Below are 72,089 nucleotides of genomic sequence, written 5' to 3'. Positions count from 1 at the left end.
GGATAGCGCGGTCTACCCCATCAAACGCTGTAGAGTAATCGATGAAGCAGGCGAATAAAGGGAGACTCTTGCGCAACCGTGCTTGGTGGGCCAGGTAAGAAAGATCAGTGATGTTATTCACGGTTGAAGACCCAGGTCTGAATCCGGTATGGCAGAGGGGCAGAAGACCTTCTTCACTTGTCCAGTCTGCGAGATCTGTCAAAATGGCACTGGCATAGGCTTTGCCCTCGATGTCCAGGAGGGCACTCATTCGATAGTTGGACGGGTCTGATTTAGGCCCTTTCTTATCGATTGGGTGTAAGAGCGAACCTCTCCAGGAGTCTGGCACATCCCCCAGGAGCCAGCATTCGGCATATAGATGGGTCAGGTTTTCGGCCCAGAATTCTATGTTCGCTTTAAACAATAGTCCTGGGAGGCCGTTGGGGCCCGGGGCGCCGTAATGCCTGATTTTATCTTAAATTTTGAACACTAGTAGTTTTCCAGGCGGGGCCTTCCTGTGGGTGGTAGAATCTGGCTCTTCTCTTGCTGAAAATGCATTCTTAGAATGAAGGGCGGCTTGGTCTTCATTGTATAAGGTTTTTACGTGGGCAACCCAAGTGGAGGCCTCGAGGGAGTTTTCTCTGTGATTTGGACCTCGTCCGAGATTGCTTAAATAGCTCCAAAATTCTTGCGATTTCCCAGGGCTCAGCAGGTCAAAGATTTTCAGCCATTTTGCTTCGCAATGTTCGTGTTTTGCGGCCCACGCCTTCTTCGAGTGGCTTCTTGCGACCGTTTGTAGCGTTTTTTTGTCTGAGGCTGTGCCATTTTTCCTGTGCGCTTTTCGTTTTTTGTTCAGATTTTTGGCACTTTCCTTGATTGTCCGATTGAATCCGAGTGTGGATGGTGGGTGCCAACGGGTTACCCTTGCTGTGTCCCCTCGAAGTATCACCGCTAGGGTCCCGGTGATTCCATCCCATGTGGCTATAGCACCATTTGTGTGGTCCCTCGGTGGCCAGCCTGCCCACGAGTCTGTCCAATTATTGAACGTGATGATTGTTGCCTGCCCCCATTTAATTCTTCTAGGTAGCTTTATCAGTTCCTTGCTGTTTGCAGCCCCAATGTGTTGTAGCCTATGGCATGTGTTTGTTGCCAAATTCAGTGTTATTATTAAGGTGGAGAGGTCACTGTTGCTGCGCTGGTGAACAGAGTAATCCGACATCAAAGGTTGCAGATTGTCACTTAAGATGATGTAGTCAATCGTGGTCTGGTTGTTGTACGTGAGAGTAGAGTCTATAGGAAAGCTCGTCCGCCTCTGAACATTTACCTGCTTGTCAGTCTCACTAACTGCCCTTGCCAGAATAGCAATATCGTGATTAGTGTTTAATACATATGTACATATAGTCCATATCAAGTTGTGCCATTTAGAAGTGGCGTCCGCGAAATTGTCATCTAGAGATCTATCAGAAAAACACTTCATCCATGGACTATTGAGCAGGTTAGGAGGTAATATATTGTTTTGCGTGCAACAAGCTAATAATAGGTCCTTCCTCTTAGATTGCTTATCAGCAATTGCAGCTGCTTCCTTCCTCACTTGCTGAAGCACTGCCATGTCTTGGATCTCTTCCAAATCTACACGCTTAGATGTTTCATCCAGAAGGCGACGCGTTAAACAAACAGCCTCTTTTTTCTGGTCTTCGCTAGGCAGCGCAGTGGGCTGGGCTGCTACAGCTGAGATACCCAATCTACCCAATAAAATGTCCTCTAAAGGTTGGTCTTCAAGTCCCACATCCGGTTCTAACTCCACAGCAAGGCTCGGGTACACTCCCACTATCTCTAATTGTGTTTGTCTCCAGTCCTCATTAATTTGTTTTGAAGCTATGTCATGCAGCACTTTATTTCTAACCTGGATCAGTTCTCTATGCACCTTGGATTTTATATCAATAGTAGCACGTAAATCCTTTACAAACCCTTGCCAACTATAGTATGTCTCCCATTCAGCAGGTCGAATTTTCTTACCCTTTAACCTCAACATCTGCTTCAAATACGCCAGTCTATTCACATCATATGTACCTTGACATGGAAACTGTAAGTCCGGCCTATTTGCAGTCAACTCATGCCATTTTTTAATAAACAAAATGGAACTCAGTCCTAGGCGTAAAGCTACCACGTGTGCAGGTGATCCTTTCGGTGGGGCTGGCTGGCAACTTTCCAAACTATATTTAGTTAAAGGATTCCCCATGATGAATAATGAGCAGGAAGTGTGTATGGTGTGTGTGGTATGTACCATGGACGCAGCGCAAGGTCTGGCCCATGAATAATTTATAACCACAATGACAACAATGCAATCGTACGAGACAAATGATGGGGAAAGGGTGCGCGTTACACAGTTGACACACACGAGATGGTCACAAACATTTGCACATGCTTATTCATCCAGCTTGTCAGCTATACTAATTCACAGAGGAAGCTACAGGAAGCCATTCGCCATGTACACAGACAAATCAGCCAATGCCAGTCCACCGCTAACTTCACTGAGTTTTTGAAAAAAAAGTATATCAAGTCTTGGGCGCTATGGTATCTGGCGTCCCATGGACTGAAAAGAACAAGAGACAGAAAAGGGTGATGAAAAAAGGAACAGTTACTCTCCGTCCCCTTGCATTTCCCCTTGATCCCATAAAACTGGGAGAAGAGGGCGGCTGAACAGAGAGATTTCGGAAACACTCAGAACATATGCGAATTTTCATGCATATGTCAATCAAACAAAGAAGATAGAGATGGTGGACTCTCTTCAGCCGTCCAGATATCCACAAAGAACAGATAAACAGGTAAACAGATAAACAACCCAGGATCCCTCACCGCAGCGCCGCAAAATGTGCATGTGTGTGGTGAGTGGGTGTAACACCTTTAGATAAGTAATCTCTACGCCACCTGATGATAACAGAGCAGGCAAGCGGTTAATACATTGTCATGCTATCTGTACTAAGGCAGCCAGCCAGCACATGTGGTTAAGTCGGAGTGTCAGGAATAGCCACAGTCAAGTCAGTCACTAAGCATAGTGCACCAGAATCGTAAATAATTAACAACAAGGGGTGGTGATGGACAGAGTTTCTGAATTAAGCAGAATACTCTCACCCAGTCAAGAGATCAGGGCTAGATCCAACACCGTTTTTTAGCTCACTGCACCATCCCAGCTCAGAACCTGGCTATATGCAAATTAGTCTGTTCCTGTCCCAGTGCATGATGGGAACAGGACAAACAAAACTACCAAGCCAATTCTTACATTGGGAAGGAAACAAGCTCCCGGGGACCGGTTTCTGGCATTTCAGCCGTCGTCGGCCCGGTTTGCTTGAATCCTGATGGTGCAATGAGCAAGGGACTCACATCTGAGTATACCCTTCCACGCTTAGGGTGGACAAAATATTTAACAACAAGGGGTGGTGATGGACAGAGTTTCTGAATTAAGCAGAATACTCTCACCCAGTCAAGAGATCAGGGCTAGATCCAACACCGTTTTTTAGCTCACTGCACCATCCCAGCTCAGAACCTGGCTATATGCAAATTAGTCTGTTCCTGTCCCAGTGCATGATGGGAAGAGGACAAACCAAACTACCAAGCTAATTCTTACACTGGGAAGGAAACAAGCTCCCGGGGACCGGTTTCTGGCATTTCAGCCGTCATCGGCCCGGTTTGCTTGAATCCTGATGGTGCAATGAGCAAGGGACTCACATCTGAGTATACCCTTCCACGCTTAGGGTGGACAAAATATTTAACAACAAGGGGTGGTGATGGACAGAGTTTCTGAATTAAGCAGAATACTCTCACCCAGTCAAGAGATCAGGGCTAGATCCAACACCGTTTTTTAGCTCACTGCACCATCCCAGCTCAGAACCAGGCTATATACAAATTAGTCTGTTCCTGTCCCAGTGCATGATGGGAACAGGACAAACCAAACTACCAAGCCAATTCTTACACTGGGAAGGAAACAAGCTCCCGGGGACCGGTTTTTGGCATTTCAGCCGTCGTCGGCCCGGTTTGCTTGAATCCTGATGGTGCAATGAGCAAGGGACTCACATCTGAGTATACCCTTCCACGCTTAGGGTGGACAAAATATTTAACAACAAGGGGTGGTGATGGACAGAGTTTCTGAATTAAGCAGAATACTCTCACCCAGTCTAGAGATCAGGGCTAGATCCAACACCGTTTTTTAGCTCACTGCACCATCCCAGCTCAGAACCTGGCTATATGCAAATTAGTCTGTTCCTGTCCCAGTGCATGATGGGAACAGGACAAACCAAACTACCAAGCCAATTCTTACACTGGGAAGGAAACAAGCTCCCGGGGACCGGTTTCTGGCATTTCAGCCGTCGTCGGCCCGGTTTGCTTGAATCGTGATGGTGCAATGAGCAAGGGACTCACATCTGAGTATACCCTTCCACGCTTAGGGTGGACAAAATATTTAACAACAAGGAGTGGTGATGGACAGAGTTTCTGAATTAATCAGAATACTCTCACCCAGTCAAGACATCAGGGCTAGCTCCAACACCGTTTTTCAGCTCACTGCACCATCCCAGCTCAGAACCTGGCTATATGCAAATTAGTCTGTTCCTGTCCCAGTGCATGATGGGAACAGGACAAACCAAACTACCAAGCCAATTCTTTCACTGGGAAGGAAACAAGCTCTCGGGGACCGGTTTCTGGCATTTCAGCCGTCGTCGGTCCGGTTTGCTTGAATCCTGATGGTGCAATGAGCAAGGGACTCACATCTGAGTATACCCTTCCACGCTTAGGGTGGACAAAATATTTAACAACAAGGGGTGGTGATGGAAAGAAGTTTCTGAATTAAGCAGAATACTCTCACCCAGTCAAGAGATCAGGGCTAGATCCAACACCGTTTTTTAGCTCACTGCACCATCCCAGCTCAGAACCTGGCTATATGCAAATTAGTCTGTTCCTGTCCCAGTGCATGATGGGAACAGGACAAACCAAACTACCAAGCCAATTCTTACACTGGGAAGGAAACAAGCTCCCGGGGACCGGTGTCTGGCATTTCAGCCGTTGTCGGCCCGGTTTGCTAGAATCCTGATGGTGCAATGAGCAAGGGACTCACATCTGAGTATACCCTTCCAGGCTTAGGGTGGACAAAATATTTAACAACAAGGGGTGGTGATGGACAGAGTTTCCGAATTAAGAAGAATACTCTCACCCAAGTCAAGAGATCAGGGCTAGATCCAACACCGTTTTTTAGCTCACTGCACCATCCCAGCTCAGAACCTGGCTATATGCAAATTAGTCTGTTCCTGTCCCAGTGCATGATGGGAACAGGACAAACCAAACTACCAAGCCAATTCTTACACTGGGAAGGAAACAAGCTCCCGGGGACCGGTTTCTGGCATTTTAGACGTCGTCGGCCCGGTTTGCTTGAATCCTGATGGTGTGGTCTGCTTAATTCAGACACTGTGTTCATCACCACCCCCTTTTCTGAATTGTTTTTGGCCACCATAGGTGTGGCAGGGTATACTCAGACATGAGTCCCTTTCTCACTGCTCCATCAGGATTCAAGCAAGCCAGGCCGAAGACGGCTGAAATGCCAGAAACCGGTCCCCGGTAGCTTGTCTCCTTTCTGGTGAAGAATTGGCTTGGTAGTTTAGTCTGCCCTGTTGCCAGGATGCACTGGGCCAGGGACAGACTGATTTGCATATAGCCAGGTTCTGAGCTGGGATGGGGCAGTGAGATAAATAACGGTGATGGATCAAGCCCTGATCTTTGGACTGGGTAAGAGTGGTCTGCTTAATTCAGACACTCTGTTCATCACCACCCCCTTTTCTGAATCGTTTTTGGCCACCATAGGTGTGGCAGGGTATACTCAGACATGAGTCCCTTTCTCACTGCTCCATCAGGATTCAAGCAAGCCGGCCGAAGACGGCTGAATTACCAGAAACCGGTCCCCGGTAGCTTGTCTCCTTTCTGGTGAAGAATTGGCTTAGTAGTTTAGTCTGCCCTGTTCCCATGATGCACTGGGCCAGGGACAGACTGATTTGCATATAGCCAGGTTCTGAGCTGGGATGGGGCAGTGAGATAAATAACGGTGATGGATCAAGCCCTGATCTTTGGACTGGGTAAGCGTGGTCTGCTTAATTCAGACACTCTGTTCATCACCACCCCCTTTTCTGAATCGTTTTTGGCCACCATAGGTGTGGCAGGGTATACTCAGACATGAGTCCCTTTCTCACTGCTCCATCAGGATTCAAGCAAGCCGGGCCGAAGACGGCTGAAATGCCAGAAACCGGTCCCCGGTAGCTTGTCTCCTTTCTGGTGAAGAATTGGCTTGGTAGTTTAGTCTGCCCTGTTCCCATGATGCACTGGGCCAGGGACAGACTGATTTGCATATAGCCAGGTTCTGAGCTGGGATGGGGCAGTGAGATAAATAACGGTGATGGATCAAGCCCTGATCTTTGGACTGGGTAAGAGTGGTCTGCTTAATTCAGACACTCTGTTCATCACCACCCCCTTTTCTGAATCGTTTTTGGCCACCATAGGTGTGGCAGGGTATACTCAGACATGAGTCCCTTTCTCACTGCTCCATCAGGATTCAAGCAAGCCGGGCCGAAGACGGCTGAATTGCCAGAAACCGGTCCCCGGTAGCTTGTCTCCTTTCTGGTGAAGAATTGGCTTGGTAGTTTAGTCTGCCCTGTTCCCATGATGCACTGGGCCAGGGACAGACTGATTTGCATATAGCCAGGTTCTGAGCTGGGATGGGGCAGTGAGATAAATAACGGTGATGGATCAAGCCCTGATCTTTGGACTGGGTAAGAGTGGTCTGCTTAATTCAGACACTCTGTTCATCACCACCCCCTTTTCTGAATCGTTTTTGGCCACCATAGGTGTGGCAGGGTATACTCAGACATGAGTCCCTTTCTCACTGCTCCATCAGGATTCAAGCAAGCCGGGCTGAAGACGGCTGAAATGCCAGAAACCGGTCCCCGGTAGCTTGTCTCCTTTCTGGTGAAGAATTGGCTTGGTAGTTTAGTCTGCCCTGTTCCCATGATGCACTGGGCCAGGGACAGACTGATTTGCATATAGCCAGGTTCTGAGCTGGGATGGGGCAGTGAGATAAATAACGGTGATGGATCAAGCCCTGATCTTTGGACTGGGTAAGAGTGGTCTGCTTAATTCAGACACTCTGTTCATCACCACCCCCTTTTCTGAATCGTTTTTGGCCACCATAGGTGTGGCAGGGTATACTCAGACATGAGTCCCTTTCTCACTGCTCCATCAGGATTCAAGCAAGCCGGGCCGAAGACGGCTGAAATGACAGAAACCGGTCCCCGGTAGCTTGTCTCCTTTCTGGTGAAGAATTGGCTTGGTAGTTTAGTCTGCCCTGTTCCCATGATGCACTGGGCCAGGGACAGACTGATTTGAATATAGCCAGGTTCTGAGCTGGGATGGGGCAGTGAGATAAATAACGGTGATGGATCAAGCCCTGATCTTTGGACTGGGTAAAAGTGATCTGCTTAATTCAGACACTCTGTTCATCACCACCCCCTTTTCTGAATCGTTTTTGGCCACCATAGGTGTGGCAGGGTATACTCAGACATGAGTCCCTTTCTCACTGCTCCATCAGGATTCAAGCAAGCCGGGCCGAAGACTGCTGAAATGCCAGAAACCGGTCCCCGGTAGCTTGTCTCCTTTCTGGTGAAGAATTGGCTTGGTAGTTTAGTCTGCCCTGTTCCCATGATGCACTGGGCCAGGGACAGACTGATTTGCATATAGCCAGGTTCTGAGCTGGGATGGGGCAGTGAGATAAATAACGGTGATGGATCAAGCCCTGATCTTTGGACTGGGTAAGAGTGGTCTGCTTAATTCAGACACTCTGTTCATCACCACCCCCTTTTCTGAATCGTTTTTGGCCACCATAGGTGTGGCAGGGTATACTCAGACATGAGTCCCTTTCTCACTGCTCCATCAGGATTCAAGCAAGCCGGGCCGAAGACGGCTGAAAGGCCAGAAACCCGTCCCCGGTAGCTTGTCTCCTTTCTGGTGAAGAATTGGCTTGGTAGTTTAGTCTGCCCTGTTCCCATGATGCACTGGGCCAGGGACAGACTGATTTGCATATAGCCAGGTTCTGAGCTGGGATGGGGCAGTGAGATAAATAACGGTGATGGATCAATCCCTGATCTTTGGACTGGGTAAGAGTGGTCTGCTTAATTCAGACACTCTGTTCATCACCACCCCCTTTTCTGAATCGTTTTTGGCCACCATAGGTGTGGCAGGGTATGCTCAGACATGAGTCCCTTTCTCACTGTCCCATCAGGATTCAAGCAAGCCGGGCCGAAGACGGCTGAAATGCCAGAAACTGGTCCCCGGTAGCTTGTCTCCTTTCTGGTGAAGAATTGGCTTGGTAGTTTAGTCTGCCCTGTTCCCATGATGCACTGGACCAGGGACAGACTGATTTGCATATAGCCAGGTTCTGAGCTGGGATGGGGCAGTGAGATAAATAACGGTGATGGATCAAGCCCTGATCTTTGGACTGGGTAAGAGTGGTCTGCTTAATTCAGACACTCTGTTCATCACCACCCCCTTTTCTGAATCGTTTTTGGCCACCATAGGTGTGGCAGGGTATACTCAGACATGAGTCCCTTTCTCACTGCTCCATCAGGATTCAAGCAAGCCGGGCCGAAGACGGCTGAAATGCCAGAAACCGGTCCCCGGTAGCTTGTCTCCTTTCTGGTGAAGAATTGGCTTGGTAGTTTAGTCTGCCCTGTTCCCATGATGCACTGGGCCAGGGACAGACTGATTTGCATATAGCCAGGTTCTGAGCTGGGATGGGGCAGTGAGATAAATAACGGTGATGGATCAAGCCCTGATCTTTGGACTGGGTAAGAGTGGTCTGCTTAATTCAGACACTCTGTTCATCACCACCCCCTTTTCTGAATCGTTTTTGGCCACCATAGGTGTGGCAGGGTATACTCAGACATGAGTCCCTTTCTCACTGCTCCATCAGGATTCAAGCAAGCCGGGCCGAAGACGGCTGAAATGCCAGAAACCGGTCCCCGGTAGCTTGTCTCCTTTCTGGTGAAGAATTGGCTTAGTAGTTTAGTCTGCCCTGTTCCCATGATGCACTGGGCCAGGGACAGACTGATTTGCATATAGCCAGGTTCTGAGCTGGGATGGGGCAGTGAGATAAATAACGGTGATGGATCAAGCCCTGATCTTTGGACTGGGTAAGAGTGGTCTGCTTAATTCAGACACTCTGTTCATCACCACCCCCTTTTCTGAATAGAATCGTAAATGAGGCACATATCAAGTTATACACAGAAATGCAATGAATTCCGGAGGCATAGAGCAATGATAATCAAGGATACCCCCCGTATGTGCCGAGGGCCACCCCAAGGCACAGACACAGAGCGGCCGCGGCCACCAATAGAGCACCGGAAATAAGGGAAGGAAATACGATCAAAACAACAGAACAAAGCTAGCCCACCTGTTTTCAGCCCAACAAGGCGGTGGAACAAAGACAGGCGCCACCACAAATACGGGAGCAAACGGCTACAACCCACTATGGGAGCACTGACAGGGAACCCCACGAAAGAAGACGGGCCCCCCCGCTCAACCAACATCAGAGTAGAAAAACCTCAAACAAACACTCACCTCCAGTACACGAAGTCCGTCAAACCCACTGACCTCTGCTCCAAACAATCAGCGGCAGCTGTCCACCACCAACCTGGACTCTTACTGGCAAGACAGGGGACTGCAGTATTTCGCCTTCCCTCGGACCGCGACCAGCCAACTCGCATGGGTGTCAGGGAGTCACTGCATGCATGGAACTCTGTCAAGTCAAGTCAAGTCAAAGAATTTATATAGCGCGCTACATACCCAGAGGGTCTCAAGGCGCTTGAGGAGGGGTGGGGAATTACTTGTCAAATATCCACGTTTTAAGTTGCTTTCTGAATGCTAGGTGGTTCTGGGTAAGGCGAAGGTAAGTGGGAAGTGAGTTCCAGGTTTTGGCTGCCAGGTAGGAGAAGGATCTACCTCCCATGGTGGTTTTGTTGATGCGGGGTACAGTGGCAAGGGCTTGGTTAGATGATCTAGCTGGCGGGAGGGTGTGTAGAAGGACAGTCGTGTGTTGAGGCATTCTGGTCCGATTTCGTAGAGTGCTTTGTGTGCGTGGGTTAGGAGCCGGAAAGTGATCCTCTTATTGACAGGAAGCCAGTGGAAGTTTTTCAGGTGACCGGAGATATGTTCTTTACGCGGGATGTCTAATATGAGCCTGGCTGAGGCGTTTTGGATTCATTGGAGTTTTTTCTGGAGTTTAGCTGTAGTACCGGCGTAGAGGGTGTTTCCATAATCCAGTCGGCTCGTGACCAGAGCGTGGGTGACCGTTTTCCTAGTTTCGGTGGGGATCCAACGAAAGGTTTTTTTGAGCATGCGAAGAATGTTGAAGCAAGATGAAGAGACGGCGTTGACTTGTCTGTTCATCGAAAGTGAGGAATCCAGGATGACGCCCAGGTTCCGTGCGTGGTCTGTCGGGATGGGTGCTTTTCCAAGGGCTTCTGGCCACCAAGAGTCGTCCCAAGCAGAGGGGGAGGTACCTAAGATAAGGACTTCTGTTTTATCTGAGTTCAGTTTCAGACGGCTGTGTTTCATCCATTCGGCTACTTCTTTCATTCCTTCGTGTAGGTTAGTTTTGGCGCTGCTAGGGTCATTGGTGAGTGATAGGATCAGTTGAGTGTCGTCGGCGTAGGAGATGATGTTGAGGTTGTGTTGGCGTGCGATGGCCGCGAGGGGGCTCATGTATACGTTGAAAAGGGTGGGGCTGAGTGAAGATCCTTGAGGCACGCCACAGATGACTTCAGTGGCCTCTGACTTGAATGGTGGAAGGCGGACTCTCTGGGTTCTTCCGGTGAGGAACGAGGTGATCCATTCCAGTGCTTTTCCTTGTATTCCGATGTTTCTGAGGCGCTGTAGAAGGGTGCTATGGCAGACTGTGTCGAAGGCTGCAGAGAGGTCGAGGAGGATGAGGGCGACTGTGTCTCCATTGTCCAGTAGAGATCGAATGTTGTCTGTTGCTGCGATGAGGGCGGTCTCCGTGCTGTGTTTTGCTCGGAAGCCAGACTGAGAGGAGTCGAGGGATTTGTTGGCTTCGAGGAAGGTGGCGAGCTGGTTGTTGACTGCTTTTTCGATGACTTTGGCCGGGAATGGAAGGAGCGAGATGGGGCGGTACGCCGTCGCCGGTGGGGGTGGAGAGCGACCGGAGCCAGTACTAGGACGCAAGGAAAAAAACAGCAAATCAGAAGGGAGCCTAGAGCCACGAAGGAACCCCGAGGCCCAGAGCTGGCTGAATAGGGAATAAGTGAAAGAACTTCAACCTAAACCAGAGCATCAGGGACACAGTCCTCAACAGAATGGTGACAAAGCAAAAAATAAATAATAATAGCCACCAGAATCAGGCAGATGAAGACACAAACCGACATCGTCCCCAACCAAGACATAGCACAGAAACCAGCCAGACAAACAGGGCAGAGCCAAGAGAAATACCACAGAATCCGAGCTGAGAAAGAGAGCAGACAAAAACGGACCAGGAAAACCAGAAATACGATGAACAAGGCAGCTCACGGGCTTGCAGGCCACCGGCGTCCATTGGGGGGAAGCAGAGAGAAGGACAGATCTAAAAAAAGGAAAGAAAGTCACCACACCTCAACCTTGAGCCCCAAAGGAAGGCCGGCGCAGCAGCAGCCGCGGCAAGCGATGTCACCATGAAGTCCAGAGCCGCATCCACCATCAAAATGTAGAAGTGAAATCTGTAATATAAGGAATAATAAATGATAGAAAGATAACACAACCACAGCTCTTTGTCAGCTTGGAAAACAGTAGATTTATTAGCACAATAAATAACAATTTAACGTGCAACACAGAGAAAATCAGCACAGAAGCCTGAATGTCCAAAGATTTAATGTGTTTGGTATACTTTATAGACTCAAACCACAAGACCACCCATATGACACGTAGCAAGAAGTATTATACGTAGTACAGTCCACCATGATTCCCACAACCAATGGACAAAGATCTGTAACAAGACATCTCCTTGTAAGGTTTGATACATCTGATGCACACATACTGTAGCTAACCATGTGATCTGAATGGGCAGTATTGGGGTCAGTCAATCAAAATGGGAGCTGCCAGGGCCTGGTATATTTCCATACAAACTGCGACATAAGCAAGGCGATGAGTAATATTGCGAAATCTGTTATTGCTAAAAAATGTATTGTGCAAGCGATGTGTCACGTATCTCGTCTGGGCGTAGAGAAATGCAAGGACAGCACTTCTCAGACGGTGAAAGGGCAAAACTTCCCAAGATGGAGGTTTTTTAGATGTAGGCTAACTTAATAGGGCCTGAAGCTACTACATTTGGTATCAAAGAAAAAGATGGCTTCAACACTATGTCCCGATGCTGCAGTGCCGATGCTGACATTATTCACGTTTTCCTCTTGCCCGGCTCTAGAGGCAACTGATTTGATGTTACTAGGGGTCACAAAGATAGGAGTACAACAGACACAACATAAAATGTATCTTCTTAGCCATGGCTGTAGTAAGAATTTGTATTTCATCAGCCTGGCTGGATCCTGCCCCTCGCCCATTTCAACAGAAGCTCTCAAGGCTTTTAGCTATATATAATCTTGAAAAGGGTTTCTATGAGAGGAAAGGATTGAGGGCTTGAAAATTAGGGAATCTTATCTGGGCTCGCATAAATACCTGGAAAGACGAAATCGAACAAGACTAGCCACATCGTACCAATTCAGGGCCTTCCGGGGTATCAAATATAGTCTAAGATGATATTTTATGTCTTGTAATGAAATATTTGTACAATGTTTTTTATTCCCTCCCTTATTTTATTTATGATAGGTAATGTTTCCTTGTGTATTTATTTATGGATGTATTTGCACAAATGTATTTTACTGATGGTAGCAAAAAGAAAAATATATATATAACAAAAAAAGAACACAGCGCCATTGCTAAAATTAGTATGGTACCATCAACAAATTATATATTTTGTAACTAAAATCTGTTGCCACCGTTTATACATTCTCCTTTTTGTGACCTTCAAAACCTGCGATTCACTACAATGTATTTCAATGGGGTACTATAATGTATATTGGTCCCAAGATGGCAGCCAACACTTCCTGGTTGAAGTGTTAGCAGCCAATCAAATTTCAGTTGCATTTAAGTAGATTCTTGGGCTTTCAGATATCTAATGTCTGGGTGCTGCGGCCCTTGGAGGCCTTCCCTGGTCGCAGTGCCTGGGGTGCCGTTTGCCGGGGACATACCTGTGGCCAGAGCACCGGTTGGATTTGGACTTCGGTGCGGTTTTGGGGAAGGAGCATAGGCCCTGGGCCCCTGGTTGGCATGGAGGCCTGGCACTCAGTCGGGGTACATCAGCAGTTCAGCAAAAAGTAAGGACAACCATGCAGAGGGAGCGCACTCACAACGACAACAAACCAGTGTTGGTTAAGCAGTATTAAAAACTCTTTTTCAAACAACTGCAAACCCCACTGGTTAAGCAGTGCCTGGGATGAGGGACTGCTTTACAGTCCATGCAAAGCATGTATATCTGCATCACACATGCCTCGAAAGGATTATGTCTCTTACCCTGCAAGCATCTGTTCTTGGCATGTAGTGCTGTAGATTCACATGTGCATATTCAATGCACTACTCTATTTCTCATCTTATACCTCTATCAATAGCTTTAATTTACATATATTTACCTCCTTTATGCATCTATATACTTTCCATGTACTTATGGATCTATCTATTTATTACTTTCTTCTAATTCAGCATATCCAATGTACTACCCTATTACTCACCCTATACCTCTTCCAATATATCTTCTACCCCAAGACCTCTTACCTCCTGGTCAGGAATCTGCTTTCCCCCGCAGCTCCGCTCCTAAGTGCCACTGCTCAGGTCTGCTGGCCACAGCTGTCTGGTTCTGTCCTTCAGCGGCTTTGTTGTTCTATCTCTTTTGTGCCCATGTCTGTTCTCTTGCCACTTTTTGTTTCTGTCTCCTTTGCGCCTGTTTCTGTCTATTGCCACTCTGTTGTTTCTGTCTCCTTTGTGCCTGTGTCTGTGCCTTTTTCTGCTTTGTGCCCGTGTCTTTCTCTGTGCTTTTTCTGCTTTGTGCCCGTGTCCGTCTCCGTGCCTATTTCTGCTTTATGCCCTTGTCTGTCTCTGTGCCGTTTTCTGTCTCCTCCCTGCTATCCTTCCTGCAGCTGCAGCTGCTGCCCCCGTGGCCCCTTACCCCTGCCGGTTCCCACCTCCCAACTGCGCTTCCCTCCTCCTCCCCTACTTAATGGTGGGCACTGTGCAGTCGCGCCACTGGCACGACAAAGGCAATCCCATTTGCGGCATCCGCGACCCGACTGCCGCCAGCACAAGGGACCTAGGTTCTCCTGCCGTCAAACCACTACATCTCAGCTGCCCTCCTCGCACTCAACCACGGAAGAGACAACAACTGCCAGAGATCAATGCCAAACACCTCCCACAGCCAGTTCTCATGCCTACACTGCTGACAATCCTTTATCATCAACAGCCCCCGCAACAATCACTTAACCCACGCTGGACTCCCGCATCACTGAAGCCTTGATGTGCATCCTCCTCAACGTGCGCTCCCTCCACAGACATGCCACAGAGATCTGGGACCTACTCAACACTCTCTCGCCAGACGTGGCCTTCTTCACTGAAATATGGACCAACACCACCTCCGCCCCCGACATCGCCACCGCCACCGCCATCCCTGATGGAGACAAGATCCAAAGAAAGGACCGCCCCCACCTCAGGAGAAGGACTTGCCATCGTACACAAGAGCTACCTCTGACACTCCATTTCGAGTGCGAGTGTCTACAGAACCCCCAGCTCTCGTGCCTCTTCCGCCACCACCATCGCCAACCTCATTGCACCCCATGCCATCGCCTCCACATACTACATTCTCATCGGAGACCTGAACTTCCACCTCGACAACCGCAGCGACCCCGACTCCACCACCTTCCTTGACAACCTTGCCAACATCTGACTGAAGCAGCTCGTCACCACCCTCACCCACAGAGCTGGACACACCCATGACCCTATCTTCACAGGAGGGACAAACATCCACTTCAGCCACACCACGCAGTCCCTCTGGACAGACCACCACTGCGTGCACTTCACCTTCACAACCACTACCGCGCCCAAACTCACCCCATGCCCACCATGAAGGAACTGGAGCAAGATCACAGAGAAACACCTTAACACCACCCTCCTCCATGACCCCCACTCCGCCACAACCGATGCCAACTCTGCAGCCAAAAAACTGTACCCCTGGATCGCCGGCTGCGCTGACAAGCTGGCACCCCTCCACCACCCCTTCAAACAATGCCTCCTGAAGGCCGCCTGGCTCACCACTGACCTCCAAGAAGCCAGGCGCTCCTGCAGATGTCTCAAGTAACTGGTGGAACAGGAAAACCACTGAAGACCAGAACAACTACTGAGACTGCCATGAATGAATACCACCAGTACATAAGAGCCACCGAGTGGACCTTTATCAAGAACAAAATCCACACCTACGAAAGTAACACAAAAGAACTCTTAAACATCATACAGTGGTTCACCAACCCCCCTCCCCCAGCAAAGCCACGGATGTCTCATCATCTCAGGGCCTCTGCAACAAGCTCAGCTCCTACTTCCACTTGAAAATCAAGGCCCTCTACGACACCTTCAGCGAACAGACTCCGGACACCACCCCCCTGTCCTCCACCGACAACCTGCCGACCATCACCACTTGGAAACCTACCACCACTGAAGACACCTCCACAACCATGAAAAACACCAACTCAGGAGCCCCCACAGACCCCTTCCCACTGCACATCTACCACAGAGCTGCTGTCGCCATAGCATCCGAAGTAGGCCGGACCATCAACACCTCCCTCCAATCCGGCTCCTTCCACGAAGACTGGAAGCAGGCAGAGGTCAAGATCCTCCTCAAGAAACTCTCGGCTGACCAGATGGACCTGAAAAACTACCTTCCCTTCGGAGCCAAAATCACAGAGAGATTCATCAATGCCCAGCTGACCACCTTCATCATAGAGAACGCCATCCTCGACTCCTCCCAGTCTGGATTTTGCAGGAACCACCACACCGAGACCACCCTCCTCACCACCACCAATAATATCCTCAGGCTACTCAATCAGGGAAACACTGTGGCCCTCATCCTACTAGACCTCTCCGCAGCCTTCGACACCATCTTACACCACACTCTCGCAGCAAGACACCACGACTCCGGTATACGAGGAACCATCATCGACTGGAACCGCTCCTTTCTCTCCGGCAGAACCCAATGGATCAGACTCCCTCCCTTCTTCTCCGAACCTACAGAGGTCAACTGTGGAGGACCCCAAGGATCCTCACTCAGCCCTACGCTCTTCAACATCTACATGGCCCCCCTCACCACCATCGTCTGACAGCAAAGGCTCAGCATAGTATATTACGCAGACGACACCCTGCTCATCCTCTCTCTCACGAAGAACCCTGAAGACACCAGACTCAGCTTCAAAGAAGGAATGAAAGACATTGCAGCCTGGATGAGCGACAGCTGCCTAAAACTGAACTCAGAGAAGACGGAGGTCCTCATTGTCAGACAGCACCTTGGTGACCTTCTGCCTCGGAAACCGGCCCATCCCAACAGACCATGCCCGGAACCTCAGCATTATTCTAGACTCTTCTCTCACCTTGACCCACCAGATCAACGCCACTGCCTCCACTTGCTTCTACTCCCTCTGTATCCTCAGCAAGACCTACAAGTGGACCCCACCCCCCCGAATGCAGAAAGACTGTCACCCAAGCACTCTGGACTGGACTACGGCAATGCCCTCTGTACCGGAATCAACAAAACCCTGCTACACGAGCTCCAAACCATCCTGAAAACCTCAGCCACACTCATCCTTGGAAACACACAACATGAGCACATGACCCAGCACCTATGAGACCTCCACTAGCTCCCCATTGAGAAGTGAGTAACCTTCAATCTACTCACCCACACCTACAATTCCCTCCACAACATCGGACCCAAATACCTCAACAAAAGAGTCTCATTCCACGTACCCAAAAGGAACGTCCGCTCCGCTGACCTCGCCCTGGCAGAGACCCCACACATCCACAGAACTAGAGCAGGTGGAAGAGCCTTCTCCTATGTCACAGCAAAGGCCTGGAAAGAGCTCCCCGTCAACAACAGAATTTCCCCCACTCTGCACACCTTCAGGAAGGGCCTCAAGAACTGGCTCTTCGACTGATCCGGAGCTGCACCCCCGAGCGCCTTGAGACCCTCACGGGTGAGCAGCGGATTTTATGAACCCCTGATTGATTGATTGATTTATTGATGGATTGATTGAACTTTCTGACTCATTTCAAACTTATTTCTACTACTCTTTCCAATGAACTACCCTATTTCTCACCCTATACCTCTATCAATATATCCTCCACAACCACTCTCATTTAACCCAAACCCCATACCACTACCATCAACCCCAAAATACCATTTTCTAGACTCTTCCCCACTCTACCCCTCCTTGCATCATCTGACATCTCTTTTACTGTACCGATCCCCAAAACAAGCCTTTCTAAACTCTTCCCTCTAACTCTTCCCCACATCAATTTTACTCATCCCAAGCCTCCTCGTACTGCTATGACTTCCAAAACAAACTAACAAACTAACATGTCCACTTTTCAAATGTTATATTTTACTATACTAATTCACCACCTATCCTTTATGGATTCCAGAGTAGCGTGCTACTTGCCGAAAAAGCACTTCAACACCACATCAGGGGTAGCAAGTACTATAAATATGCAAACCTTTTTCCCTCTGCTATCCCTCCGCTACCCTTCTCTATCCAAATAACTGAATAACATATCCACCATTCAAATTACTTTCATATTTCACTATACTAATTTTTCAACACTAACCCTGTATGTGTTACAGTGTCGTGTAGTTCCTGTATACCCTATACAGGATCTGCACGTTTGGATAATATAAAGTGTGGGATTGGTGGCAGACTCATTCAGTGCACCCCAACGGATATGTTAGCCTGTCTGCATCAGCTATCTCACAGTGCCACTATATTCCTCTCTTACCAAGGAGAGAATAGATTCTGGCAACCTCAGAACATGACAACCCTGATCCCTCAGAATCGTAGAAATAATATACTACCTTTCGCTTAGTTGCTTGTGCTTACTTAGTTTGTCTCAGAGGTAGACAGAAAAGACATACTGGGCATTTGTCAATAAGAATTTAATAAGCAGTTGTTATTCTAGTGTATAATAGGTCAGCTGTAACAACCATTAGACAGCAACAAAGATATATGATTAGCAGTACTCCAAAAGTAAATGGATGGTACAGTTCAACCATTTGCAGTAATCATGAATATATCCAAGTTCATGAAATACATGATAAAAAGTGTATTTTCTTACGATGCTTCCCTAACTAGATGTACCTAAATGTACCTACCATCTATGTAGGTGTTATGCCAAGAATCCCTCTAGGATCTAGTCAACACCATTACCTGAGAATGAGAGAATATGGGACCCTGTCCTGGTCTCGAGTTGGACAACCCGCGAGGGATGTTAGACCACTGTGAGCTAGAGTGTCTGCATGCAGGAACCTCAGCGTCTCTGGTCAGTGTGTCAGCCGGGAAGTCTCGGTCTCCTCTGTTTTTCTAAGCAAGATGTGATGTATATATACCAATAGGTCTCACCAGGGGTCCTACCTTGCTGTGTTACTGTGTCGGCCTAAAGGATGGCGTTGGGCCTGAACTTTTTTCAGAGATATTACACAGGAGATGGTAGTCCTGCTGTGCTTCCAAGAAACCTCATGTATAATGTATGAGATTCGAACTAGGGAAAAACCTGCGCTCTGAATGTATTGTTGTATCTCAGTAAAAGGTCAGTCCCTAAGAACCCTTATGTATGTAATATAGGGATGAACATAGGTGAAAGGTTGCAATGTTACCTGCGCCTATAAAGGGTACCTATATGGAATATAACACCGGAGTAGCGTGGTACTTGCCAAAAAAGCTCTTCAACACACCATCAGAGTCACCTAGCGCTATATAAATACAAACCTTTTTACCTCTTCTATCTCTCCCCTACCCTTCTCAATTCAAATAACTGACTAACATATCCACCACTCAAATTACTTTCATATTTCACTATACTAATTCAACACTAATCCTTTATGGGTTCCAGAGCAGTTCGTGTTCATTACATCACTTCCGCCCTGCACAGAAGCCCCGCAGGTTAGCGGTCTAGTGCTGCCAAGCTCACTGTTTATTTAACTTCCTCTTTGCTCCCAGCCTCATTGACATACACGGCGACCTAGGCTGTGGTAGCAGGCAGTCGTAAATCTTGCTGCTGACTTAATAGCACGCATTTTAGCATTTTAAAAACTGTATTTGTACCTTGACTCTGTTGCTGATTTAATAGCATGCAGACTTTCTTTTTAAAAATTGTATTTTGCACATTGCATTAGTAGCTTGCCACAGTCACTCTTACCTGTTCCTACTCCCCTTGTGGCCCCGTTCCGCCCCGGCTTGTGCCGTTTGTGCGGAGGGTCAGTCCGAGGAGTATTCAGTTCGTGTTCATTACATCACTTCCGCCCTGCACAGAAGCCCCGCAGGTTAGCGGTCTAGTGCTGCCGAGCTCACTGTTTATTTAACTTCCTCTTTGCTCCCAGCCTCATTGACATACACGGCGACCTAGGCTGTGGTAGCAGGCAGTCGTAAATCTTGCTGCTGACTTAATAGCACGCATTTTAGCATTTTAAAAACTGTATTTGTACCTTGACTCTGTTGCTGATTTAATAGCATGCAGACTTTCTTTTTAAAAATTGTATTTTGCACATTGCATTAGTAGCTTGCCACAGTCACTCTTACCTGTTCCTACTCCCCTCGTGGCCCCGTTCCGCCCCGGCTTGTGCCGTTTGTGCGGAGGGTCAGTCCGAGGAGTATTCAGTTCGTGTTCATTACATCACTTCCGCCCTGCACAGAAGCCCCGCAGGTTAGCGGTCTAGTGCTGCCGAGCTCACTGTTTATTTAACTTCCTCTTTGCTCCCAGCCTCATTGACATACACGGCGACCTAGGCTGTGGTAGCAGGCAGTCGTAAATCTTGCTGCTGACTTAATAGCACGCATTTTAGCATTTTAAAAACTGTATTTGTACCTTGACTCTGTTGCTGATCTAATAGCATGCAGACTTTCTTTTTAAAAATTGTATTTTGCACATTGCATTAGTAGCTTGCCACAGTCACTCTTACCTGTTCCTACTCCCCTCGTGGCCCCGTTCCGCCCCGGCTTGTGCCGTTTGGGCGGAGGGTCAGTCCGAGGAGTATTCAGTTAGTGTTCATTACATCACTTCCTCCCTGCACAGAAGCCCCGCAGGTTAGCGGTCTAGTACTCCCTCCCCCTCCAGTATTTAACAATGGAATGGAGGAAGCGCAGCGGACGAGCGCAGCGGGAGCGCCGACTTCGCGCCGAAGTCGCGCTTAAGTCAAGCCCGTCTGCGCCCGTCCGCGGCCGACTGGGTCCTGGGCCCCGTCATAATGCCCATTTTTACTCTTATTCCTCGGATGACCTTATGAGCCTCAAATCATCCGGACCCATTCCTGCCCGTGCCGTAAAAGCGGCTCGGGCTTGTGACATCTTGGCTCCTTCGGAGTCTTTGGAATTGGCTTGCTCCCTTGACCCTCCCCCCCTTGCCCCCCAGATATCCTCGACCCTATCGATTTATTACCTCAATACCCGCTCCCTTATTCGTCATCAGCTGGAGCTCTTTCAATTACTGCACCAGAGTTCAATTGATGTTCTTTTGTTAACCGAAACCTGTATCAATGATGATTCTACCCCCGACATTTTGGCAGCTATCCCTACGGGATATTACATCATACACGCCAACCGCCCTGCGGGGAAGATGGGTGGTGGGGTAGCGGCAATTATCCGCTCCGAGTATACTTTTTCCGAGATCACGGTCATCCCTATTCCTAAAATAGACTACTTGGCAATAAAATTTATCTCCCCTAAATCGTCCTTTATTTGTGTGTTAGTTTATAGGCCCCCCACCCTATGCCTTTGTTCCCCCAACTTTTCAGCGATGCCATTGCTCCGCTTGTCATTAACCACGCCAACATCTTGGTTATCGGTGATTTTAATTATTGGCCATCCGATGCCCATGAAAGCAACACATCAGTTGAATTCACTGAACTTCTGAAAACCATGAATCTTTCTCAACACATCAATACCCCCACTCATCGGATGGGTCATATCCTTGACCAAGTCTGGACCTCAAACTTAGACATCTCCCTTCCTGCAGTTGCTCCTTGTTCCTGGTCAGACCATTATTCCATTTCTTTTCATCTACCCCTTCACACTGTGTGTCTTCCACCTCGCATCAAAAACCTTTCGGCACGCAATTGGAAAAGGGCCAATCTGCTTGACTTCCACGAATCACTGGTTTCTACTGTGCCGGAGTCGCAAACTTCACTTGAGAACCAGGCTGATAATTTAACCGACTGGCTGCGTCAGGCCAGCGATAAAGTCGCCCCTTTCAAGAAAACAAAAACCAAGCGCCCCCATGATGCCCAATGTTGGTTTTCTGACCAACTTAAAGCAGCCAAACTCGCACTTCGGCAATCGGAGCGCCGCTGGCGGTGCTATTATGATCCTCAGCTCAAGCTCGCATACATGGAGACTCTAAAAGCCTATAAATTATCTATCCTAGCAGCCAAGACGGCATTTTTCTCTCAAAAAATGTTGAAGTCCAATAATAAATCGAAGGATATCTTCTCAATTGTGAATGAGCTTTCCTGCCCAGACAGAGTCACCCCTCAACCTTTACCCACCCAAATACTCTGTGATTCGCTCAATGCCTATTTTTAAGAAAAAATAATAAAAATTAAAAACAACATACCAACTCCGGCTTCTCCCATTCCACCTCCTCTTCCCCCCACCAACGTTAGTACTTTGTCGGAGTTTCCACCCATATCACACCAAGAGTTTGTCTCTCTTCTCCATAAAGTCAGCTCTGGTGCCCCCAGCGACTGCTGTCCTCCGCAGGTCTTAAAAGAAGCTTTTCTAGCATGCCCAGGTCCCCCATTAGCACTATTAAATAACTCTCTTGCTACTGGGGAGGTTCCATCTTCTTTCAAGCAAGCTGCAGTCCTACCTATCCTAAAAAAAACAAATGCTGACCCTGCTTTACTCAGTAATTACAGACCCATCTCCCTCCTCCCTTATTTAGGAAAGATCTTGGAGACTTATGTCACCCGCTGCTTGAGCTCGTTTGTAGAGAAATCCTCTTTCTTAGATCCTCAACAAGCAGGATTTAGACCCCTCCACTCCACCGAGGCGGTCATAGTCGCGGTCATGGACACCCTCAGGAAAGGGGCAGATAACAACATCTCTCAAGCCCTTGTCCTATTGGATCTTTCAGCGGCATTTCACACGGTCGATCATACTATTTTGATCGACCGTGTCCATAACGCTGGCATACAGGGAGTGGCCCTTGACTGGCTCAGATCTTTCCTTCATCAACGTAGTCAATCTGTTCATCTTTCCACCTTTTTTGCCTCTTACACTTCCCTTCCCTGTGGCGTACCCCAGGGCTCTGCACTGTCTCCTCTCCTATTTAATTTGTATCTCCAACCACTGTTAGCCTCCCTTCGAAATGCCCCAGTCACAATTTTTAATTATGCTGAGGATCTTCAGTTAATTTTCCCCATCACTTCTCATCCGTCTTCCGGTTTAGATTTTCAGTCCACTATGCTGTCCATTGCGGAGTGGATGTATCACAGTCATTTAAAGTTAAATCCAACAAAAACAGAGCTCGTCCTGGTAGGAGGACCCTCGCATCCATGGAATACCTCCTTCTGGCCCACTTCTCTGGGGCTAGCACCCACACCGGTGAGCTCTGTCAAAAGCCTGGGGGTAATCATCTCCGATGATCTGTCCATGAAACCGCATATTAACGCGGTGACATCCGCCTGTTTTTTTCATCTTAGGCGAATTCGTAAGATTAGTAGGTTCCTTACGAAAGAAGCATTAATCCAAGTGGTCATCGCGCTTATAACTTCCAGGCTTGATTATGCCAACATTCTGTACGCGGGAATCCCCGCCTGTCACCTTCACCGACTTCAGCTGGTGCAGAATCAGGCTGCCCGGCTGATTTTCTGTCAGCCCAGATATGAACATGTCACCCCCCTTCTCCGCACTCTGCACTGGCTTCCTGTCTTGAAGCGCTGCATTTTCAAACTGGCATGTACTACATTTAAGGCACTCTCGAACGCAGCCCCGTTGTTCATATCCTCAACTTTGTCTCGTCACATCCCCTCTCGAGCTCTTCGCTCTGCGTCACTCAATCTCTTGGATGTCCCCCGTTTTAAAAGAAAAAAACATGGTGGTCTGAGTTTCTCGGTCCTGGCTCCATCGACCTGGAACTCCCTACCGCCTTCTCTTCGTCTCTGCCCTAAATATGATGTGTTTCGAAAATCTTGCTTTTCCAAGCTGCTTTCGACTAACTCCCTTTCCTAGGTCTCCGTTCATTGTTTTTGAGCGCCAAGAAACCTATGGTGATAGTGCGCGGTACAAATAATTTTAATAGAATAATAATAGAAATAGTAGCGTGCTACTCGCCAAAAATGCACTTCAACACCCCATCAGGGGTAGGAAGCGCTGATTAAATGCCTCTTCTAGCCTTCTGAATCCAAATACCTGACTAACCTATCCACCACTCAAATTACTTTCATATTTCACTATACTAATTCAACACTAATCCTTTATGGGTTCCGGAGTAGTGTGCTACTTTCTGAAAAACCCCTTGGAGGCCTTGTCAGGGGTAGTAAGCGCAATATAAATGCAATTACGATACAATACAATACAATATTATTTTCAAATTAAATATCTCTGAAACTACTGAATGGATTTACACCAGATTCTGCCAACTTTGGTATAGTTCCGTTCAGCAGTTCAGGCTGTAGAAAAATTCTCCAAAACGTAACGTGGGGAAAACTCGTCTGTAAACCCATTTAGTCGTTTTTGAGAAAATTAAATAATTACAGTTATCTATATATGGACACGATGGATCCGCGAACCCTCATGATCTTGAGCCGTGCAATCTGATTGGCTGCCAACTGTTCCAACCAGGAAGTGTTGGCAGCCATCGGTGTGACACGGCTGAACCGAGTCACAAGAAAAAAGGTGAACAATTTGAAAAGGGGGCAGGGTAGAAACACCCTGACCCCCTAGGCCTGCTCAAGGGGCTCCAAAGGGACACCCAGGGCCCAAAAAAGCAATTTTGGCCACATTTATTGCCAGAGTCGCGTAAGGTCAGTGAATCACGCGCATTGTTTTCTTGAAGCCCCCAGGTGGGCCAGATCCCCGGGCAATGGTAAACCATGATGCGGCCGGCAGGGGACCCCCAGCCCCAGGGACCGCCACGTCCCCAGGGATTTAAACAAAAATGTGTGGGTTAGGCTTCTGACCCCCCCACGCTACCGTGGGGACCACCACCTCCCTGGGGTTCTAGTGAATTATGGATGGGGTTCCTCATAGGCCCCCCGAAGACCCAGGTACCGCCAGCTCCATAGGGTTTTGATTTAAAAATTAAGTGTGGGGGGGTTTGAGCCCTCATAAACTGCCCTGGGGACCACCATCTCCCCGGTTCACTAATAATTTAAATGTGGGGGTCCATTGCAGATGCCCGTGGGCCACCACCTCCCTGTGGCTAGACTTAAGATGGAAGGGGGGCAGCGCGGCCCCCTTCCTGGAGACCTCCATGGCCCTGGGGACTGCAACACACCATGGCCGGCTCCAGCAATGTCGCGGGGTGCCCATTCCCGGGACATTGCAGTTTGCTATGGGATAGCGGGAGTACTGCTCCCACCATCCCATAGCAAACAAGTGATCCATTGTAAACAATTGAGAGAACTTTGTTCTCACTTGTTCACAGTGGCGTACTTGTTTCCTGCCTTCAGGAAGCTGTATGTCAGCAGCTCCCTGGAGGCTAAAAGCAATGCCAGCCCCTGCTGGAGGCGGGAGCCAGCCGGGACCGCGGGTGCCTTCAGGCTCCCCCTGCAGTCTCTTTAATGATGGCCATGCCCTGGGGGATGGGGTCCTGGGGCAGAAAATGGCCAGGAGGGAGGCCCCACTCCCTTCTTTAAAAATAAAAGAGTGGTCGGGCCTCAGGGGATAATATTAAATTCTGTGGTCCCGGGGAATGAGTCTCCAGGGCCAAAATGGCGTATGGAACAGGGGTATTTTTTTCTCTCATGATCAGAGTGGACACCCTATCGTGGTGCTCAGCACGGCCCCCCAGTGTAACATTGTGGTAGATTCACGGATTCATCTTAAATAATAAATACCAACTAATTTAGAAGGTAGTGTTATAGTTGTGGACTTTTTTATACATGTACTGAGATTGAACTACATAATCACATTAAAATTGTGAAAGTTTGATATAATATTTAAAATTTAAATTAAAAGTTAAAGTTTAAAGGTTATATATGTTATAGTACATTGAATCTGTGCTTTTGTTTTGCGAATTCGCGTTGGGTTCGCAAATCCGAAAAATAAAAATGTATATGTTAAAACATCTATAACTTTAATTGTTGGGTTATATGGTGGCTCTAAGAAGAGCTGTTGTGTTTATTATTACTTTGTTGAAGTTACATGTAAGTGTAGATGCACAGCTTAAGGTTGTTGAGAAACCCTCTGTTCCCTTCATCTGTGAAGTGAACGCCATCACTACTGTAGAAGTTATGCATGTCAAAACATAGATTGTTGTTATAGATAAAGCCCATATTATGGTTTCTGAGAAAAGCAGAACCAGCTTTGTTGACATTCTTTCTAGCCTTCTCAATCTGTGGACAGAATTGAGTTAACCACTTCCATTTCTGTCTTTGGCATATGTTACAGTGTACAAAGACAGTGTGCGGGAAAAGAGACATCAATTGTGTAAAGGTATCCTTCATTGTGATTTCCAATTCTACCCCAGTCAATATGCCTAGGTCATTGCCACCACAGGGCACAATTATGAGGTCAGGGGGTTGGAGATGCAAGAAGGTTTTAATTGCAGCAATTGGTGCCACTTTAATCCTCTCTGGGCAAAAAATTTAATATCCACATTTTGCAAACTTAGGTCAATGTCAATACCTCTGTGTTCAGCATATCTTTTGCCCCAGAAAACATAGCTGTGACCTACAATCCATACTGTTAGCCTTTTGAAGGGATGAGTGGAAGGGATCCAAAAACTTCTGTAGCTTCGTAAGTCATTTGGTAGAATGAGAGGGAACTAAAATGGTGGAGAAGATGATGTTTTTTAAAAAGCAGATAGCTGATTGGCTGTTCATAAATATTGTGTAGTCAAAAATAGGATGTATGTTACTTTGTAGAAAAACCATCTTTGAGATTGGGTATAGAAAAACATTTTGAATGGTACAGTAGACGGGATAAGCTAATATTTGCAAGACTCAACCACACCTGCTATTTTTCATTTGTAAGCTAGTGTGCTGAACTTGAAAATATGGTGAACTTGTGACCTGGCAGTACACTGTTGCAGAAACTGTTACTATGGAAACTAGGGTTACGCAGAATGGGGGAAGGGTTGGAAGTTAACTGTGGTTTTAAAATATGAAATTGTAAGTTATATATGAGTGACATGGTTTTAAGGTTAGTTTTTCTAAATCAGTGCTATGTTTAGAAGTGGTATGTTCTTAAAAAGTAATACTAGTATTATTGAGAATAGGTTTTTAAACTCCCATCAGGGTTCGCAACTCCTACATGAACTCACACTATGGCACCGCAGTGGAGTTGCACATCCTGTAAGATACAGAAGCAGATTGGGCACTTTTAGATGGGAGTACTAAAGGGTTAATATGTGTATCCAATAGAAGTGTGTTTCAGAATTTGAAATGAAAGGAGCATTTTGATTTGTTACTTACATTTATTTGTATGGAAAGAAGAGAGGGAAAGTTTGCCAATACTGGTTTCACTTTGTTGAGAGTCGTACATCACATTTATTGTGTCGGAAAGAAAAACATGTTGGAGTTTCTGAAATTTTCATATTGTGCAATAGAATTTTAGAGGTGGGTTACAAATGTCTAATGTGTGCTATATATTGTGTAACAGTGCATCAATGTTTGTAATGCAAGTTTTAAGTGTGTAATGCATTACTTATAAAGTTTGCAAAACATTGGAAAATGTGATATTTTAAAATATGTTATCAAAAGTATGAATGTTGATTGTAGTTTGTTTTACTGTACTGAATTGAAGAGTGAAATATGTTGTGCATAGGTGCATAGGTTGTTGCCGAGTGTCTAATGAAAGTAGAAGAGAAAACTGATGTTTAAAACATGTTGGTAGATGTATTAAAGTGTATCCCAGTCTATATACCTGTGTATCCAGGTGTCCTGTATTATGATCAGAAACAAATACATACACTTTGTTCTACACAAATTTGGAGAGCATGGGTGTGAAAAATAGGTATTCAACTATTTGTGTATTTCTTTTTATGTCTCATGTCACTAGCAAAAAGGCATACACACATGCATAAATGCCTTCAAAAACATGGTGTGAGTTAGAATAATGACATGGGAAGGGTTGCTGTTTCAAAATTGGTTAAGCGCAACATTCTGAGCAGTTGGTGAAAAGTGAAGCAGCAAGAGAAAAGTGAGGTTTACAACATGTTGGCAAAAGGATTAGTGATTAGGCTGCTTGCTTTGAGTATGTGGAAAGGTACATTTGAAGTAGGCTGTATACGTTTAGGTGTCTGCTTCAAATTTGAAATGCAGACTGTCAAGTTTAAAGTTCTGTGTGCTCTTGTGAGTGAGGTATGTGTCTACTTGTACATCTATTGTCTCAAGTGTTATGCATCTGAAGATGGTAGCTTCAAAACCTGGTTGGTTTTCCTGCTGGTGGACAAATCTCTCAGTTCTGTTCTGTCATTTTGTCGCACAGCCTGTGATGTCTTCTGTATGAAGGTGTTGTGGAGCCTCGGACATAGCCTGTTCAATACCCCGGTGCTGTGTGTTATGAGCAGAAAGGAATGCATACACTTTCTTCAACACAAATTCAAAGAGCATGCACTGTGAAACACAGGTATTCAACTATTTGTATGCTTTTTATGTATCATGCCACTAGCAAAAGGCACAGAGTGATGCATGCATGCTTTGAGAAACATGGTGAGACTTATAACAACGACATGGTAAGGGTTGCTGTTTTAAATTTGGCTAGGCCTAACATTCTGAGCAGGTGCTGAAAACTGAAGCTGCAAGTGAAATGTGAGATTTAAGACATTTTGGAATAAGGATTAGTGATTATGTTACTTGCAATGAGGATATGGAAAGGTACACTTGAAGAAGGTCGTATACATTTAGGTGTCTGCTTCAAATGAGAAATGCAGTCTGTCAAGTTTAAAGGTCTGTGTGCTCTTGTGAGTAATGTATGTATCTATTTGTACATGTATTGTCTCATGTGTTATGCACCTGAAGTTGGTAGATTGAAAACCTGGTCGGTTTTCCAACCGGTGGACAAATCTCTCAGTTCTGCTCTGTTATTCGGTTGCACAGTTTGTGATGTCATCTAAATATAAGTGTTTTGGAGCCTCTCAAATAGCCTGTTCAATACCCAGGTCCCTTGTTTTATGAGCAGAAAGTAAGATATACACTTTCTTCAACACAAATTCAGAGAGCATGCCCTGTGAAACATGGGTATCAACTATTTGTGTGATTTTATTTATGTATCAGGCCACTAGCAAAAGGCACAGACTGATGCATTCATGCTTTGAGAAACATGGTGACTTATAACAGTGACATGGGAAGGGTTGCCGTTTTAAATTTGGCTAGTCCCAAGGTGCTGAGTAGTTGGTGAAAACTGAAGCTCAAAAGAAAAGTGAGGTATATAAGACATGTTAGCAAAAGGATTACTGATTCGGCTAATTGCTGTGAGTCTGTGGAAAGGCACACTTGAAAGAGGCTGTATACGTTTAGGTGTCTGGTTCAAATGAGAAATGCAGTCTGTCAAGTTTAAAGGTCTGTGTGCTTTTGTGAGTGGGGTATGTGTCTATTTGTACATGTATCTTCTCATGTGTTATGCATCTGAAGATGGTAACTTGAAAACCTGGTTGTTTTTCCTGCCGGTGGACAAATCTCTCAGTTCTGCTCTGTCATTCGGTCGGACAGCCTGTGATGTCTACTGTATGAATGTGTGGTGGAGTGTCTCGCAGAGCCAGGTTCAATACCCAGATGATGTGTTTTATGAGCAGATAGGCATACATACACTTTTTTCAACACAAATGTAGAGAGCATGCTCAGTGAAACATAGCTATTTAATTATTTCTATGTTTTTTTCATGTACCCTTCCCATGTCACTGTTCGAAGTCTCACCATGTTTCTCAAAGCATACATGCATCAGTCAGTGCCTTTTGCTAGTGGCATGATACATAAAAAGAAACATACAAATAGTTGAATACCTGTGTTTAACAGCGCATGCTCTCTAAATGTCTGTTGAATAAAGTGTATGTATTCCTTTCTGCTCATAAAACAGGGCACCTGGGTATTGAACAGGCTATTTCAGAGGCTCCATAACACCTACATACAGAAGACATCACAGGCTGTGCAACCGAATGACGAAGCAGAAGTGAAAGATTTGTCTACCGGTAGCCAAATCAACAAGGCTTTCAAGCTACCATCTTCACATGCATAGCACATGAGACAATAGACGTAGAAGTACACACATACGTCACTCACAAGAGCATGCAGACCTTTAAACTTGACAGACTGCATTTCTGATTTAAAGCAGACACCTAAACGTATACAGCCTACTTCAAGTGTACCTTTCCACAGACTAATGGCAAGTAGCCTAATCACTAATCCTTTTACCAACATGTCTTAAACCTCACTTTTCTCTTGCAACTTCAGTTTTCACCAACTGCGCAGAATCTTGAGCCCAGCCAAATTTAAAACAGCAATCCTTCCCATGTCACTGTTATAAGTCTCACCATGTTTCCCAAAGCATGCATGCTTTGACAAAACGTTTACAACAGTTCATGGCAGTCAGTTGCTGAGGTGGGATGACCCATGCCGCATGCTTTGGTGGGTTACAGGAAAATGTGGAAGGCTCTTGCCGATCCGGAAGCGGATTATGTTCAAATCCCTGACGCTGATGCACAAAGCTCTGTTTGGCTCAGGCGCGGGATATCTGCAGAAGAGATTGGCTTTCTATCGCCCTGCTCGCTCACTGCGCTCAGAATCCCTTTTCACTGCTGTGGTTCCGCGTGTAAGGAAGGCCCGCATTGGGGGGCGCTCCTTTAGCCTCAAGGCCCCCCAGCTGTGGAATTCGCTCCCACTGGCACTTCGCAGTATCCCCAATCTGCTTCAATTTAGAAAAAATGTGAAGACTTGGCTTTTTAATCTTTCTGTTTAGGCGGGTTTCTTCTTCCTTGGAATCTGTTTTTCTTGTTATGTTGTTCTACACCTCAGCCCGTGGAAAGCGCTGGGACACTCTTTTAGTGTAGCCGAGCGCTATACAAACGCATTTTAACATAACATAACATAACATCAGTGTGTGCCTTTTGCTAGTGGCATTATACATTTAAAAAAACATACAAAGAGTTGAATACCTGTGTTTCACAGTGCATCCTCTTTAAATTTGTGTTGAAGAAAGTTTATGTATTCCTTTCTGCTCATAAGAGACGCCACCTGGGTATTGAACAGGCTATATGTGAGGCTCCACAACACCTACATATAGAAGAAAAGACATCATAGGCTGTGCGCCCGAATGACAGAGCAGAATTGAGAGATTTGTCCACAAGTAGGAAAACCAACCACGTTTTCAAGCTACCATCTTCAGATGCATAAGACATGAGACAATAGATGTAGAAGTAGACACATACCTCACTCACAAGAGCACTCAGACCTTTAAATTTGAAAGACTGCATTTCTTCATTTTAAACAGACACCTATATTTATACAGCCCACTTCAAGAGTACCTCAGGAATCCTTCTGCCAACATATCTTAAACTTCACTTTTCTCTTGTAGCTTCAGTTTTCCCCAACTGATTAGCCAAATTTAAAAGAACAATCTTTCCTATGTTACTGTTTTACGTTGTGTGTTCTTGTGACAGATTTGCTAATGTGTAAAGTATAATATTTTAAACATTTATGTATTTCCAATGTAATTGAAAACATTTATTTATTCATTAATATGAATATTAGTATATAATAATTTGAAAGGTATAACATTATTTAACAAACTATTGAAAACTATCTTTATTTTTCAGATATTTACTTTTATTGGTAAAAAACATTGAGGTTGGGAAAAAAGATCAAAAGAGAAGACAAAGAAAAAAGGTACTATTTAAAGAAAATAGAAAAGAGGAAATTAGATGAAATGCAAAATGTTACACGTAAGAAAAAGACTTCTGGTAAGAGAACTAAACAGTTTGTTAAAAGAGTTTTACAGAGTGTAAAGCAATTTTAAAATGATGAAAAGAAAAAGAAAAGTTCTCTAACAAATCAGACGAAAAGTAAAAAAGGAGATTATAAAAGAAAATCATTTTATGGGAAAACAATACATATTGAAAGAAGGCTAAAAGAACATAAAGACATAAGGAGAAAAATGTTTAGAAGTAGAGTACTACAAAATGTATTGAAAGATTGTAAAACATTTTAAAAACAGCATCTTATAAGAAAAAGCAACAGATTGAAAGTGTGGAAGATAAAACATTTGAAATAAAAAAAACAATATTTATAATTTTATTGAAGAGAATAAAAACATTGAATAAAACAATGCTTTTTATCAAGGAGAAAAGCAAATGAAAAAGGCTGGTAAATAGAAGTAACTTTTGTAAACCTTTCACTGGTGAATGGATGCACACTTCTAGCACTGAGCCTTTCTTTAATGAAGAAAGCTATTTTCAGCAGAACTCTTTAGTATATGCAGTTAATACTAGTGGTCGATGCTATGAGATGAAAGATGGTTCTCTGATTTCAAAAGAAAAAATCATTCCTAGGAATGTAGAAGAAGTAATAGCTGAAGAAGTTCAAAGGAGGCGTGCACAAGCTATTACAATTTGTTTAACGAGAATATGCCCAAAAAGTATTAAACAGAAGATTAAGATGTTGCAAGGACTAGATTTGTGTAAAATAAGAAAATATACTAAGTTGCAAGCTCATTCTCTGGCTTGTCTTTCAAGAAAAGTCTGCCAAAGTACTTTTCATCATTTAAGAATGTTAGCTGTGCACCACTCTTAAATGCAGAAGTTAGTAAGGAGACTCCACTATGTATTAACTCCTGCATTATGTTTAAGTGAAATGAGCACAGCTCTTTTGAACGGTTCTGTATCAGATATAGAGAAAGTTTATTATTTCTTTTTTTTATTGAGTTTTTATCCTCATTTTCTTACAGGCACAGTAAAAAACTATACAAATTATACAGCATGGTTATGGTATAATCCAAACACAAAATTAGTACAATACAAACACTGAATGGTAGCATATATCAAATTATATATGACAAACCCCTCCTGTACCCAAAATTGAGCCCCTTGAGGTTCATTTAATCATTTAATTTGTCATTTAATTTGTCCCAACCCTTAAGAAATCCATTCAAGTATTGGAGACCAAATTTTAGCACCCATCATTCTTTTCCTTCTCCCTTTAGTTCTATACATAGATGATTCAAAATTATACATAGCCAATAATCTAGCTCTCCAACTCAGAAAAGTGGGGGGGTCGGGCCAGATCCACTCGTTGGTGATACACGCACGAACCACCGCCATCATAATGAACTGAAGTGCGATTGAAGAATCCGATCTTGCATTAGCCATTAAATCGGAGCCTACCCCGATTAACACTAAGTCTCCCGTACTCATCGTGGGGGTTCCGAATATAGTATTAAAAAATCCATCAAATTCTTTAAAGAAGTCCCCCAATCTAGGGCAAGAAAAAACATATGGACTGAATCAGCTGCAAACAGTCCACACCAATTACATTTATCACCTGCTGTTGCACCCCAAGGAGAAACCTTCCTGGGGGAATAATACAAATAGAAAATGGCCATGTAATGCTGGCTGCATGATCTTCCTGTCATTAAACACTATTCACAAGCTCCAGTGATTTGCCTATATTAACCTCATCAGCACCCAATTTACTTTCCCATTTAATTTGACATTCCTCCAGATCATCTGGAAAGACTTCACTCAGCTGTTGATAATACTGCCCTAGGGGTGCTTTCTTCTTCATTTCTTCAATTAGCACAGTCTTCCCAAATTGTTGTCCTACATTTGGTGCCCAATTTAGCCAAGAAATTCAGAATTTGCAAATATTTAAACAAATCTTGCTTATCTAGCTCAAACTTCTCTTTAAGATCTGAAAATGTTAACAAATCCTCTTGATCAAACAGATCCCCTAAACAACATATGCCTTTTAGACCCTATCTAAATGCAACAAAATCCCAAAAAACTATTGGTAATAGCCTGTAGGCCTTAAAGGGAGTATAGAAATTCAATTTTGGAATACATTATATCCCTTTAATTTGTAGCCAGACTCTATAGGCTGCCTTCAGTATCTGAAACCTCTTTTTTTTATAGTAACTCGGTTCTATAATTGTTACCAGACAGCCGTTGACTTCACATCCCAACCCAAATTCATAGATTGATGATCTATGACATAAGGGAATCTGGGCTTTGCTCCCCACCAACAATGGCCCCATAATCTGCATCATAGCTGCCCAATAATACATTTTAAAGTGTGGGATGCCCCAGACCCCCCGGTGTCTAGGCAATCACTGCTGCTTAATCTTGAAGTGATTATTTGGAAATCATATTTTTTTAATGATTTTTATTAGTGTTGACTTATTATTTTTAGAAAAACTAAAGCAAATCTCAGATTCAACAATTGTTATTATTTTACAAGAAGACACCTCTCATAGCACCTGCCTTAACTCTTTTAAAAAATAAAATAATGTTGAGGTGTTTAAAATGTTTAGGGGCAGATTTACAAGCCCCTTGCAACACTTTTTACACCACCGTTGCATCACTTATGTGATGCAGCGGCATTGTATACAATGCGACACATTTACAACGTGACGCATCTAGGGAGATGCGTCATGTTGTAAAGTTGTGCGTCACATTATACCTGCGTCAGGTATAATGTATGCCGGGTAAGCATCCTGACGTAAGAAAGCCTCGTGAAAGTGATGCACTGAAATCTACAAGATTTCACTGCGTCACTTCTACGACTCCACTGTGTCAAAACCTTACGCCTGCTTCACGCAGGTGTAAGGAGTGACACAGCACAATATGAATAAGCAATCCTGAGCAATGCTGCAGTTGCGTCGTGTTTGTGACATCACTCCAGCAATGCGTTGCATATACGGCAACAGTTGCATTACGCATCTGTCAATCCTTGAGCCACCGTTCACCATATTGTAAAAGCGATGCATCCATGGTGGCGAAAGGTTTTTTTTGCATAACACAATTGACCTGACGTATCTCTGCTAATATGCAGAGATGTGTCAGTGCTTGTAAATCTTCCCTTTATTGTTTTCATTTAAGATTTGTTATATTTACTTTTTAATTACAGGAATTTAGATGGAGCTTGTTCAGCAACTGTGTGTTATTAAAGAGGCACCTCAGTTGGAGGGAGTTAAGGATTCGGAGGTGTGTCAGATACTGGTTAGCCAGTAAACTCACTAGATTGACTAACCTGAGATCCGTGGGTCTAGTGGGAGTAATGCCTGATCTCCGATGCTCAACTGCGCCCTCCAGTTCAAGCATTGGATATGCTTTATCTAAGACAACATCAAGAGGATGGGGATAAATGGGATGAAAAAGGAGATATGACAATAGTTCTGCAAGTGGCTGTACAGCTGTATTATTTCACACTGCTCTGCTTGGTGATGTCCCTCACTGCTTTTAATTTGCTGGCTGACTTCCTTTCGATTACGTTCTCTGGGATTATCATTACAAGGATAAAAGACAATGTTTACAACACCTCTCCACCACTGGATGCTCAATGCCCTTTGTGGCCTAAATTCTGTGTGTAACCCTCCTTTCACACACCTTGTTTTTCTTTTGAGGCTCTAATAGCTGGTGGGCAAAGTATGAATGTCCAACCTTGAAGGTTTTTTAACTGTTGATCCAAACTTTTGGTGCTTGAGAGTGTGCATAGATGCACCTTAGTCTCTAAGTGCCTAAAACCTTGCTGTTGAATAAACAGGGTGCCCAGGATTGGAAGAGGAGCAGACGAGGAAAGGAGGAAGGAAAGCTGGGGTAGAAAGAGTTGGGGAGGATATGGAAGTAGAAGATCTGACCAATAACTTCCAATTCAATCCAAAGTAGCTTTATTCGAGGTATACTCATAAAAGCACAAAACAAACAACATTTAAATACACAGAATTAAAATAATTCTTGGCTGGATTGTACATATTAAAAAGAATTTGATTAAAACTAAAATCTATACAAATGGAAGAGATAGAGATTTCATTACAGAAGTTTGCACTGGATTAAAAAGTTCATTTACAATAACAATAAAAACAGATTTTTAATTTATCGATCACACTCTATGGCCAGACTAAGAAGGTTAAATTTGCTATTCACCAAAAAATTACACAGAGTTTGAATACTGCCTTATCACCCACACCTACCCTAAGTATTTGGCTACCTCTGTTGAAATAAATGGCAAAGTACTGGTGTACATAAGCCTTTCAGCTTCAACACTTCTATTTGTGCCCAGTAGTTCGCACATTGGGGTCAGCCAAACTCACCTAGGGGACCGGCGAAAAGCAAGTAAAAAGCAAGTGGGCAACTGTTTTATTATGACTCCCACAAGCTGGGAAGTTATTATCGTTTGTGTCCGTCCACCTAGAGATAAGTGACTTCAGAGGTAATGATCCTGCCCTAATTTGAAAATACAGCTTCCTATCCCTTGGCCTGGTGATAATATCCCAATAGGATTCGAGCCTGGGAGTAGGTTTTGCTCCTAAAAAAACCCTGCCATGGTGGATGAATCGGTGCTATTCCAAGCATTGTAAGCAGCCTGTTCCCAGTACTTCTCCTTTAGAATGTGTTTAGAGGGAAAAGAGGCTTCTGTTGGGTTTTCCCATAGCATTTTCATACCCAAACCTACCAGGGTATTTCTAACACCCCTTAGCCAGCCAATTTGGTGAAAGCCATCAGATTTTATTACATCAAGAAATCATGCTGCATATGATGAGAGTTCAGGTGTCGTCCACAACCTGCGCCAATATAAGATTGGGCGCAGCTTGGCGACATCTGCAATGGCTTTTCTACCCAAATCATATCTAAGCGGCTTTAGGGGAGTGCTTTGTGGGAGATTAGTAATACTACGGCGGAACTTATTTTCAGAGAGAGTTAAAGGAGCTGCTTTCTCAAACCCCCATAATTCAGCGCCATAAAGCGCAGAGCTAACAGCTTTTGATTCATAAACTTGAAGGACAGGCCTGATCGGTTTTGTTAACGACCTTTTATGCTCCAGACTTAAAGCTCCTGTAGATTGTCGGTGTTTTAGAGCAGCTATATCTATGTGGCAATCCCACTTAAGGTCCTTCTCTAGGTGGATGCCCAAGTAAGTAAAAGCCTTGACCAGTTCAAGTGGTTGACTATACATACAAACTTTCCCATTAAAACTTCGAGGCGGATTAAAAGCCATACATTTTGTTTTTGCCACATTAACTTCTAGGCCTCGGGTAGCACAAAACTCTTCAAAAATTACTAAAGCTCGCTGGAGGCCACTGGGAGTTTTGGAATGATTCATGTGTTATCCGCAAACATTAAAATCAGAATTTTTACACCAGCTAGAGAAGGGGCATCTGTATTTACTGGTAGCAGGCGGTCCACTATACCATTAATATACAAAGAAAATAGCGTTGGAGCCTTGCTGCACCCCACGTTCAACCGGGAATTGGGTGGTGACCCTGCCCTACCCCCTCATTGGATTTTGGCATGGTTTGTCTCGTGGAGCCTCATTATTAAAGTTAAAATCTCTTCAGAAAGACCTAGTTCTCTTAATGTAACCCATAAATAGGAACAGGGAACAAGGTCAAAAGCTGCACATAGGTCAACAAAGGCAGCATAAAGGCTGCCTTTGCCCAATGTCACAGTCTTCCAATACAGAAGAATAAAACGAAAGACTTGATCAATGGTACTAGTATATTTGCAAAAACCCGCTTGGAAGGGGGACAATATACTACTCTCCTCAATCCAGTCTACAAGTTTATTCAGGATCATCTTCCCCACTACCTTTTGGATGGTATCTATCAAACTGATAGGTCTGTAGTTCCCTGGTTGAGTTTTATCTCCTTTTTTGTATACTGGAATTATCACAGCCCCTTTCCAGGAAACCAGGATCAGAGCACCCTGAGCCGTTGCATTTGCCATCAGCAAAATCTATCTAACCCATCGTACTTTGTCATAGAGACTCACATCCGCAGGGACACCATCAGGGCCCGGTGCTCTACCTACAGCCACTGCATTAAGAGCTAGTAAAACATCATTATCGTTAAAAACTTCATCTGTATAAAAAAAAATCTAAGTTCTTCCATTTGTTTCTCTAAAGGGTTACGCTCATATTGTGGCCTGAAATAATTGACCCATCCTTCTTGAGAGACATCATTTTGGGGCTGATCTGGCGGACCCACTCTGCCCCACTTAACAATATTCCAAAATAGTCTAGTAATATTCTGCGTGCTAGCTTCTTTGAGATCTTGCCATCGGAGCTTATCCCATAGCGATTTGGCTTTATGGATTACTCTTTTATATTCCTGTCTTGCTAATCGGACAGCATCCAATTCCCCACCCCCGATAGCATTACCAAGGGCAATTCTAGCTCGCCTACAATTGGTATTATACCACTGCAGGGGTTTGGAGTCAGCTATTTTCTTAGTTCTAACAGGCTTAAAGAAATGGCCACTTGTGCGCATAAAAAAGCTGTCATGCAACTGTGTTATATGCCCCGGGTCATCTCGGGGAACCAATGGCTTGCTCTATCTCTAGAATAGTTCTATCAACATCTTCAATACAGTTTACCAGGACCTCCGGTTTTGTTATTACATGTGACCAGTTAAGCTGGCGCATGTCATTAGTAGGGACATCGTTTGGGGCACGAAGTTCAACCTTGCCGCGGTTGCTCCGACATGCACCAGTCATGAGTGACACACAGGGGGTTATGGTCGCTTTCCAATCGATCCTTAACCATCATATCAGTTATTGTGTGCCAAATATTTAAACTGCAGAGGATGTAATCGATCCTACTTTTGCTGTGACCATTATTAAGCGTATTAGCCCCAAGCCTATCCTGTGGTGTCCTACCATTAAGTGCCCTAAGTCCCCTTTCATAACAGAAGGTATTAATCTGGATGACGACCTCCGTACATTTTTTTACAGGGTTGAGTTCTAGTTTTTGTACTCCCCATAGGCTATCCTCATCATCAGTAAGATGCCAATCGGGATTGGCAAGTGGCTCAAAAGTCAAGTTTAAATCACCCGCAACAATCACACTACTGTCCATAGAGTAGAGTTCGAGGAGACAGTCCAGAGCCGCTATAACTTGAGACTTTCCCCCCTGAACTCCCCTCACATAGATGTTGTAGATGTCCAGAAGTCCTAAGGGACCCAGGTCCAATCATATGACCTGGATATCACTGCTCTTAGAGGGCAGTTCTTTGATACTCAATGCAATTGCTTTGCGCACTCATATGGTTAGGCCACCCATTGGGTGTCCTTTGGCACCTTTGATTGCTGGTACGGAAACATTTTAATAACTTACACAAAATTGCGGCTCTAGCAGTCAAGTCTCTTGAAAGGCACGAATATCAAACTCACTGATAAATGTAAGCCAATCCGAGGGCAGTGTTTTGAAGCCCAAACCTGCAGTGTTCCATGAGATGAATGAGCCCCTAATGGAGACATGGCCTATGTGTGATAGTTCGTTGCCTTGCCTTGGAAGATTATACCTGGGCTGTCTCAATAAGCACGGACCAGAGGCATCGTTAGATTGAATTGCATTAGGAGATCTCGCTTCAGGAAAGCCACTATCAATGACAGTGTTGACTCTCTGAGAGCTATCTATACAAGCAGCCAAGCGATCAACCAGATACATACCTGGCCCTAGGCAGTTTTTTGTTTTGAGGATATAACTGGCAGTGTCAGCACTGCTAGCTTGATCCTCTGCACTATCACTGGACAGATTTCTCGTACCGAGAATATGACTGGCAGTGTCACCCCTATCAGCACCATTCTCTAGGCCAGCACTGGCAAGTTCTTTTCTCATATACACCAGGGAGTCAATCGATATTTTTCAACCCAGAACTTCCAGAACTGCCCTGTGACCTCTGCCCAGAAAAGTGGACGGCCTGATAAACAGGTGGGGCCTTCCTTAACTGAAAACACGAGTGGGCCAGGGGGCTGGTTCTAAACTCAAGAGCAAATACATTTTCAGCCATTACCTCTGTCCATAGTGTCAATTTAATACAATCATATTGCTCTGTGGCCGAGGTCAGTCTACTCGCCTTAGTAATGTCATCCCTAATTACCGACCGGCACCCTCTGACATAACGCAACCAATTAATAGTTTTGTTAGTCAGAGAGTCGGTACTCTCGGTACTTCTCGCTGTTGCTAAATTAGGGACATTAGTCATGTAAATTTTGTTAGTGCTCTGTGTTCTGCTTGATTTTGTACCCTCCCTTCTAGCTCAAAATTTATCTTGATAGATGGCCATTGGGGAGGTGCTCCACCTCATGTTAGTTGGCTGATACTGTCAGCGTTCACACACGAGGTTCCTGAGGTTTCCTTCTTGATGATGCACGCTCCCAACTCCCCTATGACTCAACCAACCCGTAAGGCAGTAAACTCTTACGTGACTGGTTAACCCACAAGGGAAAGGGGAAGTGGATTGAGAAACAAGACAAACAAAACACTGGAGTCTTCTTTCGTGTCAGTGTCTACGTCTGCTTCTCATTGAGTGTTCAGGACTTCTTTTGTATCACCTTCAAGAGTAGGTTCAACAATCAGTTTGTTACACATTAATTCCCTTCAGAAATAAACTCAGAATGGATTACACATGTACTTACCAAAAGTTTAAGAAGTCCTTTCCTACACTCCTTTGCCTGGATTGACTGAGTTGAGTTCAAACCTTGAAAGCCAATTTCTAAAATTACTTATTCGAAATCAATTAACCCAATCTTAGAACAACATTCATATAAAACTAGCATATAAAACTAGAATTAGTTAACAAGGTTAGTGAAGGGGTGTTTTAGTAACACAACAATTACATAACACCTTGCCTACCTGGCAAAGACTCGTTGGTTGCCTCAGAAGGGATTCTGAAAAATAATAAAACAGAAAAGAAACAACAAGATTCTCCGCAATCTTGAGATTCTAAACCACCAGAGCTATGAACCTTTTTTCAATAGTTCACTCTACAGTGCACTTCGACTTTAACAAACAGTAATACTGAAATATCATCACAATTCAACCTTGGATCATTACAGTATTGTTTTTGTCAATGCTTTTTGAATTGCGTGGTTAGCATTCTTCTGAATTGTACTGTTCTTCAAATCACATGTAATTCGAGTCAGCCTTTCTCTGGTCTTCTCTTTAAACATATAATAAATAAAACAAAACAATATGCAGGTACCAATGTTTGTAGTCTATTTACGAAGCCTCTAGTCTTTAAAGAATAAGAAAACACGGATTGCTTTTGCCAATGCTTGATTGTCCTTTCTTTGTTCGATCACGATATCTCTTACTTGACTTTTGCAGGGCGTCGGAAAACAAGACCTGTAACTCCTCCGGAAGTGCGGGGAAGAACTTGCCTGACGGTCCGCACCGGAAACTCTGCAATCACCGCCGATGAATGCTGTCCACAGCGCGAGGAACAAGACGGACTCCCGGTAAGGAGGAGGAAATGAGGGGGAAGCGGGAGGAGGATCTGAGCTGGAGAGAGGATGGTAGATGAAGGGAGGGCCTCCGAAGACTGCTGGGCTCAGGAACGCTCGCCGTGAAACAAACTAGGAAGCGAAGCGTCTTCTGAAAGAACTGTGCAGAATTTATAGCCTGAGGTTTTGGGCGTATGCTCAGCCTCTCACGTGTAATGTTATCGGCAGTTTGAACGTGAGAGCGAGAAGGTTCTCTTGGATCGTGGCACAGCAGAGAACCCTTCGAAATCAACAAGCATTGTCACCAACAAGGAGTGACCATGATATGTTCTATATTGTATCAGTACTCAACAAGCATTGTTAACATCAACAACAATTCCTAACACAATTGCTTAACTTGCTAATTCTAGATTGCCATAAAATGGGATTAACTGGCGATTGCCAAGGAACCCATGACAGTTCTCCCCCCCAAAGGCCGTCTCACAGGTCGTGGTTTGTTCGGGTTAAGTGCATGAAAAGATCTGACAAGTCGTGATGCATGGACATTGTTTTCTGGTTCCCAAGATCTTTCTGATGAATCATAACCCTTCCAGTCGATCAGGTAGACTAAACGACCTCTAATTCTTTTGGCATCTAGTATCTTTTTAACCTCATATTCCATATGATCTTCTACCACTACAGGGGGCGATGGATTATCTGATCGCGTTTTAGGATCATGAGGTTTCAACAGTGAAACATGAAAAACTGGATGAATAGCATAATCATGGGGAAGATTAATTTTTACAGAAACAGGATTTATAATTTTGTCAATTGGAAATGGACCAATGAATCTTAGTTTTAATTTTTTAGGTCCTGCGATTTGAATGTTTTTAGTGAAAAGCCAAATCAAGTCTCCTGGTTTGTACTGTGGGGAGGGAATCCTGTGTGCATCTGCTGCCTTTTTCATTTTACTTTTGTTTTTCTATAGACTGTTCCTAACCTGATTTTCATAGGTTATTAGATTTTTTATTCTTTCTGTGACTGCAGGCAAGTCTTGAGTTTTACCGGAAAAAACTATTGGAAGCATTCTGGGGTGTTGACCTGTGAGAAAATAAAAGGGTGAACATCCCAACGCTGAATGCTCTGTGTTATTATAAGTGAACTCTGCTAGGGGCAAAGCTTCGTCCCAATTTGAAAATAAGGTACTTGATAAACAGCGTAGACTTTGTTCTAAATATTGGTTAACATTTTCTGTTTGGCCATCAGTTTGAGGATGGAAAGCTGATGATAAAGCTATCTCAATGTCCAATTGCTTACAGAGTTGTTTCAAAAATTTTGAAAGAAATTGGGGACCCCTGTCTGAGACAATCTTGTGTGGAAGTCCGTGAAGTTTCACAACATTGGCCAGAAAAATTGTACTAAATTCCATTGCAGACGGTAATTTAGTCAAGGGAATGAAACGACTCATTTTAGATAACAAATCCACAACTACTAGGATTGTGGTGAAACCGTGGGACTTGGGTAAATCTGTAACAAAATCTAAGCTGATAGTATGCCAAGGAAAGGGAGGGATGGCCAATGGTTGTAACAGGCCCATAGGTGGAGTGTGAAGGGATTTCTGTTGCGCACATACCGGACAAGCTCGAACATAGTCATGTACGTCTTCACTCATGTTTTTCCATCAGAAATGTCTTTGACATAAATCAAGTGTTTTATTTACCCCTGGATGAGCAGCTGTTGCTAAATCATGGTTCCATTTCAAGATCTGTTCTTTTAATCCTTGATCTGGAATGTATAATTTATTCTTATGGAAGAAAAAACCATCTTGAATAGACTTGTGCTTAAATGACAGCCATTGTTGATGATTTAATTTCTCAGTTTCTTTCTTCAATAAAGACAAAAATGTGTCAGCGGAGATTTCTGCACAAACTTTTTCAGTAGGAATGATACTTTGTAATTTTGGCTTTATATTCCTATCTTTGTCACACACTAAGCGTGACAGTGTGTCAGACAATAATTGTTTTTCGCCTGGCCGATAAGTGATTACAAAATCAAATTCACTAAAGAACTGCAGCCAACGCATTTGTCTTGGAGTAAATGCTTTGACAGTCGAGTAAAACTGTAAATTTTTATGATCGGAGAAAATAGTAATAGTGTGCTTTGCCCCAAGAAGATGGTGTCTCCATTCCTGTAAAACGGCTTTTATTGCTAAAAGCTTTCGCTCCGCTATCGTGTAGTTCTGTTCAGCTGGCAAAAGTTTTCGGGAAAAGAAGGCAATTGGGTGCAAATGACCAGTGTTGATGTCTTTTTGCATTAAAACACCACCTACCGCATTTTGTGAAGCATCCGCTTCAACAAAGAACGGTCTGTCAGGATCAGGGTGTATCAAGATGGGTGCTGAAGTGAAATCTTTCTTCAACAGAGTAAAAGCTGCTTCCGCCTCATCACTCCAACGAAACTCCTTTCCTTTTTTCAGGAGTTGCGTGATTGGGACAACAATCTCAGAAAACTTGGAGATGAATCGTCTGTAGAAATTCGCGAATCCCAAAATTCGCTGAGTTTCCTTTACAGAAGTAGGAGCAGGCCAATTTAGAATTGCTTCATCTTTTTTGGGATCCATCGTAATTCCTTCTGGGGACAACCAATAGCCTAAAAATTCTACTTTTGAGGAGTTGAAAACGCATTTTTCTAGTTTCACGAATAGAGAATTATCTCTGAGTTTTTGGAGAACAGATCTTACTTGCATGACATGTTCCTCAGGAGTCCTTGAGTATATCATCGATGTATACAATGACGCAAATGTCTAAAAGGTCATGCAATAAGTATTGGAAAGCTGCCGGAGCGTTGCAAAGACCAAAAGGCATCACAGTATATTCAAATAGGCCGAATTTAGTGCGAAATGCTGTTTTCCACTCATCACCTTCTTTTACGCGGATCAGGTGATAAGCACCACGTAGATCCAGTTTGGTATAGATGGTGGATCCTTTGACTTGATTTAAAAGTACAGGAATCAAGGGTAACGGATATCGGTTCTTAATCGTTGCCTTGTTTACTGCGCGATAGTCTATGCAAGCCCTCAGATCTCCTGACTTCTTCGCCACGAAGAAAAGAGGAGAGGAAACAGGAGATGAGGAATGACGTATAAATCCTAAATCTAATAATTCGTCCAGATAAGAACGCAAATACTGATTTTCAGGCTCAGTCAAAGCGTAAATACGACTGCAGGGTAATGCTGCTCCTGTAATCAGGTCAATTCTACAATCGTATATACGATGTGGTGGAAGCTTGGTGGCTTTGACTGGGTCAAATACATCTGCAAAGTCCTGATATTCTCTGGGAATGATCTGATTCAGTGACTGCACAAGACAGAGGCATTACTGGATCCTTAGTTTCCTGGTAGCAATGCACTTTGCAAAAGGATGAATCTAGGGTAACAGTACGTTTGACCCAGTCGATCCTGGGATTATGTAATTCCAGCCAGGGAATTCCAAGAATTACCCCAAAAGTCGGTGTGTCAATAGGATCGAATGTTGTGCATTCAGTATGACCATTGTCAGTGACTAAAAGTAATGGAGTTGTGTGAAAACGAATCAAACCAGAAGAAAGTGCCGAACCATCTACTGCGCGAACTGGTTCTAGTTCTTTCTTAGGTACTTGTGTCAGGTTTAATTTTCGAGCTAGTTCTAAGTCAAAGAAATTGCCCGTGGCCCCAGAATCAATTAGGACAGGAATACTGTGTCTTAGTTGGTTAGTTAAGATCAGAACCATTCTAATAGTAAAGTGCCTGGGTACATGATTTTAAACACTAGGTGCATATCGTGGGATCTTCTGATTCAGTCCACTCGAGGAATTGATCCCTTCATTCCTCGAGGAGTTTAGTTTTCCGAACTCAGTGGAGATTCCTTGTCGTCCACCGAAGCTTTCTTCTTAACGGGTTTGATTGGACCGTCTCTAGCGAAATGGCCCGATTTCCCACAATAAAGACACAAATTACTTTTACGCCTTCGGTCCTTCTCATCTTGAGATAAAGGCCCTTTAATGCCTCCTATTTGCATAGGTTCCACCTGAGCTGATTTCTCATCAGAATTTTTGTGATCAGTTTTAAAATGCAAATTTTTAATGTTGCCTTTGGACCTCTCACCTTTCCTTTCTCCTAACCTATGATCAAGTTTAATAACTAAATCCTGGACTTCAGCAAAATCTTCAGGTAAATTTACAATGTGTGCTAGTGAATCTTTTAAGTCATCTTTGAGACCTCGGTAAAAAAGTGAAACCCTTTTCTCGTCAGGCCACTGGGTCTCTGCTAGTAACCGGTTAAAATTTGTAACATATGAGATTAAATCCTTTGAACCTTGGCGAAGATTCAAAAGTTCATTATCTGATGCCTGAAGAAATACGTGTTTGGCGAATAGATTTGACATGGCTGTTTTAAAGTTATTTAAATTATTTAGCAAAGGGTCATTTTTATCAACTAAGGGCATAGCCCAATTAGCTGCCACTCCTCCTAAATAGGAAATGATGAAAGCAACCTTCGAGGTATCAGTAGTAAAGATTTGTGGTTTACAGAAAAAGTGCAGTTGGCATTGACTCATGAACGTGTTAAATCTGTTGCTATCACCTGTGAACCTTTCTGGATTAGCTAGTGGAATGGGAGTAGGAGTCACCACAGTAACCTGTACTGGCTGGTCAGAAACATCGCTCTGATTGGTTTGTGATGAATAAGCACCTACCCCGAACTTTGGTGGCATTAAAACTGGCTTCTTAAATTCAGTAGAGTCTCGCCATGTAGTGAAGCCTGACCTAGTTTGCTCAAGTTCCCGTCTAAGGGACTGATTTCCTGCCCTCGTTTGATCTAACTCCTGTCTCAGGGACTGATTTTCCATACGTAACTCCTCCATCTCACCACGTAACTTCTGAACTACCTCTGCTAATTGTTGGACATCAATGGTGTATGGAAGAACCCTTGTTGCACTACCAAGAAGGAAAGAAGGAAGTGTGGCTTCGCTTTCTGTCAGCGTTCACACACGAGGTTCCTGAGGTTTCCTTCTTGATGATGCATGCTCCCAACTCCCCTATGACTCAACCAACCCGTAAGGCAGTAAACTCTTACGTGATTGGTTAACCCACAAGGGAAAGGGGAAGTGGATTGAGAAACAAGACAAACAAATCACTGGAGTCTTCTTTCGTGTCAGTGTCTACGTCTGCTTCTCATTGAGTGTTCAGGACTTCTTTTGTATCACCTTCAAGAGTAGGTTCAACAATCAGTTTGTTACACATTAATTCCCTTCAGAAATAAACTCGGAATGGATTACACTTGTACATACCAAAAGTTTAAGAAGTCCTTTCCTACACTCCTTTGCCTGGATTGACTGAGTTGAGTTCAAACCTTGAAAGGCAATTTCTAAAATTACTTATTCGAAATCAATTAACCCAATCTTAGAACAACATTCATATAAAACTAGCATATAAAACTAGAATTAGTTAACAAGGTTAGTGAAGGGGTGTTTTAATCACACAACAATTACATAACACCTTGCCTACCTGGCAAAGACTCGTTGGTTGCCTCAGAAGGGATTCTGAAAAATAATAAAACAGAAAAGAAACAACAAGATTCTCCGCAATCTTGAGATTCTAAACCACCAGAGCTATGAACCTTTTTTCAATAGTTCACTCTACAGTGCACTTCGACTTTAACAAACAGTAATACTGAAATATCATCACAATTCAACCTTGGATCATTACAGTATTGTTTTTGTCAATGCTTTTTGAATTGTGTGGTTAGCATTCTTCTGAATTGTACTGTTCTTCAAATCACATGTAATTCGAGTCAGCCTTTCTCTGGTCCTCTCTTTAAACATATAATAAATAAAACAAAACAATTTGCAGGTACCAATGTTTGTAGTCTATTTACGAAGTCTCTAGTCTTTAAAGAATAAGAAAACACGGATTGCTTTTGCCAATGCTTGATTGTCCTTTCTTTGTTCGATCACGATATCTCTTACTTGACTTTTGCAGGGCGTCGGAAAACAAGACCTGTGACTCCTCCGGAAGTGCGGGGAAGAACTTGCCTGACGGACCGCACCGGAAACTCTGCAATCACCGCCGATGAATGCTGTCCACAGCGCGAGGAACAAGACAGACTCCAGGTAAGGAGGAGGAAACGGGGGGAAGCGGGAGGAGGATCTGAGCTGGAGAGAGGATGGTAGATGAAGGGAGGGCCTCCGAAGACTGCTGGGCTCAGGAACGCTCGCCGTGAAACAAACTAGGAAGCGAAGCATCTTCTGAAAGAACTGTGCAGTATTTATAGCCTAAGGTTTTGGGCGTATAATCTTATCGGCAGTTTGAACGTGAGAGCGAGAAGGTTCTATTGGATCGTGGCACAGCAGAGAACCCTTTGAAATCAACAAGCATTGCTACCAACAAGGAGTGAGCATGATATGTTCTATATTGTATCAGTGCTCAACAAGCATTGTTAACATCAACAACAATTCCTAACAATTGTTAACTTGCTAATTCTGGATTGCCATAAAAGGGGATTAACTGGCGATTGCCAAGGAACCCATGACAGATAGTCCCTCTCAGTTGCCTTTGGCAGATTGGTTAAGCTGTCTCTAGAGAGTATTGAGGGTTTATTTTGAACATATGGGGTAGTTAAAGAGTTACTGGAACTATATTGGGGATGTGTCCTACTCATTCCGCGCTGTTGGTGCACAGATTGAAAAACACACAGGGCCTATCATAGCCAGACTTACTCTCAACGTGTGTTTCGGTTACACACAAAGCGGCAGGAAAATTTGATTGAAATTTTATGAAAACCATCCATACCATGGCACCAACGGGAACAATTTGAATAAGATACTGATAATTTTGGAGGCAATACATGGTGTCTGAATACAGAACCATTTATGTGACACGTCCTCTCGAAATATCTTCGTAGGCGGCTCTCTTGTTACAATTGGAATAAAGAAATGGGTGGATTTTCCATTGACAAGCAAATTACCTGATTGCTACCGTCTACATTTGAAGATTTCAGTAATCAAATTATTGTTCAGCCTCTCACGCCCTTGGAATTGGGAAAGAGCCTTAAAGAAGTCACTTGGTGTGACAAAACACATGTCTGCTGTCATCTTTTTGGACCAAGACTACGAGGACATAACCATCAATTCTAATCTCTTGAATGTTACATCTTTTTGAGGGGAGGTGGTCCTTTCTTGGTCCTTTTTACAAATTATGATGTTACAAATGTCTGGTTGGATTAAATAATCACTGTTTTGAGAACCCAAATCTGTTTTTTGCCAGTGATATTCGGAGAGCACACAATGCAGTATGTTATAACTGATTATGAATAGTAGATATCACCTTTGAGTGCCGGGATATCTGTATGATTATAAAGATTTGCCATGTTTAGCCACCTCACTGTAGGAGGCGGGAGCTTTGCACCCACCCCCCACTATTCTAGTTCCCAATGGATTTGCCATAATACTACCGGATTTCATAGGGAAAGGGTTAGTGTCGTTTGAACTAGAATTTAACAAGATGCACGTCTCACCATTAAATGCAGGCTCTACCTTAGCAGATACATTTACAATCAGAGCCTTCATGGACTCTATCTCTTCCCTTAGAAGGAGTACTAAGTTCACTAGGTCTTGAAAGTCTTGTACATCACTTCTACTCTCACCGGTAGATTGGGTTTGGGAATCTAGCAAAAGTTTTGGAAGGTGATTCAGGACAACATCCATTGGTGTTCCGGATGGTTGAGATGATTGGGACATAACATTCTTGCTATGTACATTTGCCAAAATAGAAAACCTATTAATACAAGGAACTATTGGCACCGATGTTAAAGATTGACTGCCATTGGGATATTATCAATATCGCTAGTTGCGGTACTCTCTTTTATTAGAGTTGAAGTCCACCTACTCACAGACCCACTACGCTTTAGGTCTTTCTGCTTTGGGAGAAAGATAGCAGGGATAGCAGGGGAAACAGGACCCTCACATGAACCTTCCAGCCCCAACCCTGCTCTATTCTGTTGAGCCGTAGTCCCTGCTACATGTGTGCTAGGTTCAGAGATTAAAATTGCCTCACATTCTTCCACAAGGTGATCAATACGATCAAGAAAGCAATTAATAGCAGCATGCCAAATCAATCTTCTTGCTTTGTTTCCTTTCCGGGTTTTACTGGGATTCCCAGCCTCAGTCCCTCCTCCTCCCCTTCCACTAACTTGCGCTTGCCCATACAGATATACCCCTCTTTACTAATAAATGAAGACTTAATATACAACAAAGAGTACTAGTAGTCCACTAATAGTCCAGAGGAAGTAACAGAGGGTCCTTCCAGATAGCATGGGCAATATTCACGACAAATAAACAGTACCTTTCACAATTTCCAGGGTAGATCCACACTTCACTACAAGGCACAATGGAGCTGGCGAGTTATAGATGTTAGGGAAGTGGCCCTGCCCTGGCTCTTTCTGGTGCTGCCGGGCGTGGGACGGGCCCGCCCTTGGCCTGCGCATGTCCCGCGGTACGGAGGGGGCTCGCTGGTTATGAAGGCTTCAGGCGCCCTCCTATGGTGCGGTAGAGCGGTGTGTCTGCTGGCCCCCACACAGGAGAATGCAGAGGAAGGTGATTGCTGGCCGTTTCCCTCACAGATGGTCTGGGCAGTGTTGCAGCACTTCCCGCGGTGCGGAGGGGGCGCATTGGTTATGAGGGCCTCAGGCTCCCTCCTATGGCACTAGTCTTGTGCGATGTGCAGTGCCCCCTGGGAGTTGAAGTTTTCACCACTTGGCCCTTTCCCTCACTGCGGCACAATACCGCGGTGTGTCTGCTGGCCCCCACGCAGGAGAATGCAGAGGAAGGTGAGTGCTGGCCGTTTCCCTCATGGCTGGTCTGGGCAGTGTTGCCGCTCGTTAGTGGTGTAGAGGGGGCGCGCTGGTTATGAGGGCTTCAGGCGCCCTCCTATCACCGCTTGGCCATTCCCCTCATGGCAGCGTGGTAGTGCAGTGTGTCTGCTGGCTCTAACGCAGGAGAATGCAGAGGAAGGTGAGTGCTGGCCGTTTCCCTCACGGCTTGTCTGGGCAGTGTTGCAGTGCATCCCTAATAACTTCATTTTTGCCTCGAATCTGGAAGGTGTGTTATGGATTACTGAAGAGGCACTAGATGTAATGTTGAGAAGTGAGCTCTGAGTTTAAGTACTGTAAGGAGAGCGATTAGAAACAAGAAGGTGTAGGCAGCGTAGAGGCGTAAAAATATAAAAGAAGGAACAACGGAGTTAGAAAGTAAATAACAATTGGGAAATATCAAGGATAGAGGAGAAGTGGTTTGTAGTAAGAGACAACAGGCTTCTTGGAGGTGGGAGGGAAATGATAGTCCAAGGTGTTAAAGTGGTTTTGGAGAGGAAAGTTATAAAGTAAGTAGGAAACAAGGTGGTAGGACATGCACAAATTAGAAGGAGGAAAGCACAATTAGATGGATAGTTCAGGAGGGTAAAATCTTTCCAGGAAATGACGGATGAGATGGGCACATGGAGCCAAGGTACAATGGTTTAATTTCCTATGGAAAATTGAAGAGCTTTGTGATTCTGAAATCCCTGATGATACAGATTGGAGCTTCTGCCTGTCAGGCTTTCTGCCACAGATCAGCAAAGATTTTACGGTGCGAGAGGAAACACACAAAGAGAAGGTGTGGCTTGGATCATTAAGACTATGTGAGAATCAGCATACCTCCAGCCTACTGTAAGACTCAGATTCCCAAACCATTGGTGAATTAAAGGCCTAGAGGTTGAGAGGGACCTCTACTAGAAGATGTAGCTTCCCAACCATGAATAAAATTAAGTAAAGATCAGGTCCACCGGCAGATGAAAAGATACAATCCTCTGGGGAATTGAACGTCCAATATACCATCAGAGCCTGTGGTGCCCATCTGGAAGTGAATGGAGTGCAGCTTAAGGAAAGATAATGTTTCCATACTTCCACATAATTGCTGATTCTATGGGGTCCATCTAGAAGTAGTAAAGGAACAACTCCTGGTAAGAAGTAGCTTGTATAATACCAAAAGTTAAGAATCTATAGGATCTCGCCAGGATTGGCTTAGCCATAACCCACTTGAAGATGTAGCTTCTCAACCCAATTGGCAATTAAAAACCTAAGAGGTACACCTCGGATCCCCATAGGCACCATTCACCAAAAAGCCAGTATTTCTCAAACCACAGGGTAAATTAGGTCTCTGGAGTCCACCTATAAACAGTGAAAATTCAAAATGCTGGTCAGGGCTGCTTTCCAAATAAACCAACAGCTAAGTGAAAAGTCTATGGATACACCTACAAACAACAAGAACATAATCCATTGGAAGATGCAAGGTCCTAAAGAAACCAACAAGTAAATGAGGAGTCTATGGAGCCAACATGGAGTTAGAAAAGGCACAGCCTACTGGATGATACAGTCTCTCAACTACTAAATAACTCCTAGAAATTGAAGGTGTGTGGATTCCAGTTAAAGTGGTATAGGTGCAAACCACAAAAATATGCACCTTCCAAAAATTATAAAGTACATAGAGCCTACCTAGAAGCAGTAGAAGCACCATATAGAGAAAGCAACAGCTTCCAAACTACTATGGTAACTTGTGGTTCTAGCAAGTCTACATTGGGGACTGAAGTCGAGGCCCATTGAAATAACTAGTAGAAGACTTCACAAAAAGGCTAGAGCTGGTTTGATAGGAAGCTGTCCAGTGAGAAGTTGGTACTCAGTGGTGGGATTTGTGGATGAAAGGCCAAAGCCTTCCTATGCCCTATAGGGCCCAAATAGGAACGGTGACTCCCGAAGTCACCCACAACATTTTTGCCCTTCATCTGCATAGCCGGGCTAGATAAGCTGGGAGTGGGAGTTAAAAAGAGAGGTGGATGTTGAGTAGGAGTCAGCAATGTCATGTGGATGTTGGTATGACACATCTTGAGTTGTAGGTATCAGGATTCACAGGTCTTGATCAACAGTCTGAAGACAATTTGACCCACTTTCCCGAACGTAGTTCCCCCCCCTTGCATTAGTGAGCACAGATAGCAGTACTAAATTCTAGAGTGGACGGTGTATGGGAGTGTTGCTATCTCATCAAACACATCTCTCATGCTTCAGGGGATTCATTCTAGCATTTTTTAAAGGTGATTGTCAAATGAACACTGAGGGTATGAAAAACAAAGGTTTTATTATGATTCAAAAACATGGAAGTTGTTTTAGAAAAGAAGGGGGTAATGTTGACCGGCTTCATAAAAGTTGGCCAAAGGGAACCAAGGCCATTGTAGGAGTGAGCCGGTAACATCAGCAGTGAATTCTAGTTTCAAAGCAAACCTTGAATTCAGGGAAGAAGCAGGAATACAAACACAGCATCCAATACCACATGATAAAGCAGGGGCAGGTCCGATCTCAGGCAACAGTTAAGTAAACAGCGCCTATTCGCAAGCCATAGTTCAAATGAAACTAAAATCGTAACCCAGAAGTAAATCAGCATTCAGGCAAAAAGATCAGGGAAATGAGAAGGGAAGTAAAACAACAAAAGTGAGGGATGCAATAACGGTGAAAGAGCTGAAGTGAATGCAAAGGAGCCAATACAACACAGAAGGTTGCCAGGCAACTTTCTTCAAGAAGTGGACTGTTTAAAGAGCCCTGCTGACACTCATGGCCCGGAAGTGCCTCACCTTAACCTTCCACAATGATGATCCTGATATCCCAGCCACTATAGCCCAGTCTTACATAACCTTACCAGCGTTCTAATACAGATTCTAGGGTGACAACTCGTAGAAACAAACCCCAGTCTTCACATAACCCCTTTATTCTTGAGACCAGGACTGCTGTTCCGAAAAGGCTCTCATTGGTTCTTAGGCAGATGAAGGAGCAGGGATAAAGTGAGCCTCTGTGGCACAGCCACGGGTTAGACAATATGGATTGGAAAGATTGAGGGGGTGGCATAAGGGGAAATAGAGAAAGGATTCGCACAAAGGGAAGATCACATTAATTGCATCTCAAGTAACTCAAGCAATGGACAATAAACAATTTATCAAGACTACAATAGTGCAATAATTGTAGAAGTGGCACACAGTGATAAAACAGCCACAGCAATGTATTGATTTTAAAGATCTGTAGGTACAACTACACCAAAGTTTGAGGGTCATTCAGCACAGAGACCAAAACAGATTAACAGAGCAGAATAAAGGAATTAGTGCAATCCTGCAGAAGTTACTACCTTGGTCATAGATGCAGAGCTCCAAGATAGCTGTGTACCTTGGGATTAGGTCAGGTGACCTCAGGAGAAGGGCAATGGGCAGGTGTAGGCCTGCATAACTACCATTGAGGAGTGGCTTGCAGTAATTTCGAGGAATGCAGGACAGCAAGGGCAGAGGATATATCTATTGTGCGGGTCATCCATGAGCTTGTCGGCATGGTGACCAAAATTGGTGTGCCAGGCCCTTGAGGCAATCATTGCAATCCTGAAAAAGGCACCTCAGTCTCTGATGTACCATTTCAAGATGGCTGTGTGTTTTACGAGAGGGCCAGGTAACCCCAGTATGATGGTGGCACAGTCACATGGCTTGGGGTGTGTTGGCAGTTCTCTGATTGCAAAAGGTCTATAGGGAAAGGACTACAGATAGGTATGAGCCAGGAAGGATAGTAGGCTCAAGCAAGATCCATGAGTGAGGGGGTGGTAACTCAGAAAGGGAACAGAGGGGAAGTGATAGGATACATAGACGAAAATGGGACCTTCAGAAATCCTTAGTGATAAATCTAGAAGAGCATACACTGGTATATTTTTCTCCACTACAATAACCGTGTGATTCAGGATTTCCCAGTAGCACCATTCTATAAATAGGCCAAATATTTTTTTCCACTGAATTGCTAATTGGGTTATGATGAATGTATTCTGCTTAAAATAGAGCTTGATTTTGGTCATAACACATAATTAAGTATACATACATCAGTAGACAATAAGGAAAATCGAGCTTTAATAAATACACCCCAGCCAGATGAACATCAGTAAGGCCACTGAGAAATGCAGTCATTAATATACGAACTCAACATTCTGTTTACACAGAAGTATGCGCTCAGGGCCAGATTCACCAAGGGACTTATGTGTGGAAAAGTTAGGAGTGAGGAGTCCTCAAGCTCGTGGCAGTATACACATATGGTGCACTCTCTACAGTGTGCATGTGCTGCGGTTCTGCCCAGAGTGTGGAGACTCTGCGCTTGTAACTTTACTACATGTAAGTAAGTCCCTTTGTGAATTGGGCCCTCAGCGTTCCATGCCCGCAGAGGTTTTGACAAGACAGAATTGACGCTGGTAAGACATCACAGCATATCTTGTCCGCCATCGATATATTAGATATGGTAATTATGATGAATATCAGGCATAATAATAATATATATGTACCATGTCATGTACTCATGTTATACCTATGGTCATATTTCTGTTTGTGTTACTCATGAATACAAATTTTTGTTACTTGGGGGCAGATGTATCAAATGATTTCTTTGTCGCAAACGCTGCGATTCGGTAAAAATCAGCATTTGTGACAAAAAAAACAGAAAATAGAATGTATCATTAAAAATTCATCGCAATATTAAGGAATCGCAAATTTTGTGATTCCTTAATATTGCGTAAGCATTTAAGGAATCGCAAATTGCGATTCCTTAAATGCTATGTAAGAAGCAATTACGTTTTGCGAATTTACACTAAGAAATCTCAAATTACCACCAACTTGTAGTTGGTGGTAATTTGCGAATCCTTTTACAAATGCACAATTTGGCATTTGTAAAGGTGCCATGTGGCGCTCATACATGACTTAGGGCATGTGTGTGCGCCATATGCGCACACATGTAAATTTCAGGGGTGCAGCAGGGTGTCCTTAAGACACCCTTGCACCCTTGAAATTATTCTCAATTTGCGATTAGCAAATTGCGAATCGCAAATTGAGAATAACTTCCCATTCCTTCCTATGGGCCTCCTGGCCCATAGAAATGAATGGGAAATTATTCCTTAATTGCGATTAGCAATTTGCTAGTCGCAATTAAGGAATTTTAAGAAATCGCTAAAAAAATAGCGAATTTTTATAAACATACCATTTTGCAATTCTCAAATATCGATTCTTAAAAAATCGCTATTTGAGAATCGCAAATAGGTATTTTGATACATCTACCCCTTGATGTTTCGCTCTATAGTTTAATTTTTTTAGAATTTCCTCTTGTGTTTGACACTCGGTGTACCTACTCTTACTCTGTATCGTTTCTACATGCATTGCATCCCTCTCAAACTCACACTTCTATATATCCTATGTTTCCCTTCACTACTTGACTCGGTTTTTGCACGTTCCTGCTTTCCCTGTGGGCTTGCACCCTCTTCTTTCAATACACACCTTTTCTTCCCCTATTTTTCTGTGTACCTAACTCTTATCAGCCTTGAAGAAGCCCTGGCCTGCAAGCCTCTGGGCGAAACACGTGTCAGCTGTTTTCTGCTTTCACGTGCATTCTAAAAATAAAAACTACAAAGGATCAGATTGCAACGATCATCTGCCTTATATTTGGCATACTGAAGAATAAGAGTACCCTGACAGACCGTGTTACCTTGTGTCTCTTGTACGCTATTTATATTTCTGGGATCACATCAACCGTGAGATTCAAGATAATTTATGTAGGCACAAACCTATCATGAAATGATAAAGTTTATTGTTTCAAGTAATTAAAACCATAACAATACATTTTGTAAAATCAGACGCTATGAGTAAAACTTTTAGTGTTTTCCTACCTTTTGTTTTTCTAAACCATAAAACTTTCCGTTTCAGCTGCAATTATATTTAAAACATTAGTTTTTTTTTTTTTTTTTTTAATATAGTCATTTTAACATACACAATGTACTATTTTAAAAAGGATCGGAAGCATTTGTTGGTCCATGTAAAGTGTTCCTCCCAATGTTTTAGTGTTGTTCTGTGTTGTATTCCGGAGTACACTCTACTTCAGAGTTGGCCGTCCTGTTTCCTTTTTGTGAGCAGGGCACAAGGTTACATTTTAGTGCATGTGTATGAGCTAAGAGGAACTTTATTAGTTGGCAATTCAATGGAGTGTCAGTTGGGTCTAAGGTCACCATAATTGCCGATCTGCACATTCCTATGCCTCTGGAGTTCATGGCTTTTTATAGAAACGTGCCTTGTGCTTGGGATAAGTTTGGACAAATGCAGACAAGAAGGATGAAGTCCTCCTTGCTACTCCCACATAGTCTGTAATCTTTGGGCCCATCATGGACCCAAGTTGGCTGGCCCATGATGGATGTGAACTTACCCAGACGTAGGGCCAATAACTGTAGTTTTCTGTAGACCGGGAACTTAATTATTAAGTATGGAGCTGGGAAGAGTAATTTGCAATTGTATATTACATCCAAACATGTTTTCTCATGCTAAAAGTGGTTTTGTCCGATAGCAGCAAGTGGAATTTTGATGATTTATTGATGGCTTGCTTAAAAGCCGGGTAAGGCAGATTAGTTTCCCAGAGTTCTCTTGTGCTGGTGTATGTGAAGGCTTTTTTTACAAATCGGTTGTATGGGGACTTTGCGTCATTTTCTATTCTGCCCCACAAGGCCTTATTCAGTTCCGAGGCTGCTATGTTTTGTTTCAAGCTATACCAATGCCTGATGGTTGCATACTTCCTTCCCAGGGTTTCATTTGTTACTCCAAATTCTAATCGGGTCTGCGCTGGTAAAACTCCCTGATCAATTTGGAAGACTGATTTATAGATTGCCATCTGTACTTTGTTAAGCAGGTCTGCATCTTTCCCATGGAGAGATGTGCTGCCATATGATAGCGTAGGTAGTATTTTGGCTTTTATTGTTGCCAGTAGGGGTTTGAATGATGGTCCCTTAAGCTTTTTTGATAGGGACCTGAAGGCGAACGATAAAGCATTTGCTCTCTGGGAGATGTAGGCTTTTTGCTGCCGGTGATTGTGCCGATTGTCAAAGTAAAATCCTAAGTGCTTGTAATTAGGTACTGCTTCTATCTATTTACGCTCCAATTGGATATGTTGGTTGACAGTCCGTCATCTGGTGATGAGCATTGTTTTACTTTTTGTGGTATTTATCTCCAAGTTATTATTGGCTATAAATTCAGACAATCCCACCGGTGACCTTTATAAGCCGATCTTGGTTAGACTCATCAGTATGACGTCGTCCGCGTAGGATAAATGGATTCGAGGTAAAGTGCCTAACTTGGGTGGATGAGATATGATTAGGGCTCCCGGTTTTATGGTATTTATTTTTGTAACATTTCCATCTGTATTTATCCATATTTATTTTTTGACCATCTTATTAGTATTTATTCATATTTAATTTGGGGTTTGCAAATAAGTGGAGTCAAAATTGGTCCATTCCCACATTTATTTAAATGATAAACTGCACTCATAGTTTAATGCCTATCGCGTTTTTGCAAATGCAGCTACCAAATATAGCTCAACACTAGCCCCACATTCAAATATTCACAATTTACTACAATAGAATTATTACAAAAGTCTGTATTTAACATATCTTATTCTGTTTTTTAACTATCGATGCTATCTATCTGCTCATCTGTTCTAGGAATTCAAAACAAACAGCATGAAAAGTCACTAATTAGAAGCAACATTTTCAGTATTTTTCCGCTTTTAAAAATAAATACAGACAGGAAACACATTGTTTTCTGTCTGTATTTATCTGTAAAAATCTGTGAAAACGGAAAACTGAGAGCCTTAGATATGATCTTGTTAAGCCTTGTCGCACGGTCTGCCATGAAAAGATTGAAGAGATGAGGGGCCAGTACATAGCCTTGTTTAAGCCCTTTGCTGGTTTTAATCTTTCTTGATAGCCGTGCTCCATCTACCAGTTTTACTTCCATCCATTTGTTGGAGTATAAGAGCAGTATTCCTCTGAGTATTTTATCCGGGACGTTCAAGCTATGCAGTTTTCGCCATAGAATATTGCGGTCGAGGCCACCTTTAAGTCAATGAAACAGAGATGCAGCTGCTGTTTCCTTCGTATATATTTATTGGCTTTCAGTTAGAGTGATAAAATGTTTGCTTTTGTCCCACATCCTTTCCTGTAGCCTGTTTGATTAGGGGGGATTCGTTTTGTGCTATCAGACCAGGTAGTCAGATCTTCCAGAAGTAATGAGGCGTAATACTTCGCGTCTACATCCAAAAGTGCTATCAGCTTGTAGCTTGCTGGAGATGTTCTGTCTCCAAATTTGAAGAGGGTAGAGATTACTGAGCCTTTCCAGCTTGACAGAATGAGATTGTCTCTATCTACCTCATTGAACGGTTTTTTTAATCTTCCGCTCCAGAAATCCGGGTAAGATTGAAAAATTGTTGGGGGAATGCCGTTTGGACCAGGGGCCCCACTGCCAAGGCTCTTCCTAAGTGTTCTTATTTCTTCCTCACTGAAACCTGGGTGTCCGAGGGTGCCTGCTATCACATAGCTCTCAGTTGATTGTGCCTCTTCTAAGTAGTGCAGTGTAGACCGTTGGCCTGTACCTGGTGGTTGAACTGCCCTGTTTTCTTCTCTCAGATATGCTTCTTCTGTGCAGTGCGTTATGTGTTGTCCACAGGTTAGGGAGCTGTTTGTTCTTTGTGTGGTCTTCTTGTTATTGATTCATTGTTCCAAGCATGCCGAGGGCGACTCCTGCGTTCTCTGCCCTCATTCTAGGTGTCTCAGAGGTGTTGTGTCCGTAAATCTCTTTATTATTAGTGTGGCCCAGTCAGATTCTTAGACATTTGATGTTATTGGGTTTGCGGGATGGTTTAGCCCGTTGATTATTCTCCAAAATGCACTTGAATTGGTGTTCTTTGCCATGCAGAGTAGTTTTGCCCAAAAATCGTCGTTCAGTGTTCTTTTGTATTCCCACACTGGCTTTTTGTATTTTTTATTAAGATTCTGTCTTTGGTCCCAGTCTGTGGATGCCGTTTTTTTTTTTTTTTTTAGTGCTCTTGAGTTTTTCCTTATTCCTAGCTTGGGTTTAACCAGTACATTCGAGATTGGCATATTATGTATTGATGCCCAGGCTTTTTTATGAGAAACAGACATAATTGTTGTTAACTCTTCCGTGAAACTCTCCCAGTTTAGAATCTGGTTATCTGTGTTTGTTTCGCTTTCTGTTTTTATTCCTTGAACTTTTACTTGAGCATAAACCTATCCATTCTGTGAACAAGATATAGATGCGTGTCACCAAGGTACATATATATGGAATTAGGTGCAGTAAACCTATACTTACCCATATAGACTTACGCTGACACTATTTTAGTTTACAACATTATGCTACAATATTTCTGGATGACAATATTGTGCTCCTCCTCACCTGTATTGCACAGTGGCAGTCTTGATGAGACTGCTTTTGAACATTTTGCACATGAGATCATTGTTCTTTTATAGCTCCATTGCTTAATGATAGATGAGATGGTCTTATTAAGGAGCAAAGTGATATTTTAAATGAGGTTTTGTGTAACTTCCTTGATTGCGCTAGTAGTTGCAATTTGCAATTTCTATTTCTTGGCCTCTCTGTGTTTTGCCACATTGTTACCTGTTTTAACCAAACTGTCCTATTATTTGGCATGTGATAATAATCATTATTCCACAATAATCAGCGCTATTCCAGCAGAATGCCATGCTGGTTTTACTTTACATAGTCTGGTCCCTTATGATTGAGCTTGCTGAGGATGGTTACAGTTGATACACGTGTTTTCTTGTTTTCCAAACTTTCCTTTAACTATGTTTCTTCAGTTTTCGAGGCTGTGATTGGGAAACACAGACACCGAATGACACCCTTTACATTGTGCTAACTATTTACTGGGGCTCTTGATACTGGCCTTTAAACTCTTGCAACAATAGTACAGTTTCTCAACAGGAATATCACGTAGAAAGACAATTTAAGGCAAGGGTAAATCACATTCACAGGGGAAAAGAACAAGGGAGACCAACTGATAGTACAAAGGTTGTTATTTACATATAGAAGCACAGAGGTACAACTAAATTGCAGTCACCATAACAACCAGATGTGTACTGGCAATGTGTAAGTGAGTGAACGGGGCAGTGACACATGTGATTATAAAACAACGTGAGGCGGTGCAAGGTGAAAGGTAATCAGTCAAGGTCAAGACAAGGTATTTACAATTATAAACAAAAATGTGTTATTTGCAAGTGACCATTAGAATGCCGCAAATGGTGTTGCAGGGTTTCAACCTCTATTACTTGAGGTCATCATCAGGACGATGGTTACACGATTGGGTATGGTGCTCTATAGATTTAGGAGAAAGGGGATTGGGAGATCAATAGAATTCAAACCCATGGGCCACGAAATTATTAGAAATTCAAGAAGCGGGAAAGGTGAAAGAATGGGTACTACCTGTCAGGTAAGTAGGTAGATTCCACTTCTGAAATTCGAGTGGCAGCGTCTTAGGAGGTAGTTAGAATTCAAGAACTAATCTAAGAAGTAAAGAAAGGATACGCTCGGTCACAGACTAAGGAACTGTATGTGGAGGGAGAGATGGCTGGAAGGAGGGTGGTGCGGGCGGGGGATGGTGTAGGAAGAGGAAGCTATGGTGGGAGCAGGAAGAGGAAAAAGGAAGAGTGGTGGTAGCCATGTGGACTTCCAGATGCAAGGAAGTACAACGTCTGTGGTGGGCCGGGAGAGAATCACGCTCTATAGTGAAAGGGGAGACACGAATAAGGGGACCAGCGTAATTGTGGTGGCATGGAATTAAGTTTGTGTACGGTAGTGAGAACGGCGTCCTTACCGTACTGGTGCAAGAATTGCTCCGCGATTAGGATTAAAAAAACTAACAACTAACCAACAGAAAATATCTACTGTTACCTCTCAGGGTCTCCACAATGGAATCATCGGTAAAAAAGTCCATGCCTTCCTAAACAATCAACACCCCAGGACACCCGTAATCTATACCCTTCCCAAAATACACAAGAACCCATCCACACCACCTGGCCGGCCTATAGTCTCTGGCTGTGGCTCCATTTTGGAGTCACTTGGGAAATACATTGATGCTATACTGAAGGAATTTGTTCCACTGACCAATGCCTTTGTAAAAGATAGCACCCATTTGATTGATATTGTAGAGGACCTTCCCTTCAACATCGACACCGACCTTATGGCCGGTTTAGATATTGAATCGTTGTATACCAGCATTCCCCAGACTGAAGGACTAGAGGTGATCGAACATCTAATAAATACACGATCAAGACCCATGCAAATCGGACTGAATTCATTATTCAACTCCTTGATATAGCACTGAAAAACAAATATTTTCTATACAAAGAAACCTACTATCTCCAGGTTAACCCCTTCGCTGCTGGCCCGTTTCCGCCGCTGTGCGGTAAACAAATGAACAGGGGCGGGCCATGACGAACCCCAGCCGTCATCAGCACACGAGCACCGTAGTGCATGACGGCTGGGGTTCGTCATCAGCATACAAGGGGTTAAAGGAGTATCTATGGGTTCATGTTTTGCCCCGAATTTTGGGGTCTTTTACGTCCAAAACTTAGAATCTACCTCCATCTTATCAATTCAAAATCCATTTCTAAACAAGATTTTGCTATGGCGTCGATATATAGACGACATACTCCTCCAGTGGCAAGGGCAACAAGAGGACCTTTTGTCCTTTGTCTCCTGGCTTAACAATAACCAAACACATCTTTTATTTACCTCTGACATCAGGAAAAATGACCTTCCATTTCTTGACCTGACTTTACACGTAGAAGATGGGACCATCGGGACTACCTTGTACCGAAAACCCACTGAACTGAAAACTATAGTCCTGTATTCCAGTTACCATCCTTGCGCTTTACGCGATGGCCTGTCCTCTTTTTTAGAGGAAATGGAAAGTTTTCGCAAAGGCAATCGGACAAACTATGGCCAACAAAACATAAGAAAAGAAGGAGGGGGGTCAAAACGCAAACACTAGGGTAGGAGCTATGACTCGCTCGGTATCAAAGAATTGAGTCTGCTCTCCAATTCGACAAAGTTAACACCCAATATCACTGGCATTGACAATGTTGCAATTACAAGTAAGGGACTGAGTTTCTGTACGACCACATTACCTGATTTTGCTAGTATTCATGTTGATGTGTTTAAATTTGTCCGTCAGTTTAAATTGAAAAAATTCTTTTAGAATAAGACGATACCTGTGTACTCAACAAATTCTGTGTCTATACCTTGTAACAAGACAATAAAGGAAATACAGGACATACATCTACTGTTATCCTTAGATGGTTGTGCGAGTATACCTCCATCTATGACTGACATACTTTCGGATTTAGACATCACGCCAGACCACACTTTAGATAGTGGCCTTAAACGGAAGTCTGTCTTTACTCCTACCCTACAATCTGACAACTTAGTGGACATTTTTATAAAGCAGTAACATCAGACTTATACAAACTTGGGGACAAATGTAATCACAATTGTGGTTACATACACTACAATTTGACTATGGAGGAAAACAAGGCCCTCAAAGATCTGACAGCCCATACAGATGTTGTTTTCAAGGAAGCAGACAAGGGGGGGTACCATAGTACTCATGCGAGCTGTAGACTATGTTGATGAGATAGAGAGAAAACTAATTGGAGACCAATTGTATATAAAATGAAATGGTAACCCCCTAAAGGACATTACAATGCTGTTACACACCAAACTCAAGGGATGGAGAGAACTAGGACTGATTACGGAAACTGAATACAAATATTTATACAATCCAACACCCATGTCGCCTTGTATATACATCTTGCCAAAGATACACAAACCAGGTATCTTTCCTCAAGGATGGCCAATAATTTCTGGAATAGGTTCTCCCACTGAACACATCTCAGAATACATAGATGTGTTCCTTCAACCCCTGGTACATAACCTTCCCTCTTACATCAGGGATACGGGAGACATTCTAAGCAAATTAGAAGATAATGAATGGTCCAACAATCTCTCATTTGTCACAATGGACGTGTGTTCTCTGTATTCTTGCATACCCTTAGATAAGGGATTACAAGCTCTAGCGTAATGTCTGCCTCATAGAGATGCAAGATGTTTTTAACACATGCAGATATTAGTAGATCTCACACGTCTGACACTCGAAAACAATGTCTTTTTACACCAGGATGAGTGGTACAAACAGGCAATGGGAGTAGCCATGGGATAAAAATGTTCCCCGTCATATGCCAATCTGTACATGGGCTCCTTTGAACGACAACATCTTTGGAAAATGCCAAACGCAAAACTTACAGAATACATAGTATATTGGGGTCGCTACATCAACGATATTTTCATTCTTTGGTCGGGTAGCGACCAAGACCTTCAGGATTTGCTTAAACACCTAAACAACAACACCAACAATCTCAGATTTAGTCATAAGATCAGTAAACGAGAGATAGAATTCTTAGATGTGATTCTATACACTAGAGAGAACAAAATATGTCAAAACTATTTAGAAAACCCACGGCATGTAATTCAGTATTGCATGCAAGTAGTGCTCACCCTAAGTCTCAAATTAACTCAATTCCCTTAGGGGAAATGACTAGGTTAAAAAGAAACTGCAGTGAAGACGCAGTATTCCAATTGGAATTACAACAACTGGAGTCAAGATTCTAGAATAGGGGCTATCCTGAAAAAAAACATTAAGAAGTGCTAAGAACAAAATCCAGAAAAAACCAAGGACATGCCTAATAAATCCAAAAGACAATGCCAGGAAAAATAATAGGGAATGGAAAATCGCATTGGTGACCAGTTGTAACGCACAGAGTCACCACATTTATAAGATTTTTCGTAAACACTGGCACACTCTGAAATTAGACAAAACACTAGAGAAATATGTAAGTGACCATCCTATGATATTACAAAGACGGTGTACAACCCTGAGAAAAACCCTTTGCCCGAGTTATCTACCCCCAAAAAAGAAAGCAACCACCTGGTTTCCACCCAAACCAGTTGGTTTCTTCAAATGTACTAATTGCAGCGTCTGCCAATTTGCAGCAAATTGGCAGACGCTTGGCATTCCAATATAATACAACAGTCAAACGCTGCATAAAACAATGTATTAATTGTAACAAAAATTATGTAGTTTACTGTGTCATATGTTGCTGCGGAATTATTTACATAGGCAACACTATATGACCCTTAAGGGAAAGAATCCAAGAACATGTGAGAGCAATTCGAAACAATAACTGCAGCTATCCCCTTGCGGCACATTTTAACCAGAACCACACACCAGAACAACTATGAGGAATCAGATTCCATGGGATTTCCCATACTATCTGTGGACCAAGGGGGGGGGGGGGGGCAACAGAACGCTCACACTAAGAAGGACTGAGATACAATGGATCATCAAATTGCGAGCAGTCGAAATGGGGATCAATTTTGACAAGGAACTGCATGTGTTCTTAGCAGATTGAAGATGTATATGAACTGCGTCAGTACTGGATAAACATAGAGTTTATGAAGTGTAACTGGTTATTTGTGACTGGTGATCGTGCAGTCCAATACAAATGAGGGGTCATATATAGCGTGTCTGAAATACTGTGAATTTTGAACGTATATACATATTGAAAATCTTTCCTTCGGTAAATAACTATGTAACCCTGATTAGTGTAATTGTTAAAATATATGATGGGTGTGATATAATTATATTGGATACCTGATCATGATAAATCATGTACATACTGTGTGGGGACTAGGGTGAAACAAGGTTATATGAGACATTCGAACATACATGATTTTGTATTTGCCCTGCGGGTTTCAATGTATAACGCTGTATAATCTAGTGTTTTTCACTAAATGTCTTTGGCTCTATACAGTGCCAAGGAATGTCTTACAAACAGAGTTCTTTTAGATAAGGAATAAGCAAATATTGATATAAGAACTTTCATTCCTACCTCTCTTTTCGCAGTTAATACTTTCCTGACTCTATTTCTTTTGCTTTATAAGAATTGGTTTCCCATAGATATATGGTCAACTCTGTTTTTCTTGGACAAAGTAGAGTAGGCAAGATTACTTTTGAATGATTAATCTAAATAACGTTTAAATAACTAAAGATAGATATTATTTAATGGCAGTTTAGAAAAACACAAGAAAATTACCATTATTAAAACAATAATGAAAGATTTTGAATGTTTTAGATAACAGTGCAGATACCATAATATGCATGTAACCCTTCTCAAATATGGCCGCGGCGAACGTAAGGGCCGCCTGTCTTTGCTGACATTTCTTTTTACCTAATGAAAAGCAATGAGGCAATTACCTCCTGGTAAACAAAGGGATCACTTCCGGTCTCGCGGGTTTTTGAGGCGGCCGTAATGGAGATCGCATTTGTTACGTTGGACGTGTCCTGTGGAGTCTACGCAGTTTGTTCCTCGGATAGAGAAGATACAGTGAGAGCAATATTAGATATGTTGCACTTGGTTGATTTACTAGGGTACATGTTATTTAAATACTGCGCAGGGTGTAAAATAAGAATGCGTACCTCTGAACGGTTCTTTTATAGTTCCTTTTTAATCTGTCCGACATACTGCCTTTTATGTTTGAATGTAAGCATAATTAAATATATTGCCATATGTAGGCACCAGATATTTCACGCATTGTTCGGCACGTTTAAATTGATAAATTACTATGTGCATCTACAGTATTTTAATGTGGCTTTTGGGACCGATCTAAAAGAGGAGGTCACTACTTGGTAGATAACTACTGTGTTGTTAAAAAAAACATTGAAAATTGGCCCACAAAATGCTCGACTTCTTGTTCCTATGTTTAAATGGAATCTCCAATATATAGACTGCATAAACCGTCACTAGACGCCTCACATGCTGCTCCGAACGGGTAAAACGGGAGTATCGCTAAGGACTTCGGAGGTATTATATTGGGGTGTAGGAGGGTTCCGATGAAAACGAACAGATTAAACAATGTAAAACATATAAAACTTTAAAGAAAAGTCTCAGCTAGATTCTGTTTTAAATTTTGTTATTAGTGCCATAGGTGAATATACTCAATTAGAAATTCTGACTTCCGTTCTTTCAGAGGCCTATCATAGCCAGCCTTTTTTCTATATATGTCTTATGTTGCACAAGAAGAACAAACAGGAGTAAGTATTACTCCGTTAGACCGGATACCCCACGTAGTGATTAGATAATTCCCCATCTGATGTCTAGGTACTATTAATAATTATTATCAAATTTATATTTCAGTAATCTTCTCTATTCCTACTAAACGTTTCTATAATGTGGTAACCACGGCGACACTTTGGAATAGCCATTAAACTATTGGCTCTATCACCAATTACACTAATATTCAATCACGTGTCAACATACAGGTACGGCCAATGTCAATTATTTTCTTTGGCATTACAGTCTGACAAGGCAGAGATGCTTATGACCTACAATCTTCTTATTTGCCTTTTGAATTATTAGAATCCTCTGATGTGAGGCCTATCGGATCCATTTTGCAGGCACCTTTTCGATAAATTGGGTGGATCCTTTATGTGTAACTGGAAAGTGAGTTCTATATTTGATCACCAGCCCAGAACACTATTAGTATTACATTTAGACAATATGATCACCATTTATTATATACTCACAATACAGATCCTTGGTCACTGCTATACATGATTGAAGACTTCGCGAATCTAGCAAACTCTTCGCATCCGATGCCTTTTGAAATTAGGTAAAAGGTCAGTGTCTCTAAAATTGTGACTGGATAGTAGAGACCTGGCTTACCATCTGTGTGTATGTATTCCTTTCGGACATCTATTGCTTGGCACGGTGTGGCAATAGGTCTATCTTGCCTTTGGGTAAAAAGTTAGAACTTATTTGGCAAATTTGTTCAAGTCTCTTTCCCAATGCTTCCACTCTTAATTGCCTTCCTTTTCTGGTTCACCACTGTTTTCGGTTCATTTATTTTTCTTTCTCTTTACCTAGAGATGATAAAAAAGATTTTAAACTTTATAGGATTCACTGAATTTTCTGCACATATATATATGAAATGAATGAGACTATATTATTATCTTCGCAGCCTTGAGAAAGTCACTTGGCGTGACGAAACACGTGTCGGCTGTTGCTCATCTGGACGAAGATGAAGAGGACACAACCACTGACTCATTGGGGGATATTTGTCCTTCATTGGTCCACATTTCTAAAATCTTTTGAAACTGTATGTTTGAAATTTTTGAAATTGTGATGTTCTAAATATAGCTTTGAATTAAACATCTACCAATTTTGAGAACCTAAACTTGTCTACTGCCAGTGATATTTGGAGAAAATATAAAGCATTTTGTTTTGACCAACTATAAATAAGAAACGTTACTTTTGAGTGCTGGGATATCTGTACAAATACTTGATGAAATGTTGCTTGAAGAGTAGTGTCTGGAATCATTTTCAGGGGGGCCTTCAAATATCTACTACAATGGAGTTGCGTTTTCTTGGGGAATAACAAGAGGTGGGAGAAGACTGATGCTTGTTAGTCCATCCTGTCATGTTCTTTCAGGAAGACTGGTATCGCCCTTCTGAAAATTGAGAATGTATGCCAGGCGACTTTGGTTTGTGCAGTTTATGATTCTTAAATTTGACGTTACATTTGATGAAAAAGCTTAGGAACCTCATGCTCTCCGTGATACTTATGGTGAAGCTCCCCAAATTTACCTTTTCCAGCCAACCTTTGACTTGGGTTTGTTCACTCCAATGATGACAAGGACAAATTGAAATTTTCCTAGCCTTGGTGTCAGAAAGGCTAGATTTTATTAAAGACACAGAGGCGAGTATTATGCTTCCTTTTCTTGCTTTATTTTGAACAGCAGCCAAGAGAAAAAAAAAGAAAAAGAGAAAAAAAAAGAAAATTGCCCAGAAAACCCTGGGGAAAAACTACCATCTTACTTCACAATAGAATAGCCAATAGGGCATCAAGTACAGCCATAACTATATTGACTGAGAGCAACAAGTCCTCTTTTCTTGCCAAGCGTCAGTCTAAATGAGATCCATACAGCTATACCATAACAGAACCAAAAGTTAGAAAACTCCCCAAATCCTTGATTGAATCCAACAGGAGTTGGAAAACTGAAATCTGAAAGGATGGCCTAGGAGCGAGCAGTTGCCATGAGAAATCTAGAGAAGAAGAGTCACCAACAAGGTTAAGTTGACGTTGCAGTACTAGTTGAAGCCACTGGGGCTGCGCAAAAAACAAACCAAGGAAGGTTAGTAAATCAGCAGTGGGATAGTACTCACCTCCATGTTGTTAGTAAAATAAATCTCAATTTTATCACAAGAACGGATGCTCATATTATGCTTGATATGTTATGGTATTTTATGTTACATATTTTTATATAGCGCACAGCTGCCCCAGCTAAGGGGCGTCTCGTCGCAAAGCATTGATATTACAGAGTCAGATAAATGAGCAACTGGCTTGCAATAAAAGGTCCTAAACATATTAACATTTGACCAGTCTGCATACTTGAGAATGTCATGTAATCCTGCACCTGTCCATAAAGCCCTAGAGGCCATGGCCCCTCTGGCTGAATGGGTCCCCAGACATCAGTGTTAACACCAGCTAAGGAGATGACCCTCCTTAGCCAGCGAGCCAATGTAGGAGCAGAGAAAGGCTTGTAGGGTTTCTAGAAGGAAACGAGTAACTGGGATACTGAAGGCAATCTTAGATCTGCAATTCATGAAACATACGATTTTAAACAATTATGTACACACAATTTCGGTTGGGAAGGGAAAAAAGGATAATGCACAGACATCAAATTAGTTTTAGTGCATCACTTACCCTGAAAATAAACACCAAGGCCAGTAAAATAAAAAGAAGAGACATCTAATTCTTTGACATCAGACACACATTTCAAAGAAACCAAGCACAAAAGCATAGTTAACTTTGCAGATAAATGTTGGGAAGAAGATCTGCATTGTATGACCATGAAATAAACAAACGTAAAACCAAATTACCATCCCACATGATAATATGCTTGGGACCGGGAGGAATAGCAAAATGTACTCCCTTTAACAGACGACAGACTAAAGGGTGCTCTCCAATGGGTCTTCCATCCACTCTGATGAGATCTGCTTAATGGTGCGATACGCTTTCCCTTGGGAAGCTAAAGAAGCTAATAAGTTAACTACCAATGTTACATTCCCTAAAAGGTGATATGAACCCCTGTCCATACACCAGCTACACCAGGCCAACCAGGCAGATTTGTAAACCTATTAGTTTGGCCATGCCAGGGGACCAAGACTGTGAGATGAAATGAATATCCTCCTCTGAAACTCTAGAAATCCTCCAGGAAGCCCCTAAATCTTCCAAGTCACACGCTATCTCTGCCTCATTGTTCCCTTGGATCCAGCTCGACTAGTGGGTTTGCTGGCTTCCTCTATTCAAGCGATCTTTCCCAGTCCTCTTCATTCTCTTTTTTGATTAAGGTAACTTTCTATTGTGGATGCTGAAGAACTGCAAGAGAGGTGTCTATCATGAAACCCAGAAGTTCCAGATGGTGGGAAGGAATAAGCGAGGATTTTTGATAAATGATGTGGAAACCCAGTCTTAAGAGAATATCCTTGCACCAATGTAAGTGAGTGAGGAGACAGGTTTTGTCTTGTGCCATGAGCAAAAAATCGTTTATATAAATGATAAGTCTGACTTTCTGAGCCCTGAGAAAGGCTACCACTGGCTTGAGAAACATGGTAAAACACCAAGGGGCTGCAAAGAGACCGCAAAGGAGTGACTTGAAATGGAAAAGTGATTGGCCTCACTGAAATTGGAGGTACTTCCTGTAAGTTGGATGAATTGGAACTGACGAAAGGCATCTTTAATATCCAGATGTATCAATCAATTGTCTTAGAGGAGTAAATCTCGGAGATGGAGTATAGCCTCCAGCACACTGATCAGGGTCAAAGTGCGATCATTGCAAGAGAGGACAGACAACCAAACCCTGAGAAGCCTCATGGTGAGCATCACATAACAAGCAGTAAAGGAAAATAACAATTAAATAGCCCTGCAGGAGGGAGCCAGGAGCAGAGCCTGTAATGCTGAGGGAAAATCAAATGCTCGCCAGGAAAATGACAGTTGAACCGAATGTTCTGCGAAGATGAGAGCATGCGTGCATAATGAAAACAAGCAGTGAATAACAATACAAAAACCACACAAATCCACAACATATACAGAGTAAATAGTAAATCATTATGAATAAAGAGATATAAAATGAGCAGAGTACTTATCTTGACTGTGAGCAGTAAGAAAAGTAGACTTCTTGCTCTCAGACAAAATAGGTCTGGCTGTACTCGATGTCCTATTGGTTATTCTATTGTGAAATAATATGGTAGATTTTCCCCAGGGTTTTCTGGATAAGGTAGTTTTTTCTAATCTTGGCTGCTGTTCAAAATAAAGCAAGAAAAGAAAGCATAATATGAGCCTCCCGTCTTGTAATAAAATTAACTTTTGATAGTATTAGTTTGTGGAGGGAGCTGCACACCCATGCTCATTTAGCCGCATAGGAGGTTTTTTAACTGTGATGCGACAATCTGATGTGATTCATTGGTGCCTTTGGGCTTCATCAGCGTATTTGTAGATGTAAATTTTTTTTGCTTTTTTAAGTAGCACTAACTTGGTCTAAGGCATCAGAGCACTTTACATGAGCACCAGATGACATTACACAAGGTCATATTATTATTATTATTTGTTTTTTACACACAATGAGATAAGTAATTTGCATAGAATCGCAAGAAATATGATTCACTGCGGCTCCATTGAGACATTAAAGTTTAGAGCAAGAGGGTGCAGAACTATAGGACTTTCCATGTCACCTAGAGGGGCTCGGATCTGGACATTCCCATTTGGACATGCTTGGCTCTGTTCTTCGGGTCAGATTCAAACTTGAGCAAGGGTCATCAGCAGAATCTTGTGGTCAACTTTGATGAAAGCAGTAGAGGTCCTACAGCCTGAGCAGGTAGGGTTCACTATTGTCGATGGGAACGGCTTCTACTGCGTAAATGATTGGCTCTCTGTACTGTACAGCGTTCTAAAGCCAGCTTGGCAATCCTGCAGGAGTCTGTTGCACTATTCATGAAGAAGGGAAACCTTTATTGCTAACCAACGTCCTGCCTGCCGCTGATAATCAGTCTATACTCTTCAGGAAACCTGACACAGGTGAAACTGCACCCACCTTCTCAGCTCAATGTAGCATGCAGTTATTCCCATGGAAGATGTGTACTATGCACATACCAAAACACATATATTCTGGTTTGGTTGCCTCCAATATGTGATGTTACAAATTAAAAGTTGTGTCTTTTTTTAATGTCTGGATAGCACAGGTGAGTAGTTGTTGACATTTTATGGTTTAACTTCCTTTATCCTAAAAAATTAAACATATGGCCTTTTCTAGACTACCTATAGTTTACTTCTATTTGGTAGTTTATGTGATCTATGGATTTTGCCAGTTCAAAGCGCTTTGGAACAACATCTAAGGTGGAACTAGGAGCTTTATAATCATCAAGAAGCCAAACTAAGCAATATCGCATGGCAGGCAATGGGGGTGGGGGTGGGGAGGGGGATGCGCCTGAAGTTCATTCAATAAAAGAGGGGGCTGATTATTTCTGAAATTAAGATGTACAGTGTGCTAGCAGACATAATTTAGAAAGCATTGAAATGTAAATGTATGAATCTGATCACCTTTACCCTTAGTTGTATGCGATCCCTTGCTGCAAATGAAACATAGTTTAGTAGTGTTGGTATAAATGTTCTGATCTGAAAGAAATTCATAACGGGGTATGAGCGCTGTTCTCTGATTATGTGATTTCAACAAAAAAAGTGTTCATTTCATCTCGCCTGAAAAGTGCATTCAAATAAAATTCAAATTTTAATATCACCTGCTGGAAAGGGCCTGAATAAAATCTAAACCTTTCTGCCACTGAGTTTATCTTATTAATCTTAATAGCGCAGGCAAACAGGAGGAAATGAACAGCGGGGACCAGAGTTTTGATTTGTTGGCTTGAAACTGGAAGTGCTTATCAAAGAATATTTTCTAACAACGTGGTGCTCTGAATGAGAATAAGGCGGCATTGTGCAGAGGCTGCATAATAGTTTGTTCTCGATAATGTAATCCTCCGGCAAATGCTGGTTGCATGGAATATAGAGGCATTCACCGGCGTCTTCCC

Source organism: Lissotriton vulgaris, chromosome 3_1, assembly GCF_964263255.1.
Source record: "Lissotriton vulgaris chromosome 3_1, aLisVul1.2, whole genome shotgun sequence".
Taxonomy (NCBI): Eukaryota; Metazoa; Chordata; class Amphibia; order Caudata; family Salamandridae; genus Lissotriton; species Lissotriton vulgaris.
Note: the sequence above shows the minus strand (reverse complement) of the source record.